Below are 69,181 nucleotides of genomic sequence, written 5' to 3' on the forward strand. Positions count from 1 at the left end.
TGACGGGAGCTGGGGGCTGGGGGGAGGTTGAGCCCACTTGGCATGGGAGCTCCCTCTGACCCACTCCCCACCCCTTGCAGGCCTCCACCCACCTCTGAGGGGTTGCCACCTACCGGGGCGGGCCCTTGGGGTCTGGCGTACAGTGGTTCCTGAGCCCCACAGGAGCTAGGGATGACGGGGGCTGGTGGGGGGAGGGGTCGTGAGGGCACAGCAAGGCAGCTGTGTGGCAGGGGAGGGGCCCCTGGCTGGGGGGCTCAGGGACAGGAGGAGGAGAGGGTGCCTGGTGCAGCCAGGAAGCTCCATTCTTACGGCTTTGCCGCACACCAGGGCCAGGACAATGCCCTGGGGTAGGGTTCTTTGGGTCAGGCCGCAGTGCACAGTCGGAGCTCATCGGAGGGGAGTGGGGGCATGAGGCAAGGGACCAGAGGAGGCGAAGAAGCCTGAGACTCTCCTGAGAGGGGTCGTGGGGTGGGAGGCTGGGTGGGGGCAGCGTCCCTCTGAGCCCGGACTCAGTGGCAGTGCCTCGGGAGTCGGGGAGGTGCCAGGATGGAGGCAGCGGGTGGGGAGGGGCTGAGACACACACTGGGACATCCAGGGGAGGCATGAAGTGTGGGGGAGGGGTGCTGGCGGGACAGGGGCTTCCAAGGGGATGGCTTTGACGAGGGGCCAGGTGTGAGGGTGGCGGGAAGCCAGGTGGGGCGGGCGGACGGCAGCAGACCACACGCCGCCGGGGGCCTGACCGCGCCGTCCTGCCGCAGACCGTGTTGCTGTGGGCCTCGGTGCTCTTCCCGGAGCCGGAGGACTGGGCGGAGCTGCAGGGCGCCGTGTACCGGCTGCTGGTGGTCCTGCTCTGCTGTCTGGCCACCAGGAACCTGCCGCACTTCCTCTACCCCGAGTGGAACCTGCTTAAGGACGCCGGCCTGGACCTCAACACCCTGTACCAGCATGTGGAGCACTTTGCCAGCCAGCCGGAGGCCTCCCTGCGCATCCACGTCACCCACCTGGGCCGCAGCCCCCCGCCGCGCATCGGCCACGGGGTCAAGGCGCTCTTGCAGCTGCCCGCCAGCAACCCGGCCTACTGGGCCACCGCCTACTTTGACGTCCTGCTGGACAAGGTGGGCATGGCAGGCTGAGGGGCGTCTCCGTCGGGCCCAGGGGGCATGCAGGTGGGGACAGAGCCCTGACCTACTCCCCCAGGGTCAGGAGCTGAAGGAAGGCTGGGCAGGTCAGTCGGGGGAAGGTGGGACATCTGGAGGTCAGATAGGCCACGAGTGCCCCCTGCCCGCTAGTGACCCAGGAAGCCAGGGTAGCAGGTCTGAGCCAGCCTCCGTTACCCACCAGAACCGCCCCCAAAGCCACACACGACAAGGGCTCAAACCCCACCTGCCTACCCTGGGACTCCGTTCCTCATGAAGGGGTGTGGCTGTCCCTGGGCCTCACAGGGACAGTTTCCTGCTGCATCCCTGGACTGCTCTGCCAACTGGCCCTCCTTGAGCCACCAAGGTTCTGCCAGCTCTGTTAAGCCCTCCCTTCCCCCGCTCCCACCGAGCCCACTCCTGCTCCTTTCCCCCAGGGCCGGCCCCCACCCTCACCTGAAGAGCCAACACAGTCTCCTTCCGGGGCACATGGGGGCTGGAAGGATGAACGCAAGAGGGGTGATGCATGCTCAGCCCTCCCCAAGCACCTGGTGGGCCTCCTCTGTGTCAGGCCCATCTGGGGAGGACACCTGCGTGTGAAGAAGGGCCCCTGGCGGAGAGGGCTCTGGCTGAGTCCACACTTGGGGAGGATTGTGCAGGCAGAGACCCAGAGGCAGGAAGTGCTGGCGGTCAAGGGGCATGTGTTGTCCCACACTGTGTCCAGGGCCCTGTGATGGCCCCCAGACAGCTCCGTGACCCCTCTGCGCCCCACCCCATCTGCAGTTCCAGGTCTTCAACATCCAGGATAAGAACCGGATCTCGGCCATGCAGAGCATCTTCTGGAAGACCAAGACTCTGGACAGTGAGGAATGCTGAGCTGCCTTCCCCTGACTCTCAGTCTTGACTGCCTGAGGCCTGGCTACAAGGCCCCACGGAGGCCATTTGGAGAAGAGAATGGGCTTCACCTTGAGGCAGGTGGTGGGTGGTAGACATGTCCACAGGGACCACCTCAGACTGTCCAGGGATGGCCTCATGAGAGTCTGAGCGTGCTGGGCAGCAGGCCTCCAGGAGTAGCTGCCTGATCCCCCGAGGGCCTGGGATGAAGGTGCCTGTGTTTCACCAGATGTGCGTTGATCCATTCTGTGTGATGTCATCAGACTCTCAAAACCAGGCGTCTGCATGAGACCTGGAGCTCAACGGCTTGTCCCGACCTGTGTCACATGCTACTCTGTGGCAGTGAAATACTATATATCAGACCTTGAATAAATTAACACACTGGATATACACAGTGGGGATGGCACCTACCACTTTCTGTGTATCTGCGCGGAGAATATTTCCCCAGGAGACGAGGAAGTAAAAGGAGCTGGTGTGCAGACCATTTCCAACTTTCTCCATTCCTGGCAAATGACCACCCTCTTCCCCAAGTGTCCCCACCTTCCAGTTCATAGAGGAAACTGAAGCTGACAGAGGGGACACCTGCAGCTCCCTCTGCCAACCCATTTCGGGTCCCGTCACCGCGGTGGTACCCCCTCTCCTGTGTAGGGTGGCGTCTCCCGGCATCTGACACCACCCTCCATCTGTCCTCACTGCTCCATTTCCCCGTTCCACATTCTCTCATCCGTCCATGACAGCCAGCCTGCAGCCCCTTCCCCACTGAGCTCTCACGTGAGAAGCCCAGTGACCTTCATGTGGCCCAGCCTGGGAGACATTTTCTTCTTTCCACCCTCTTTGCCTCTCAGTGACGTTCATTCCTCAGCTTCTGAGCTGCAGCCCACACCCTGGCTCCTGGAAAGGGGCCTGAAATCCCATGGCAAGTGCACATAGCAGCATCTTCCCCAACCTCCTCAAAGTTTCCTATGGCCATAGGCCAGAATAGCCACACACGGAGGAGTGGAAATGCAAGATCCTTGGAAGGCTATGGGATTCAGGGCCTGAGCTGACCCTAACACAGGGGGACACAAAATGCCATTAGGGTGGAGGCTTGCAGAACACAGAACCTTGGTCCAATCTGATTCACAGTGGGTACAAAGTGTCCAGGCCTACCCTGTGATCATTTCCTCAGTATCTGAGTATGTATCAGGACATCTGTTCTTAGCAGGAGTAAGAGCCTTAATGGTAAGAAAGGCCATGGGGAAGACTTCAAAAGCACTTCTTTTCTCATGGCCAAAATAGTCTAGCAAAACATATTGTATCCCAGGGGCAATAACAGTACTTAGCATCACCCCTCAAGACCCTAATTCACCAGTATGACCTTAGCAAAAATCAGATGAATCAAAAATGAGATACTTAAGTATAATCGAACAAAATATGTAAAATATCTATCTGAGGAAAACTACAAAACTCTGGTGAACAAAATCAAAGAAGAGGTAAATAAGTGGATATTCCACGTTCATGGATATGTCAAGATGTCAGTTCTTCCCAATTTGCCCTATACGTTCAATGCAATCCCAATTCCAGCAAGCTATTTTGTGGATATTGACAAACTGATTCTAAAGTTATAGAGAGAGACAAAAGACTCTCTCAGAATAGCCAACATGATACTGAAGGAGGAGAACAAAGTTGGAGGACTGACAGTACCCGACTTCAAGACTTCCTATAAAGCTACAGTCATCGTGACAGTGTCATATTAGTAAAACAACAGACAAATAGATCAGTGGAATAGACCCATACAAATATAACCAATTGATCTTTGACAAAGGAGCAATGGCAATACAATGGGGCAAAAATAGTCTTTGCAACAAATAGCACTGGAAGAACCAGACATGCACACGCAAAACGATGAATCTAGACACAGACCGTACACCCTTCTCAAAGATTAACTGAAAATGGATCATAGACATAAATGTAAAGCAAAAAACTATAAAACTCCTGGAAGATAACATAGGAGAACACTTAGATGACCTTGGGTGTGGTGATGACGTTTTAGCTACAACACCAGAGGCACGGTCCATGAGAGAAAGAATCAGTCAGCTGAACTTCACTGAAATTAAAGTCTCCTGCTCTCCGAAAGATGGTGTCAAGAGAGTAAGACAAGCCGCAGACTGGGAGAAAATATTTGCAAGAGACACATCTGACAAATGATTGCTATCCAGAATATATATTTAAAGAAAATTTTTAAACACAACAAGAAAGCAAACAACCTGATTTAAAAATGGGCCAAAGATCTTATCACACACCTCGCCAAAGAATATATACAGATGGCAAAGAAGCACATGAAAAGATGCTCCACATCATATGTCATCGGGGACATGCAAACGAAAACGACAACGAGATGACGGTGGTCACAGTCTGGAGCACTGACGACATCCAACGCTGACAAGGGACTCTCGCTCACTGCCGGTGGGAATGCAAAATGGCAGCCACTGGAAGGCAGTCTGATGGTTTCTCACAAAACTAAACTCACTTTTACCATGTGATCCAGCAGTCGCATTCCTTGGTATTTACCCAAAGGAGCTGAAAACTCATGTTTGCACAAAACCTGCAATGAATATTTATAGCCACTATATTAATAAATAATCACGCAAGCTTGGAAGCAGCTAAGATGTCCCTCAGTAGGTGAATGGATTAAATGAGCTGGTCCATCCAGACACTGGGATATTATTCAGCGCTAAAAAGAAATGTGCTGTCGACCCAGGAAAAGACGTGGAGGTGCTCGAATGCTTATTACTAAGTGAAAGAAGCCAATTTGAGAAGGCGACATTCTGTAGAATTCCAACTCTGACATTCTGGAAAAGACAAAATTACAGAGACAGTAGAAAGATCAGTGGTTGCCGGGGATGAGGAGGGAGGGGTGAACAGGTGAAGCACGGAGGAATTTTGGAAATACGGATGGATACATGTCATTACACATTTGTCCAAACCCGTAGAGTGCATGACACCAAGAGTGAGCCCTAATGTGAACGATGGATCTGGGGTGATGATGATGTGTCGATGTGGGTTCATCAGTTCTAACACATGTCCCGTCTGCTGAGGGATGTTGGTCACGGGGGGCTGTGCATGTGTGGGGGCAGGGGGGTCTATGGGAGATCTCTATACCTTCCTCTCAATTTTGCTAGGTATCTAAAACTGCCTCCAAAAATAAAGTCTTCAAAAATAAAATACATTTAAAATGTTTTGAATCAACGGGGTCGTGGTGAATGACAGCAGATCCCAGAAACTGAACCAGGTTGCAGCCTGTCACCAAGGTGCTCTGCTGGGTGTTACAGACAGTGGAAGAGGATGGCACAGGCTGTGGACGGCGCGACATGGCAGCCGATCTGTGGAATGCATGCCTTCCAAGCCCCATGGGAGAGGGAGTTAGAAACAATTTGTGTTCACTTGGAAGAGGCAATGACGTGAGGTCACGGTCTTGCCCCAGGCTGAGGTTGACCCGCTGGCTCTGGTCATGATATAGGCCTCATGGGCCGTCATCACCTGGATGGGTCCTGCCGAGTACCTTGCTGGCTCACGATATTGATGACATCATGCTGATAAGACCTGAGGAGCATTGACTGGCAAGTGCTTTGGATGCCTCGTAAGACACTTTTATTCCAAAGGGTGGGAGACAAATGTCACCGTCTCAGGGTCTGTGCTGTAGCTGAAGGTTTGAGAGGCTCAGTGGTCTGGGCATGCCAAGACATTGCTTCTAAGGAATAGCAGGAATTTTTATACCGTGCCCCACCTACCGTGATGAATAAGGGCCCCGCTGGCTTTGGCAGATGGCACCCACCTCACTTGGAATGTCCGTGCGTCAGGTGGCTCAGAGCCTGTTAGCTCTGAGTGGGGCCAGAGTGCAGGCGGGGTTTTGGCAGGTTCGTGCTACCGTACAAGCATGGCTCATGACGGTAGCCCTGGGAGAGGGGGACACCACATAAACCCCGTGTCCGAAAACCCCGACATGCAAGCCTGCCCCCTCTGCAGCAGAGAACCACTCACCTTTCCGAACATCTGTCATGAAACTGGGCCGCAGTGGGGAAGGAGCCCCTGACCACGGGACCCTCGGTGGCAACAGCACCTGAGCTGCCCATCACCAGCCAAGTATCACAGAGGGACCTCACCTGTGCAGCAAGGCAGGAAAAATAAGTAGAAGGCACGAAGACTGGAGAAGAAGTGAGACTGTCATATTCACAGACAAATTACATATCTACATAGAAAACCCCAAGGAATCCACAAAGAAACTGCTGGACTTTGTGAATTTGGCAAGGTTAGAAGACAGGTGAACAGAGAAAAGTTAACTGTACTTGTATACATTAAGAATAAACAATTGGAAATGAAATTTTTAAAATACCATTTACAACAGGGTCAAAACTGTCAAAGACCCAGGAATATATGTAACGAAAGGTATGTAAGTCCTCTGCACTAAAACATTGCTGAATATGATTTAAAAGACCCAAATTAACATTCACGAATAGGAATTTATATTTTGGTGATTTCCAGTGTCCTTAACTTGATGCATAGATTTATTGCAATTCCTATCAAAATTCTGATGAGCTGTTCTGAAGAGATAGACAAGATGATTCTAAATTTCCATGGAAATTCAAGGGATCTAGGATAAGAAAAACAATCTTTAAAAGGGAGAGCAGAATCGGAAGACTGGCATGACTTGCTTACAAGACTCACCATGAAGCGGTGGTGTGGGTGGCAATCTGGGGCTGGGCGGAGGCGGTGCCCCAGGAGGGAGAGGCCTGAGCGGGCCTGCAAGGACGATCAAGGGCAAGGGGCCACGTCCGTCAGGTGGGCTCAGGAAAGTCTGTTTAACAATCGTTGCTAGAACACGGGCTGTCAGTGTGGATAAAAGTGAACCCTGTCCCTTTCCCACCCCATGCACAAAATTAATATAAAGTGCGTTCTGAACCTCAATACAAAAGCTGACACCATAAAGTTTCCAGAAGAAAACACAGGAAGAGATCTTTGGAACCTCCACATCATCAAAGATGTCCCGAGAGGTTACCGACGGCACAGACCACAAGAGAAGACACATAAATTGGAACTCACAAAGGGAAAAGACCTGCTCTTTGGAAGACATGATTAAAAAAATGAATAGGTAAGCCAGGGAGTAGGGGATAATACTCATCACACACCCAGCAGGACCTGGAACCTATAAAATAACGGCCATAAATTAACAATAAAAAGATGAAAATCAAATAATATGAGCAAAATACTTAAGCTGACAAGTCAGAAAAGAAGATCTATGGATGGCCCGTCCACACCCGAAAAGATGGTCCATATCATGAGTCATCGGAGAAATGCAAGTTAAAACCGGATGCGATAGGATTTCGCCCCCACTAGAAAAGCAGACACGGCCAGATACCGGTGGAGCTTGCGGGTGCATCCGGTGAGGATCTCAAGTGCTCCAGACCGCGCGGAGCTCTGTGGCATCTTCCAGAGCTAGAGCTGGACCTACCGTACGACCCCAGGACGCCCCGGCGCCATGCACACCTGTGAGAGCGGTCATCACAACCTTCTTCATCATAGCCCCAGAGGTCCGTTAAAGCAGGTGATAAACAGACGCCAGACCATGGAACCGCACCAGCAAGGGAGACAAAGCGTGTCCCCGTGTCCCGTGCAACACGCGTGACTGTCAGAGTGCCAAGCGAAAGCAGCAGATACACGAGAGCATGTGCCGTGTGATTCCATCGATACGACACGCAAACACCTGCAGGGCTGGTCCGCGGGGATCGAACTGGACGGGGGGCGTTGCCTGGCTGGGGGCACGGGGGACCTGCCGCTGGGTTCTCATCCCCGTGTCTGCTCAGGGAAGAGCCAACCAGGACAGGGCTGCTGTCAGGACGAAGGCGGCCCATGGGGTCCTGTCTGGCCTTCTCTGGGAGCGACTCCTTCCGCCCACCTTCGACTTGTGGATTTCCGACCCTCGGGCCCTCTCCGCTCCTGCGCGCGTCCCTCCTGGTGGCCGTGAGCACATGCCGGACCGTGTTCCGTCGGCTCAGGGCCCTCCCCCATCGCACACAACTGTGCCTGGCCAGCACCTGCCTGAGTGACGGGGGCCGAGCCAGGCCAGCCCGGGCCCTGCACAAAGACAGGGGGCCCGCTGGGCTGCAGGTGCCCACCTCAACCTGGGGGAGGCCCTGCCTGGCCCCCTCCTGGGGCTCTTAGGACGGGTGAGGACCTGGACTGTGGCTGTGCCTGTGATTCCCAGGCTGGCCTGTTCTGAAGCTCCTAGGAAGGAGGAGGGGGGGAGCCTGGCACAGGCAGAAACCCAAGTGAGGGGCAGTTAAGGGACAGAGGGTCAGAGGGCGCCAAGTGGAGAAGGGCAGGGGCTGGGGCCTGGGGCCACCCTCGGATGTCCATCTGAGGCCCCTGCGCTGGCCTGCACACCTGTGTTGTGACCTTCAGCCATCCCGGCTCCAATCCTGGCTGTGTGCCTGGGGCATGTTGGGGACTTCACATCGGTGACTCGAGTCACGAGTCAGCCCGGGAGGCTGTGGGGGTTGCCCTGGAGGCATGTGTGCGGGTGTTCTTTGCAGGTGTGAGATCTGGGGCCAAGGTGTACGGTGACAAGGCCCCCACACACCTGTGTAACAGTCCCGGGGGGTGCCCCAGGCAAGGATCTGCCCCCAAGCAATCCCCCAACCAAGGAGCCATCAGGGACAGTGGTCCCTCCCTGCCGGACGATTCTGCAGCCCACCCTACACACAATGAAGACAGATGACCAACGATTCTTTATTGAGTATTCCAGGCAGGCCAGGGACCTGCAGGGGCTGCGGCTCACTGGGGAGGTGCCATGGGTCCTGAGCCCACATGGTCCATTTCTGGGAGGTGCCTCTCAAAGAGGAGAAGGACGTCCTGGGGCTGGGGCAGCTGCCGGTCCTGCCCCTCCTGCGTGCCTCACCCCCTGGGGCCCGACTGTCCGGCAGAGTCTGTTTGCTCCTGGTCCCCCTCCAGGCCCCTCCAGGAGGGTGGGCCACAGGCTGCCAATCACAGCTTGCTCCGGGGGCAGTGCTGCAGGGCCTCCTGCAGGGCGTGGATCACTCGGTCCACGTTCTCCCGGGTGGCGTTGCAGCCCAGCAGGCCGATCCGAAGCACCTGCGGGGGGTGGGGGGTCCCGTGCAGATGTCGACCCGGCTCTGAATGAGGTCTGGGCAGAGCAGGCAGGCTCTCCAGCGTGGGCCCCCTCCCCAGGCACACAGGGAGCCCCCCACCCGGACCCAGGCCGAGCACACACAGAGCTCAAGAAGGGCGGCCAGGATGACGGTCAGCTAACGAGCGCTCAGAATCGCCTGCTCGGCGGGCACAACCAGACCCAGGCACGGGGCCTCCAGCCTGGTCTGCCCACTCTCAGGGGAGGAAGGCCATTCTGGGGGGGTTGGGGGGTGCTGCACCCCACGGCGTCACCAAGCTGGGGTGAAGGGGGGGCAGGAGCATTCCCTTTACCCAGATCCCACCCCCCGCACAAACCCCTGGGTTCAGAGCAGGATGTTTCCGTCTGGATGCCCCTGCTGCCCCAGGGACCTGATGACCCCCGACCTCGGCCGGGGCCTGGGCACACAGTACTCTACGTGGGGTGGTGAATGTAGCTTCTGTGGTAGGTGTGGCCAGTCCCTGGCCCTGGCCACGCCGAGCAGCCGCTGTCCCCTTACCTTCCCCACTGAGGGCCCAAGGCCACCCGTGATCTCAATGTCAAAATTGTCCATGACGTAGTTGACGATGTCTCTCCAGTCGTAGCCAGTGGGAGCGGCCACCGTGGTGACGGTGGGCAGCCGGATCGCCTGCAGGACGCGCCCGACTCAGCCACCTTCCCCACGGTGTGTGGCCAGCACCAGCTCATCTGGCCCGGCCAGCCCTGGTCTCAGGCTCCAGAGGGGCGGGCAGAGACAGGGGGTGGGCAGGGAGTGGGGAAGCAGGGGCCCAAGGACATTGAGGTCACCACCTCCCCAGCAGCCCGTGCGCACTGGGTGTGTCTGTGTGTCTGTTCCCTGGGGCGGGTCACACCTCCCTGGGGTTAAGGAGCTTCTGTTTCCTACCGAATCTTGGGCTGACTGGCTGGTTCTGGGGACTCTCCCACCCTCCACCCCCGCCGGGCGGGACTGCCAGGGCTCTGAGGCCGATGGGCGTCTTCGGCTCAGAGGTCACCCATAACTACTTTAAGTGGGGAGGCTTTGGGGGAGAGCAGGGGCGTCAAACTAAGTGTCCTCAGATCCGGAGGTCAGGGACAGGACCCTGTGTCCATTCGGAGGGGGCTGGGCAGAAGCTCTCCCCTCCCCCCACGCTCCCCCTCTCCGCCCCCGCCCCCGCCCCCGCTCTCCTTACTGGGTCCTTCACGAAGAGCTGCAGGCCCAGCCCCTGCAGTCGCTCCTGCAGGTACGCCGTGGCCTCGCGGTGCTGCCTCCAGCTGTTCTCCAGGCCCTGGGAGGGCAGAGGGCACCCGGTGGGCGCGACAGGGGAGGGCAGGGTTGGCGCCTCCGTCGGCCGTGAGAGACGGACAAACGCCCTCATCCGTGGGGGGTGGCAGCTTCAGGCCGCAGAGGGGCTCCTGGGCTCCTCTCCCGGCCTGGACTCTGATCCCCATAGAGACCCCCCGAGTCCCCAGCTCAGGGCCCTGGCTCTGCCCCAGCGACCAGACCTGGAGCCACCTCGGGGCAGTGGGAATGGTCTGGGACTGGGGGGTAGGTGGGGGGCCCAGCCAGTGGATGGAGCCTTGCGGCCCCCGGACAACGTGAGGTGGGAGCACCTTGCTGTGGGTGGGGAAGGGGCTTCTGAGCCACCCACTGTCTCCTGTCTTCCCAGCACATGGACCCCCCCATCCCTAGTCCATGGGCCTCACCCTCTCTCAGCCACACCGCCCCCCTGCCCCGAGCCCACGGCCAGCCTGGTGACCACCCAGCTCCCAGGGCCCCTCAGCTCCTCCCGGCCCAGCGCTGGGGTGGCGGCTCTGCGAGCGGACACAGAAGAGCAAACAGCCGGCACAGCCCTGCGGCCTCAGGGAGACCGGCCACAGCCCAGGGGCCCCCGGGAGCTGCTGCCGCTGGGGTCCGGCCCCTGCCCCGCCCCCTCACCTGTTCCGCCACGAGGGCCAGGCTCTCTCTCAGGCTGTAAAGGCTGATGACCGGGGTGGTGTGATGGTATCTGGAAGACAGGATGGGGCTCGGTCCAGCGTCCCTGGGCGGGGGGGGCCAGGCTCTCTGACAACGGGTCTAGCCCCCTTCCCAGGGGGCCGCGGTCCAGTTCTGGGCATGACAGACTCCGAGCTAGAGAAGCAGCTGGGTCTGGGGAGAGCAAGGCTCAGAGCGAGGACACTGGCCAGATCGCCTAGGGCGGGCTCCCCTCCACCTGGCCTCTCTTAGCCCCAGTGGCCCCAAGAAGCCACTGTTCCTGCTGAGTAGGGCACAGTTCCTGGCACCCCTCAGCCCTGCGTGTGCCATAAGGGATCTTGGGTTGTAGCTAAAGTCGCCTCACAAGGAGCCCCTGGCTCAGCTCCTCTTTTTGAGAGGTGGGTAAACTGAGACCCAGGAATGGGGAGATGTGGCCGGGCCAGGCCCAATGTGCCCGGAGGTGCACAGGGGCTCTGAGAGGAGAGGGCCCGGTGGGAGGGTGGGGGGGGCCATGCTGCTGGACCTGAGCCCCCAGGCCCGGGGGCATCGCTGGCCTGACCCTGGTGAATCCTGGGGCTCCAGCTGGGCTACGGGCTTAGAACCCAGTGTGTACAACTGGTGAGAGGCTGGGGTGGTGAGAGGTCACAAGACGCGGCCCCGGCCCTGCGGTCCTCACATCCTGGGTTGGTCGTCGCAGCCCCAGATGTTGGCCAGCCACTTCATGTCCAGGTAGAAGGAGACCGGCTTCGTCTTCCGACTGTAGATCTTATTTCTGGGAAGGAAGGACCAGCCTGAGTGCCTGCCTGTCTGGCTGGGGCGCCTAGGGGCAGTCCCGTCAGGCTCTCCTGGTTCGCAGAAGTGAGCCAGAGGGGCAGGCCCCCCCGGACCCCTGTAGCTGTGCTAAGCCCCAGGCGGGCTGTGTGCCTCCCCAGCCCCTGCACCTTCCTGGGCCAGGCACAGTGGGGACCTCGGCTCGTCTGCTCTCAGGCCCCCCATAATGCAGCTGGTCTGGAAACTTTAAATACACCTATTGTCCAGATCAGTGTGAACAGACAGGGCCTCTACCTGAGCTCCGAGCTCCATACTCAGATCCAGCCACCTCCGCGGCCCTCCCACAGGCAGCTCAGACTTCCCACACCCACGTACAACCCCCACCACATCCGAGATTGTCTCTGTGCTGCTAAACGGCCGAGTGCCGCTGATGGTAATCCTCTGCTGGGGCCAGTCCCCTATCCCTACCTGGCCCGGCTCAGGGTCTGCACCCTGGGGATGTGGGGGACGCTGGGGCTGCTGGACAAAGCTAGTCCATGACCAACCCCATGAAGAAGCTTGTGCATCAGCTCCTGGACACTGAGCCAGCGGTGGGGGCCTGGGGGATGGCCATGGAACCCCCAGTCCTTGGCTTGAAGCTGGGGAACTTCCAGGATGCCAGGTCCTGCATTCTCACACACAAGCCCAGGCTCCATGAGGAGACTCTTCTGGAGGCCACTAGCCTCATACCCGTGACCCTCGCCGTGCCCCGGCTAGCCCCTGCCTGCGAGCTCAGAGCTTTAGTGCACCTGCCCAGGGCGGGCACCTGTCCAGGGTGGGCGGTGAGCAGTCCAGCGGTGTGTCCAAGCACGGCCCAAGGAGCGCCTCCCTCCCTTGCTCTGATCTTCCCTCCTTAGGGGCCATCCAGCCTCACTGCCCATCCAGCCCCGGGTCAGGGGCCCTGGGGGTCACTCACTTGGCCTTGTCACTGAAGGAGATGAGCGAAGTCCCTGGAGGCGCGTTCAGGACCTTCTGGGAGCCCGAGTACAAGACGTCAATGCCTGTGGAGAGGAGAGGCGCGTGCTCCTGGGGGTCCGAGCTCCACCCAGGGCAGGATCATTGCAGGTGCCCTCTGAAGCAAGGTTGGCCGTCTTGTCGGACTCAGTCCTTAACCTCTGTGACCTGACGCTGTGTCCGGGGAGATGGAGTTAAATTGCAGGCCACCCGCTTGCGGTCGGCTGGGTGTAGAGAAGCCCACACAGGTGGCGTCAGGGGCGAGCGGGCGTGTGGGGGTGGCAGAGGGGACAGGGGGAAACAGGTTTTCTTGCCACATCTCGAGTAAGAGCCCACTGACTTCTGAGAAACCCGGATTTTATGCCAGAGGCAGCAGCGACGCATAGCCGTAAATCCGAGCGTCGCACCCGCCTTGCGGCCCGGGCTATCGTGAGCCAACGTGCACCAAAGGCTTACATGGACAGAAACGCTCTCTATGGTTTATTCCTGGAAGTGCAAACCTGGAAAGAACCCAAAGGCCCGCCACCAGGAGAGGCGTGAGCTGTGGTCTGTTCAGGTAATCAGAGGACACTGACGGACAGACACGTCGAACGACATGACTACAGCTCGCCAGCCTGAGGTTGGCAGGGAGGGTAGAAGTGCGGAGGGTGTCCCGGGTTCAACCCTGGCTTCTTGGGCTGCACTGTCTCCTGGGACCTGGGCTGGAGCCTCTTCTCTCCCACGGCGGGGACGGCTGGCCCGGGAGGCGCAGGGTGGGCATCCCGGGGACAGCCCTGCCACCCTGCACTGCGTCCCCAGGGCCCCTCCCCCTTGCCTGCCCGGAGCTCCCTGATAGAGAGGTTCTGGGGGAAGCATGCCTGACCAAGCTGGGTGGGCGGCTGTGCACACGTGCCACCTGTGTGGATTCGGACTTTCCTCTGTGAGGAAACGCTGGGCCTGCGAGGCTTCCCTGGGCTGGCCTGCAGGGTGACCCTGCATGTGCTCGCTGCATGTGACAGGCTGGTGGGGTGCCGGCCGATGGGCAAGCTGAGGCCCAGCCTGACTGGCAGGGGCCCTGGCACTTCTCCCACCCATATGCCTGAGGGCTCTGGGCGCCTCCCCAGATGCTGGAGGAGCTTCTCCCCCCACTTGCTCCCCACGTCGGGGCCTGACAACCCAGCGGAAACACTGGCGTGTCGATGAGCTCGTGGATCCCGTCCTGCCGCGGGGAGGAGACGAAGTTCCCCTGGGGCCCTAGTCCACGGCGTGGGCTGATGGCGAGCTTGCAGACACTGCCCGGTGGGACCTCTCCTCGAGGGCCCTCTGCGCCCTCCGAGCCCCCCAGCTGCGGGTGATGGGGGCGTGGCTTACCCTGCTGGTCCATGTAGATGGGGACTCCGCCCAGGGACGCCACCGAGTCCACCAGGAGAAGGCAGTGGTGCCTGGGGGTGCAAGGCAGTAGGGGGAGCACGGGAGGCCTCAGACTCTCTGGAGTCTCGGGAGGGGCCTCGAGGACATCCAGAAGGCCAGCGGGAGGCTTGGGCGCCTTCTGCCTCCCCCAGGGTACGTCCTCCTAGATGCCCAGACCCCTAGGACCAGCTCTGTGTGGGAACCGGGGTGAGCAGAGGGGCAGAGCAAGTGTCCATGCGGGCCCGGCCGGCCTGTGCACAGGATACCCCCGCACGGGTATGCATGAGGGCCTGCCCCGCCGGTCTGCGGTCCTGGGGGCGGGCTGGGCTCTGAGTGGGGCCCAGGGACCAGAGCCCACGAGGCTGGGCCTTCCTTCTGCCAGCAGTGTGCTGGCTGCACTTCCAGAGCCCAGGGAGGACAGAGTCCAGGAACAGCCCGAGCTGAAAGCTTTGACTCTCCTCCATCTCCATGTTTTCTTAGGGGAAAAAAAAAAAAAAGCCACGGGGCCGCCTGGCCGGCTCAGCTGGTAGAGCGTGCGACTCTTGATCTCAGGGTTGTGAGTTTAGCCCCACGCTGGGCATAGAGATTACTTAAATAAAATTTTTTAAAGGCATAAAGCATATCCCACGCTCGGCACAGAGGGGCAGGTGGATGCCCTGGGGGTCACAGCCCAGGCCTGGTTTACTAGACAAGACCCCAGGGGACGGGCTGTCCTGGCTGGGACGGTGCCAGGCAGCCCCCCTGTCCCCCAGGATAGATGGCAGCCCTGCCGGGGTGATCCTGCCTGGTTGGAGAGCTTCTCTCCTTCCATCCCGCTGTCAACTCTCCAGAGCAGGACTGCTGGTCACGGGAGGGAGTCCCACCTGACTACTCCCAAGGTCCTGCCCATTCCATGCAGGGTTGGGGAGGCTGGAGGAGGGTAGTGGAGGTAGGAGGCTGTTCTGGGGCTCTTGGATCTCAGGACAAGGTGGGGGCAGGCCCCAGCCGCTCCTGGGACCCGGGTAGCTGGGTCAGCCTCAAGCCCTTCCCAGCCGTGGGGACTGGAGGACAGTGGGCACTTGATTGGGTGCCCGAGCACCTGATCCTGCTCTCAGGGGGGCAGAGGACCCCCAGGAGCCGCACACCGTGTGACAGAGGCGGGGGGAGGGTGGAAAGTCAGGATGGGGGCTGGGTCTCGCCTGCTGCCTCCCAGACTGGAGGGACTCGCCCGCACCGCCAGCCCCCCGCCGGACCCTGAGGTGTGCCTGGCCCCGCCGCCAGCGCCCTGGCCCTGGGCAAGCTCACCTGTGGCAGAGGGCCCCGTAACCGTCGAGGGGCTGCAGCACGCCGCTGGATGACTCCCCCTGGGTCAGGAACAGCAACACTGGCTTGTGCTGGGCCAGGCCCTGCGTGGGACAGCATGACAGCCGTGGGCAGAGCCAGCAGGCTCGGACTCCCCCTGGGTCCAGAAAGACTTTTCCTGGGGAGGGCAGGGCAGGATCTCCCTCCCAAACCCTCCTCTTCCCCGTGGATGGCAGAGATCTGGGCAGCAGAAAAGAGCCTCATGCCCTGTCTGTGCGTGTGCTTTGCCAGCCTCTGGGCTCTGGGAGGTGGGCTTGTCCAGGAAGAGAGGGACTTTCTTCCAGAGACCGAGGAAGAATGGCGCCAGCCTCCCACCTTGTCCTGCTGGGGCTACGGTGAGGTCCGCTGAGTCCCCAGGTCTTGCCTGGTTGGGATGGACGTTTCCTGATGGGGCATCCTGAGTGTCAGGGCACGTCCTGCTCCCCACATCCTGCCTCTAGCCCCTCTTGCCCAGCCCACAGGACTGGGCTCCTGACTCAGTTTCCCTGCCAGGCAGAACCCTCCCTATCAGGCTTTCCACCGGCTCTCAGGTATTAGAATGCTCCTCCTGTGCCCAGTCACCTGGTGCTGGGAAGAGCTGAGGGTCAGCCGCCAGCCCAGGTCTCCTAGCCCTGAGCCCCCTTGGCTGGCCGGCCCCCTCTCCTCCCTAGGGCCAACGCACCCCACCCTACCTCTTCCACGTCCTGCAGTGTGTAGTGGCCTCCAGGGTCCTTGATCATTGGGTGCACTTGGGCTCCTGAGGGCAGGGGCAGGATGAGGGGTGAGTGCCCTCCTCCCCAGTGTTGGAGACGGGGGTCTGTGCTGAGCAGGCAGGCCGTGTGAGGGCAGGTACCCGCCCATCCCAGCCCAAAGAAGCCAGAGGGAAGAGGAAGGTGGGGTGTGCTCAGTGAGGCTGTTCTTTGTGAGCTGAGGTTTCTGGGGTGCTTGGGATGAGAACGTTCAGGCTCAGCTGCACTGCCCCTTCCTTGGGTGAACCTCCCCCAGCCAGGATCCTCAGCCGGGAGGTGAACAAGCATTTGCACAAGGCTGGCTGGACCTGTGTCTTCCCAGCAACAGACTGAGTGGAGGAGGAATAGGGTGAGTGGAGGCCCCAGGAAGGCAGGCCCCTGCTCTCTCTCTCGGACCCCTTTGCCAACCCCGGGCGGCCCCCTGCACAGCTGACCCCCAGAGCCGTATGTAGGCAGGAGGAGGCCGGAGGACCACCCAAGCTCCAGGGGGGAGCCCAAGGTCAGGATGCGGACTGGGGACGGAGCCTCTGGAGCGGGGGTGCCTGGGGCCCAGCGGGGCCTGACTTCTGCCCCCATGCCACCTCCCTTTGAAAACCAGTGTGTGGACTCAGGGGGACCAGGTGAGAGGTGGGGACCTCCTTGGGCCACTGGGGGTTGTCCATTAACCAGGACTGAGTGCGGCCATGTGTGGAGCTGACCATGCAGGAGCTTTGAGATGTTTCCAAACGCCGAGATGAATCATTAAACCCACGGCACACTCCTGCTTTTGATTCTTGTCTCTCTTCAGAAAAGTTTACTCTGAGAGTGAAAACCCTGTCTGTGTCTCTGTATTTTGCATCTCCAGAAAGAGGGCTGTTTCTGAGATAATGGGAGGGGGCTTCAGCCTCTGAAACCCTGTCCTGTCACAGGGTGGAGGTGATGCCTGGGGCCCCAGGAGAGACATGGGGGCTCTCGGGTTGGTGCTGAAATCTGCAGGTTCCCCACAGCCCTGTCTCCCCATGTGCTCCGGAAACCGCTGTCCTCAGCTCTGGGATCCTGGGAGGTGGGCGCCTCTCGAGCACCCTGATGCCCCCTTGGAGAAGGCAGCAGCTGACCCGGCAGGGAGGTGGGGGCGTGAAGGGGGATGGGCACTCCTGGGGTGTGTGGGGTGGGTCTGCCGGCTTCACCTGGGGGGCGGGCAGGAGGCCGTGGGGAAGGGTGACGAGAGGGCCCACACCCCACCCTCTGCCCCATGTCTCACCGATGCGCTCCCCGATGTCCGCGGCCCGCTGCCCCCAGATGCCGTTGGCCCCGACCAGGAAGGAGTCCCCTGGCTCCAGGAGGTTGAAGAGGGCGGCCTCCAGGGCGCAGTGCCCTGAGCCGCTGATGGCCAGCGTGAGGGGGTTCTTGGTCTGGAACACGTACTGGATGCCTTGCTTGATCTCATCCATTATCTGGGGGCAGAGGGCACACAGGTCAGGCCCTGCTCCCCCTGCTCTCTCCCAGCTGAGGAGGAGGTTCACCCACTGCCGCCACCTGGATGGCCTACCTGGAACATCTCCTTGTGCATGTGCCCGATCATCTGCAGCCCTCCGGCCACCAGGATGCGTGGAGCCAGGTTAGAAGGGCCAGGCCCCAGCAGAAGCCGGTTAGGGATGGACAGGGGTTTCAGCAGGGCCTTCGGGGGCGCCACCAGCAGCTGGTGGGAGGCCATGTTCCGCACCCAGCCTGCCGCCTGGGGCCCCAGGGCCGCACTGGCCCTGGCCAGCGCTCGGAACATTTCCCAGGGGGCCTTGTGCTGGTGTCCGGAGGCAAGGCGGGTCGATGGGCTCCCGCTGCACCCTCGGCCTTCCCTTGTTTGCCGTCGTCGTGACCTGACCCCTTATTGACGCTTCTCCCGCATATCAAGGCCTGACAGCCAGGGTGTTGAACCCTTGCTGGGGGGAGGAGCCTCCAGAGTCCAGTCAATGAAAAATAGAGCTTGGCACGTTGCCCTCTGCCCTCCCACCCCTCCAGCTCCTCTCAGCTGTCAGGTGCCCAGCCCCAGCCAAATGCATCCTGCAGACCCAGGGGGCCCCAAAGTTTTTCTTAAAGGACCAGAGAGCAACTATTTCTGGCTTGGCAGGCTTTATAGGCTGTGTCACAGCTCCTCAATCCTGCTGTTGTAGTGCAGAAGGGGCTGCAATGGGGTTGTTGCATGCCAATAAAACTTTATTTATAAAAACAAATGGTGGGCCAAATTTGGCCCGGCGGCCATCGTTTGCTGAGCTAAGGGAAAGGCTCAGTTTAGAAAATATGCCCCGACACACACGAGCACTCACGCACGCACATGCACACACGCTCACGCACGCACACGCACACGCTCACGCACATGCACGCGCACACACACACACTGAGGACATGTTCCCTCCTGATCCTTTTAGAAGTAGTATTCCCTGTGCTTCTCCATTCCCAAGGGCCCTGAGGTTTGGCGTTCACTCATGTAACCAAGGGCACGTTTGCTTGCAGAGCCTTCTCTGCTTGCGCCGTCACAGGTGGGTAGAGTAAATGCAGGTCACGAAGCAGGCAAAGGGGCCAGACCCAGCTGAGCCAGAGACACCTGGACAGCGGAGCTGCTCGTGTCCCAGGAAGGTGGAAAAGCCCGTGTTACCAGCAACCAGGAGAAGGAGGCACCCGACCTGCTGTTTCCTGAGCAGCACGGACCCTGCTTACAGTTCTCACGGGGCCTGGTTGGAGCACGGGTGGGACTTGCTGCTCTGTGTTTAGGGCTCCGACCCGTGGGCCCTGGTAACCAGGGGAGCATCAGGGCTTCCTGCAGGGGCCTTCACAGTGACCAGGGAGGCAGCATCCTCCCCAGGGGCCTGGCACGTGACCTCCCCCCATGACAACTTGATCCCCAGTTCAGCAAAATCCCTTCATTCAGCTCTTGTTGCTCGGTCTGAGTTTGTCTGGCATCCCACGGGTGCAGGGACCCAAAGAGCCTTAGCCAGGCTGGACAGTCATGGTCTGGGCCCCTGGGGATCTCCACAGCCTTGCAGAAGTGGTCCTCTGTCCATCTGAAGGCCGAAGAAACAGGCAGAGGGAACAGGCCTCCATGCTGGTCCGAGAGCAGCCCAGCGCAGCCCCACGCCCCCATCCCAGCCCCAGGGCACATGAGGTCCTAGCTGGCCTTGGGCATGCTCGCTGGGACTGTTAGCCTGGACAGCCCCAGCATAAGAAGGCTCAGTGGGAGCTCCCTCCTTGCCCCTCCTCTCCCCTTCCCCTTTTCCCTCCTTCCCCCTCCCTCCCTTCCTCCCTCCCATCCTGTCCTTCCTCCCGGCCTTCCTCCCTCCCTCCCCTCCCCTCCTTCCCTTCTTCCAGAGCACTCGCTCTGGACCAGGACCCAGGCTGGCTGCTCCAACTGACGCAGTGTCAGCAAAGAGAGAAACAGAAGCCTAACGGGTGGGGGAGGAGGGTGGGCCCGAGGAGTCCCGGGTCTGCATGGCCTCCAGGGAGCTGAGAGCCCAGAGAGGGGGAGAACCCCAGGGTGCTGCCAGGGGAAGGTCAATGGGGACTGGGAGGCAGTGGGGCTGGGCCTGGAGAATGGAGAAGTATGCCCATCCCAGGGCCCGGAGCACAGTGAGGACCCGGGGGAAACTGCAGGGGCCAGGGAACAAAGCGGCGGTCTCCACAGCCAGAGGCCCGTGTGAGGCGCCCTGTGCAGAACCCCCTAAGGGAGCTTGCAGTCTCAGGTCCTGCCCCACCATGGCCTGTGGGACCTGGTGCCAACCTGGGGATCTCGGTGTGGCACTGGGCCTCTGGAGTCCGTGTGGAGTCAGCCCAGCCCAGCCCTGGCGAACCCTTTCTCTACCGCAAGCTGATCACCATGCCTGCTAGAAACCAGGGACCCACCCTCCCCGAGGGCCAGCCCCCTCGCTCAGCAGCCGCCCTGGCTCCCTGTCTAGAGCCCCATGGGCCCTGGGCTCCTTCCTTCAGTGACGACACCCCTTCCTCTGGGCCCACCCTCCCTCCCAGTTGGGGGGCTGCACCCCCCCCCCCAGGCACACACTCCCTTCACTCCAGGCTAATACATGCATCTGTGCCTTGGCCTGTGCTATTCCCTTGGCCTGGAATGCTTGTCCCTGTCTTTGCTCAGCCCGGCCAAGCCTCCTGTGCAGGGAGTGATCTCAGCTGCGTGGAGCCCCTCGGATGCCCTTCCGTCATGCCACATGCCACAGGTCACGCTGTTATGGCCTGCCCCACCCCGGGCAGGACCCACTCTGTGCAGCCCCGTGTGTCAGCGGGGCTCGTGGGAGGACCGGAGAAGCCTGGGCCCAGGGTTGGACGACCAGTCCTGGCAGGTGGATGGGCGTGTGCAGCCCAGGGAAACCGGGGACAGGGGTGTGCCTTGTCCCTAAATAGGAAGATGCCTTGTGTTCGCGTAACAGGGAGGGGGCTGTTGCAATCCCGAGAGGCGTTTCCTCAGGCCAAGAGCCGATTGGGAGCTGAGGAAGCCTGCGAGGACAGCCAACAGCGGGGCAGGTAACCGACCTCTGCCTCTGGAGCTCTAGAGACAAAGGCCACCTGGGCAGGTGGGCCAGGCGGCCTCGGCCTGGACGCCAAGGCCAGTGGCAGCACCCGTGCCGGGAGAACGTCTCGTGCTCGGTGCGGATCAGCCAGGGCTCTGGGTGGGGCGTGAAGTCCTCCCCCTCGCTCCTGGGCAGGCCTCCTGGGCCAGCTCTCCGTGGACCCAAAGGGGTCTTACTTCCCCGTTCAGCTGGGGGCACCTTGGCCGTGGCCCGCCACAGCACGGTACAGTCTATTTTTGTAATTTAACTCCTGGTTTTCCGTAACTGATGTGAAAAGGGCAAATGACTGCTTTTGCCTATGGGCCTGCCGCCCGCTGTGCCCAGAGCGGTGTCAGGAAGGCAGGGCGTGGGCCATCTGTCCCCTTGGTGCTCTAGCAGACGATAACCTCGTCTGGGGGTAACAGCGGCCCGCTCGCCCCTCTCCCGGTGGCCCGCTCCTGCAGCCTATCTGGCGGCACTCGGTTTTAAATCTACAGCTAGAGCCAGGCTGTCGTACTGTCCCAGGCCAGGAAAGGTCATTGGAGGTCCCCCACGCTCCCCTTTCCACAGAGAGCCCGCCGGGTCCCAGGTGGGGAGGGATTGGCCCGGAACCTGCAATCTCAGTCTGAGAGGCAGGACCCGCTGCACCAGGGCCTGCCTGGCGTGGCATGCAGCTTCGGCTCGGGGGTGTCCAGGTCACGAGTGCGTGGCCGGAGCGGGTCTCTGCCGCGTGTGCGTCATGCAGAAGCTGGCCCACTGAGAGGTCCCTGAAAAGCACGGTGTCCCCGGGTAATTGCGGAGTTGCCACGGACAAATGTTCCTGACCCCATCTATTGACGACGCCCCTGTTGCCTGGCTGAGCTGCGCCCTGGGGGCGCGGGGCTCCCTGCTGTGCAGAACTCAAGGGCCCGCGTGTGAAATGCCTGGCCTGCAGGGAAGGGCCGGGACCCTGGGGGGGCAGCCGTCGGACTGCTCGGGCGCTGGCCGGGGCGTTCCGTGGCGGCTGCTTCTCTCCCGTGCAGCCCCGTGTGCCAGGCCCTGAGCCGGCAGTGGGGAGGCTGGCCCTGGCCGCGCCGTGTGACCGAGGGCTGCTCGGTCCCAGTGGCATGTGTGCTGGAGGCGGCTGAGGAGCCCCGCTGACAGTGACCGTGCGTCCCCGGGGCGCCCGCGGCGCCTGCTCCGTGCATCCCGGCCTCGCGGGGCTCTGCCCTTTCCCATCTGGGGCTCCCCGGGGTGCTGCTTTGTTCATAACGTGACAGGTGTGGCAAAGCAAGGAGGATGCGGCTGGCGTGTGCGCCCCCTCCCCGGGCCTCCTGCCTGCCTGAGAAGTGGGGGCTGCGACCCAGGCCCCCCCACCCTGCCCCCCGGGCTCCCGCGGCCCATGCCCCTCCCTACGGGGCAGCTGCGCCACCAGCTTGGCCGGATTTACCAACAAGAGATACATTTGAGTAGTTTCATCATTTCATGCTTGAGAGGTATTTTTCACTGACATTTGGACTTAAATACTGCTTTGAACGGAGGAGAAGCCCACACCAGGTCACCCAGGTGCCCCACTCCCTCACACCCCAAAACCTGCGAAAGCGGCTTTTTGCGTTCCCCGCAGAGAAATCGCGAGAGCGGGTATAGGCTGGCTTTCACACACGGAGCAAGCAGGCCCAGGCGTCACTGTGAGCCTGGATTGGACGGGTCCGTCACAAACTTTAACTCCAAAATTCAACACGAGGATTGTCAAAACCCGAGACGCACGATTTTCTGGGAGTTTGATGGACCTCCAGCTGCCTAGATGCGCATGCCCGCCCTCCCCAGCCCAGGTTCCACAGTGCCGACATGAGCCCCTCTGACCGGTCTCCTGCAAGCTGCAGGTGGTACCCTAAATGTGTGCTGAGGTGAGGGGCGCCACCCTCGGGGGTCCCTGGGGCTCGAGACTCCTCCTGAGAGATGGGGGCCTGGCTCCTCGTCCCCTCCCCCAGAGGATTCATCCAGCTGGTCCTCACGGAGGTGGTGAACTCAGGTTCCCCGGGAGGGGACGCTTGTCTGGGGCCCACAGCGGGACCGGCACCCACACATCACATCGAGGAACTCCTATGGCCTGGGGGCTCCTCGGGGGTCTCACACACAGCCCTCGAGTCCTCCTCTTCCTTCAGGACCCTCTGCTCCATTCTGGCCCTGCTGCCTGGCTCCTGGCCCCGAGGAGGGGCGTCTCTTGCACGGCCCCCCGGCTCTCGCCATTCTCACACCCCTGAGTGTTTGACACGTCAGCTCAGCAAACACACAGAAGTGGAAGCGGTCCTTGGCTATGTCTCTCGGTGTCTCGGCCCGGCTGGCAGAACCTGAGGCACCCCCGCCCCAGGCTGCCTTGTGGAAACACAGCCCAGCGCTTACGGGAAGAGGCTCAGACGTGCCCCTCATGGCTGCGAGGATTGGCCCTTGGCCCCAGACTCCAGTCCTGTTCCTACGGCCCTTCCCCATCTGACCCTCAGTGAGAGCTTCGTAAACGTCCATTCCCCTACACTTGGTCATTTTCTAGAGGGAGGCTGGGTGTGGACGCTGTTGGGAGGAGCTGAATGGACAGATTCTTCTCGGGCCCTGGCGCTGATCCAGGCTCGGACGCCCTCGGACGGGGCTCTGTCTGTGGCGGGGGTGTGGGCACCCGCCCTCCTCTGCATCTCTGCAAACCATTGCCCTGAACCCCTTATCCTGCTACTCTCAAAAACCCAGTGGGCTCTGCTGTTCTGGAAAATTCCCCCAGGAAAATGAATCCCATGCCTTCCTGAGATGTACTTTTACAGCGGAGTTTAAGATGAAGGTATTCATGCACTCACTGTACATAATTTTGAAAAAGAACAAAATAAATTTAAAACAAATTAAATGCCTAGAAACGCTCTATTTACACTAGGCCACTTTTGTAGTGGGAGGGGGCTCACTTTCTCGTGCTCAGCTTGCCAGGTGTTTGCCTAGGTCATGGCGATCACTTGGCGTCGATTGGTATTTGAGCGGATGCCAGAACCTTCCTGGGTCCCTGACAGAAGCACAGACAGACCAGAGCCACACGCCATCACGCACTCCTTCTCTGAGTGCTCCTGGACACTCGGAGTTTGTCTCCCATTCCAATTTTTTTTAAAGATTTTATTTTTTTAAAGTCATGTCTATATCCAAGGGGCTCGAACTCACAACCCCAAGATCAAGAGTCGCACGCTCCACCGACTGAGCCGCCCGGGTGCCCTTCAATTTTTTTTTTTTTAGTGAACGTTGGAAGAAAGGATTTCTGAAGCCGTTTGACCTTACAGGTGCAGGAAGCTGCTGGCCTTCATCAGCACGGCCTGTGAGCAGGTGTGTTTGGTTTAGCTGCAGCTTAAATCAAACATTTTCTGTGGTGATTCTAGAGCAGATTTCTTTTCATCGGCTCTGCCTGACGTCCAGGGAGCTGCTTGTCACCTGCTGTGCAGGCCCCACGGCCCTCCTGGGTGGCCCTCGGCGGGAGTTCCCGGGACAGTTCCCGGCACCCTCATGGATGAGAGGACCTCGCTGCCCCCACGCCTCTGTGCAGCGTGGTTCATGCTGAGCACCCGCTTCCTCCTGGGTGCCCCGAATCGACAGCAGGCAGGGGTGCCCCGGGCCCAGCCCCCGATAAAAACCCTGGGCGCTGCGTCTCTCCCGGGCTCCCCTGAAGACAGCACCTCACACGTCGTCACGCCTGGTGGTGGCCTGTGTAACTCCAGGGGGAGGGGCCCTGGAAGCTCAGCCCCGGTCCCCCGACTTCTCCCTTCCTGTGCGTTGCACCATTTCTCTGTTGTGAATCCCAGCTGGGGGCACGGCCTCTGCTGAGTCTGGGGGGGCCCTAGTGAGTCACCGAGCCGGGTGGTCCTGGGGACCCTGACAAGTATGCACAATTGCCTTCTTAAAACTGAGGAAATTTAATGTTTTCCCCGAGCACCGCAAATCTGTGATCAGACCCACATTCCTGTCCTCCATGAGACCAACTTCGGCCTCATTTGTTTCCCATTCTGGGAGAGTTTCTGATGTTTTGCTTCATTAATTCATGCTCTTGTTTGTCTTCTCCGTGTCAACCGTATGAGAGTAAATGGTTATGAACAAGACGGTGGGAGGATGCTCCAGCACGCGGCTGGAAAGGGACCCACGTAGCTGGAAGCCGTGGCCTCGGGGAAGTACATTCAAGCGGGGGCGCAGGCAGGCTGGGAAGCTTCCTGGCAGAAGCACATCTGAGCCAAGATCTGACGGGGAGAAAGGTTAACCAGGGCCGAGAAGGTGGGCTGCAGTGTGGGCCAGGCCCACCGAGCAGGGCATAATCAGGAGCAGAGGAAGACCCATTTGGGGTTTATTCCAAGAGCCCCGCAGAATCACAGACTTTACCTCCAGCAACCACGGATCCCAGCAAGGACAATCCTTTGAGAACTGGCTGGGAAAGGGAGGGGGCTTTTCCTGGGTGACCTCTTGTGCTGGAGGGCAGAGGGTCCCAAACATGAGCATAAGAATGCGCAGATGTTCCGGCTCAGGAAGGCTGGGGTGGGCCTGAGAATCTACATTTCTGGCAGGCGTGAATCGGCAGGGAGCCCGAGCAGGCCAGGCTTCTCAGTGGACCCACGGGAGGGGAAGGTTCAGAGTGGGTATGTCTGGGGTCGGAGGTCAGTGCTTGGACCCCACCTTGCCCAGGGAGTGGCCGGCCCGGGGACTGGACTGGACAGAGAAGGTGCCACCACCGGGCCCCGGCCCCACGGGGAAACAGTGACACCCGGTGGCCAGACGGAGGGCCCACGGGAGCTGCATGTTCTCCTCCCTCAGAACAAAGCTTTCTTGTTCTTCCGGCCGGAGAAAGCCACACAGGCCGCTTGCTGCGGGTGGGGCAGAGGCGAGGGTGGCAGCTCTGTGGGCCAGGCCGCCGGCTCGGCAGGACGTCCCAGGAGGCAGCTGGAGACTCCCTGTGCCGCACGACAGCGCTCTGGCCGTGAGCCGGGGGCATCGACCCGCTGTGGCCCGAGTCTGTGGGGCCCACCAGAGGGAGGGTGATGCAGGGAAGGACGGGTGATTATCTGCATGTCACCTCCAGCGGGAGTCTCGATGGAAATCTCCAGGCGCAGGGGCAGAGCTCCGCCGGCCTCCACAGCCATCCCCACGCCCTCGTCGCTTTGACCCGGGCGCCCGCCTCCAACCCCCAACCCCCAACTCCCACTTGTCTAATTTTGCTGGAGAGTTGTTTTTTTTTTTAAGAGTTTATTTATTTATTTTTGAGAGAGAGAGAGAAAGCGCGCAAGCATGGGGGCAGAGCGGCTTAACCACCCAGGCGCCCCTTGTGGAGAGTTTTAAAGCAAATCCTACACATTGTGTCACTTCACCCCGACCTTCCCGCGTGCATCTAAACAAGCAGACGTTTTCTCCCGGAGCCCGATGCCATTTTTATCCTTAACAAAACTGAAACACATGCCTCAGTCGCATCTGGTAGCCTGTCCAGAGACAGATTTGCCCAAGTTGTCTAAAAAATGTCTCTTCGAAGGGGGTTTGTTCGAGCTGGGATTTAGACAATGTCCCGATGCTGTCGTGAGAGCAATCGCCACCCTCTCCTATGTATGTACTTACTTATGTACACGTGTACGTGCATGTGTGTACATATGTGCACACGTGTGTCTGTCTGTCTGCATGTACGGAGGTACCCCACCCCCTTGTTTTTCCCACACCACTGATGTCTTAAAGAACCCAGGTCTCGGCCTGTAATGCTCTGCCTTCAGGGCTCAGTGTTGCCCTCTGTGGGTTTCCCCACTCGTGTCCCTCTGTCCCCGTGGGCCCTGAAGCTCCCGTGTACATCTACCAGCTTCATTCCATCCTGGTTCTGTTTTTGTCTTTTATAGATTTCGCCCCAGAGTCGGGACCAGGCGGGGCTGGGTGCTTCCTCACACATGGCACTGGATGCGTGGGTCAGGAGGTGCCCCCCTCAGTGACGCTGAGGTGAGGAGGTTGTGGGGACAACTTGTCAGTCCTTATTTCCCAACCGCAACAAACTCTTCCGCGTCGTACAACAGATGGTTTTGAGGGCAGGAGGGCACACCTGGGACAGGTGAATGGAGGGGCTGCTGATTCCATTTGAATCGGGGCATGAGATCCATAAAGGGTCCTGGGGTCTTCTGGCCTGAAGGAGGGAACTGAGCCCACTGGGGAGAGGCGATTACCCAGAGGCCTGGAGTGAGGGGTAGCTCTAGGACGGAGGCCAGTTTTCTGCTGCCCCTGGCCATCTGGCCAGTCTTTGCTCCCTGAGTCTCTCTCTCCTGCAACCCTGGGCACAGACTTCCTGTCCCAGGAGCCTCTGGGCAGAGGGGAGGGGGGCCAAGGTTGCAGGGCAGGAAGGTCACTTCTCCCAGGGTATGAGGCTTGGGGCCCAAGGCCAGGTGTGGTTTCCTGGTGGGAAAGGTAAAAGTACTACAAGAAGGGTCAGCCCAGGGCAGGAGACATCCCCTTCCTCAGAACAGAGTCCTCCCCCCGGGCTCAGCCTTTCACTCTGTCACCCTGGAAGACCCGAGTGTCAGCTCCCGGCCCTCATTGTCCCCCTGCCTCTGCTCTGCTTTGGTGGGGGTCCTGGGAGCTTCTGCACATCCTTTCTGTCCTGCCCCTGCCCTTCAGACCTGGTATGTGTGGGTGGAGGGGTGCTCTGCAATTAAGGGTATCTTGCTGACCTCTCCCTGTGCACCTGCTCCCAGGGAGCTGTCGCCAGTGGGGCTACTGAGCTCCTGAGACTCCAGACATGGCCCAGGAGGCCGCAGCCAAGGCCTGGGGAGACACCAGGGCGATGTCGGGACCCCTGGCAGGAAGCCTGCTCTCACCACCTGGCCGGGAGCACAGGTAACAGGGAGTGCTGGGGGTCCTGGGACACCCTCTTCTGCCAGATCCGTCTGGGAGGGGCTGGATGCCAAAGCCCAGGTGGGAAGTGGGTTCCTGTGTATTCTAGAAGCCCAGGAGTAGTGAGTGGGCTTTCGGTGCGCCCTGTCCTTGTACTTTACAGAACTTAACTCAGCCAATCTTTGAATCCCCTGGAGGAAAGTCTACTATTATTCTCCATTTACAGATGAGGGAATTGAGGCATGGGGCAGGTCATCTGCCTGGACCTATCTCTACTGGGCCACTGGGCCACAATGTGCTTGCATCAGGAGCTATCAGTGGTGACCAGTGGGGCTCCCTGCCCTCGGCCCCAGGTGGGCACGCAGAGGAAGAAAGCTTCAGGCCATTCTGAGGTGGGTGCTGGCCGTCAGGGCCCCGGCTGGGATCCCCCCAGGAGGTGGGCAGGTCTGCTCTGCTGGGCCAGGGCCCTGGGCCTCCTGGGAAGGGGCCTGGGCCAGGCAGAGGCCACTCCTCGAGGCAGATGGGGGCCTTGTGCTGCTTGTGGTTGATGCACAGCACTTACCCGTCACTTCTAGGTATGTTCTGGGCTCTCCCTCTTTTTCTCCTTGTTCCCAGAAAGTGGCTTAGACCCCAAGGTCACTGGGATCTCATCCCTGGCTGACCTGGCTGAGGGAGCATGCTCTGTCAGGACCCGCACAGGTCACACCCCAGTCCCTGAATCCCCCTTGTTCACCCCTTCCTCCCCTCCACCATTGCCTAGGGTGCCCCTTCACGCAGCCCCTCCACTTCACCCACTTTCCCCCAGCGCTTGCACCTGGGGGCGGGGGGGGGGGGGGCGCGGCCTCATCCTGAGGAGGCCTGAAGCCCCGGGGAAAGCGATGCTCAGTATGGTCAGCTCGCTCTAGCTCCTGGTGAAGTTTAGCAAACAGCACCGTCACCATCCCTGGGACTTGCCCTGGCCTCCTGGGTCCTTCACACATCTTCTCGAATAACCAATGAGAGAGGAATTGATCCCCAAACTCCTTCCTCCAAGGTCAGTCTCTCTTCTGCCAAGATCTAAGAAAAGATTTAATTTCAGCCACTTTTGCTGCCAGTTTCAGTTTTGCGATGTCATCCTCTGCCCTCCGAGTCCGCATGCCATGTTTTCCTGGCTGAAGCAGAACTGAAGACTCTGATGGGGCCCCCCCCTGCCATGGAGAGCTCAGCCTCCCCAGGGAGTCCGAAGAGTTTGCACCTGATGTGCACAAGGGGTCCCAAATGATTGACTGAGTCCTTACGAAAATGGCAAGCACATTATCCTGTGGAAAGAAACACAAGTTTGGGAGGGGGGAACACAGACGGGAAGATCCTGACACCAACATGTGGAGGAGAATGAATGACTCCTGAGAACAATAATCATGCGTCGGGGACGTAGCCTCAGGATGTCACAGGAGTGCCTACAGGGGAGGGGGCTCCTGGAGGCCTGAGTGGAGCCAGCCGTGGACACGCTCATGGCCAATAACAGAATGTCGGTTGGCTGCATTTGGGATGTGCATGCAGGGGCGGCCACTGGGCCTGATACGCTCACGTGATATCAGAGGAGAAGGAAGTTTGTTCACACTTTAGTGGAACAGAAGCCAAACACCCTTGCAAACGCAGCCGCCCCTGGCAGAAATCAATGGGGGAGTCCAGAGGCCTCCACCGCGATCAGGATTCGGGGCGCTCCGGTGAGGCTCAGGCCCGGGGGTTTCTCGGAGCTCCCCACGGGGTTCTCGATGTAGCCATGAAGGAGACCCAGGATTTTACAGGGTCCCGATGTCTCGGATGTCACCAGGACCACCTCCAGTGGATGACACTAATCGAGGCTCAGTGCAGAACTCAGTTCGGCTGGCTTGAGCAGAAAGGGATCTATGGCAGGGCGCTGATCGCTATTCTGGATCATTGGCAGGACGGAAGACGCAGACCTTCTTAGGCTTCTGGGAACGACGCAAAGCCCACGGACCTGGGCCACCTCAGCAGCTGCTGCCCTGCCACCCCAGGAAGGGCCATCAACCACGGGAGCCCGTTACCTTCAAAACCCCTGTGAGTTCATGGTGTTGACAGCAACGGCGTCTGGGACACGGAGGCTCTCGCTCTGCAGCCTCCGCAGGTCGGGGAAGCACATGGGGTGGAACGAGTCGATGCGCAGATCCCTGCGCTCATCAACCTTAATGGCCAGGTACAAAACAGCATAGTGGGCTGAACGCAGACCCCAAGGGTATCAGGGTCTCAGCCCCGGAACTGTGACTGTTACCTTAAAAAGTGAAGTGTTTGTAGGTGTGACTAGTCAAGGCCCCTGAGGGGGCACCTTACCCTGGATGGCCCAGGTGGTCCCTAATGCCATCACAGGGTCCTTATAGGAGGGAGACGGAAGGTGAGCAGACACAAAGAGAAGGCCAGGGACTTCATGGCGACAGATGCCCCACATTGGGCTTTCACGATGGAGGCAGGGGCTGCGAGCAGATCATGTGGCCCCAGAGCTGAGAGGGAAGGTTCTCCCGGAGACTCTGGAGGGACCCTGCCGACACCCAAACCTCCGTGTTTGAAACACCACATTTGTGGGGAGTTGTTACACCAGCCCCAGGAGGCCAGAACCTGTGGTTCAGGAGCGGTCGGCAGAAATGACGGATGCAAACGCACTCAGACATGGGTCACAGTGGGGGGGGGGGCGGCCCTGGAGCCCCCGCCTGACTCGGGGTGCAGCCCCCCAGCAAAGGCCGCCCTCGCTGTTCTGAGTCCTCATGGCACGTTTCACAGTCTCATCCTTCTTCATAGTTTTTCAACATTTAGTTCATTTTCTAAAACATCTCAAAGTTAATATCTTCTTTTATAAACAGACAAACACACTGAAGCGTGGACTGAACATTGAGAGAGATTTCAATATTGCAGATGGGGGTCTGTGATCTTTCACAAATGTCATAGACATTTTCTCCTGGCTGGATTTTCTTTTGCCCTTTAACTCTGTCACCGGTCGATTTTGTCCTAGTCAAGTTCCAGATTTTGGCCTGGCCACATCTGCTGGGCTTGTTCTTGTGGCTTCAGGATCCTTCCTGCTCCAGAAAGGTTTTCCACCTCATGATCTGCTCACTTGCCAAAAGCCCTGCTTCCTAACACTGTCCCGCTGGGGACTGGGATTTCGGGAGGACATAAACATGCAGTCTATCAGCACCCTGTGAGAAAATCTCGGATGACTAACATTTTCTTCGAAAGTTGTCCATTTTTTTAGATTTTCACATTTTATATAAATATTTAAAGTATTTGTTTCTGTAACTCTATCTCCTCATTTTCAAATAACGAATCCTTTTTTCCTCAGTCTGAATTGTGTTTATTTTCTGTTCCATAACTTCAGGGCTTACCTCTTCTCTTTGACTCTCCGTTGCACTCTGTTGTTGTTGTTACTTACTATCTGAACTCCGATGTTGAATATAGAGGTCAATCATTTTCAGTCTTTCTTGAATTCTTATCAAAGCAGGTAAGGCCTGCGTCTGCCTCTTGGAACACAGCGGCCGGACTCCCTGGTGGTGATAAGGACTGGCTCCTTCATCTCCTCCTTTGCTTCCTCCTCTAAACAAATACATTCTTAATTTCCAAGGTGCTTGGTGTTTTCTCCTTGGGCTATGCTTCTCTGTTTCATTTTCCTTTTTATTACCTTGGACTCAGAAAAAGATGATCTGTATGATTTCTTCTTTGAATAATTTACTGATGTTTGGGGGAGGGGCTTGAGGCCTAATTAAAATTATGTCAATGTTCATGGGCCTTTGTGAGGGGCCGGCATGTATCACTGGGGGTCCCCTCAGGAAACTCATTGGCACACTGAAGTGGGGTATTGCAGAGTCCATGAAGGGCATCTACTCAAGGTGGCAGGGGCTGAGAGCCCACGGAGGGAGGGTGAACCCCAGCAGTCAGCTGCACTGAGGATCCTTGCCTGTCCTGGAGGGCACAGGGAGGGGACCATACTGGAACCGGGAGTAGGCGTGGAGGGACCAAAGCCCTCCACAAGCATGGCAACGGACTAGGGGTACTCTGAAAGGGGGGAGACTAGGGAAACCTGCCCCCACCTGCACCCCGCCCTCTCCTCCTGCCTTCTCATCCTGCTGGAGTCTCCCACTGGCTGAAACCAGCCCAGGACGGAGGGAGGCCAGCCTCCAGGGACAGAGTAGACAGAGGCTGACTGGGGAGGAGGGGCCAGGTCAGCAGGGGGTCCCTCCTGCAGACCCCCAGGCACTGCACGGCAGGATGTCCCCCCTGCCTTCACTGCAAACCCTTGTGGAAGTGCCTGTCTTCACTAAGACGACTCGGGCCATCGCCCAGGCAGCAGCTGGCCGCGTGCTGGACTCCTCTGCACACGGGACCCCCAAGCAGCCTCTAGTCCCCAGCCCTTTCCCCAGCTTTAGGTCAGGCTGACCACACAGTCCATCCCAGAGTCACTGGGGAGCGTTCCATCTGCTTTCTTCCCACCCTCACCCCAGCTCAGGGGGCAGTGGGAGTGCCCTGACTTATTAGTACCACCTAACCGCATATTAAGGATACAGAGAGGGACAACCCTTCATGTTCCCTCACCCTACACGCCCCAGACCCAGCTCAGAACTTGTAGGGTCTTTGTGGATGCGCAGAGGAGGGAAAGCCACAGCGGGGTCAGGAGGGGTGAAAGGGAAGCTCCACGTGGGGGCTCTGATTGACCTTGAAGGAGCCAGCGACTTCCTTCTGGTCGGGTCATGGAAGGAGCCCCCGGAAGCAGCTGCTCTGTGGCCATGGTCCCCCACAATGGGCTCTGGCCTCAGCCCAGCTGCTGAGCTGCCAGCCAGACACTGAGTCAGCAACTGGCTGGCGAGCAGAGCCCCGCAGAGCTGTCCACACGCAGTGCAGGTCCCCTCTGGGCCTCCCAGGCCAGGAGCTCAGGGGCCCATTCACTTGGGGCCTTGCCAATCTCCACCCCACTCTGCTCTGTCCCACCCGTGGCTCCAGGTTTCCAAGTCTGAGGCCCAGCAATACCTGTCTCCTGCAGGTCATTTCACTCCTTCATAAAATAATACAGAACTTCGGTCGTACCTCCTGGGTGATTCAGCAGTGACGTGAGATTAGGTATTGCTAATCCATTCTTACAAATAGATTTCTGGGCCTCATTTCAGCCCTGTCGGCTCTCCAGGAGAGGGGCTGGGAGGGTGCTGCCAACGAGGCTTCCATTAATTAAAGCCTGGCCTGGGCACCCGGAACCTGCTTCCCCCACCCACCCAAAGGGGCTGCCTCACCCCCTGTGGCTCTGGCCCCTGAGAAGCCCCTGGAGTCCAGAAACGAGTTTTCAGCCAAGGGTCTCACTGGGACCGACTTCATGCACCCTGATCTTCTGGGGTCTTTTCGAGTCTCTTAGCCTCGGTTTCCTCATGTGCAAAATGGGGTTGAAAATTGTGCTTCCCTGTGCAAGAGAGTATGAGTAAACCCAAGCTCAGTTATTCAAAGGTAAGCACTTTGCAAGTTCTGAATTCTGATGCAGGGGCTGGGAGGGCCCAGGTTCCTGGTGAGAATTAGGAGCAGGTGTCTGGAGGCTGGGCCTGAGGCTCTCTGCCTGGCTGCCCCTCTGTGTTCCCACGTGCCCAGTGTCAGGCTGCCCTCAGGTCACTCTGGTCGACAGTCCCAGGCCCTAGGACCTGAGTCCGTGGCCAGCTGCTGGGCCCCAGCCCTACTGCATATGCTGGGCCAGTGTCTGGAGCTCTGCTGGGCCTCCTTCCACTGCACCCAGACCTGTGACGGCTGTTCGCACACCACCCCATCTCCGCAGCCCCATGCAGGGCAGGAAACCTGTCTACAGCCTTGCCGAGGCTCCTGAATGCTCTGTACACGGGCTGGCCTACCAGCCTGGGAGTCTGTGCCCAGACAGCCTGGTTCTCAGCTTACACGCTGCCTGTTGGCTCCTTTGTTTTACTTTTCCCCAAACCCAAACAAAGACATTGTCCCCACTTTAAACACAAGGACCTGAGACTCTTAGGGGATGGAACAGATAAGAACTCAGGATGGGAATGTTCCATCCAGTGGTGAAGGCAGAAAAGCTGAATGGAGGAGGCATCCTAAAAAGGCTCTGGAGGGTAGGAATTCTCCGTTTTAAGGAAAGACTGCAGAAGCTAAAGAAAGTGTAACCAACAGAGTGGGCGAGGCCTGCAATGGTGCAGCTGGGCAGGCCTCTAGAGGAAGTAAGGGAGGACCCGGTGGGCAAGGGAGCTTCTGCCAGACAGAGGAGCTCTGTGGCCACAGGATCCAAGGTCTAGATCAGCGAAACTGTCCCACAGAGGTCACCCTTGGGGCCTGGACCTGCAAGAGCCAGCTGAGCAAAGCTGGGAAGAAAAGGGTCCGTGCTGGGCCAGGAGGATCCTGCCCCAACACCAACGCATTGCCTTGCAGCAAGTCCTTCCCTGGGTTTCCCGTCATGGCCTCAGCTTCCCTATCTGTAGGATGCGGCTGAGGGCCTTCCAGCGTCGGGTCTGGAACCGGGCCGCGATGCAGCTCGAGCCCACAGGGTCCCCGCGGCTGCGCACCCCCGCCGCAGGAGAGCCCGACAAAGGCCAGCGCCCGGCAGGCGCGCAGCGGTCGTTGGGGATGCGCCGCGCGGCTCCGGGCTCCGCTGCGCGGGCCGGACACGCCCCGCCGTTGCTGTGGCAGCGGCGTCCCCCCGCGGCGCGCGGAGCCCGGAACCTCGCCGCGGGGTTGCCAAGGCAACCGGGGGCGCCGACTCCGAGCGAGACCCGCACTGGGCGGGGCCTCCATGGGCGGGGCTCGTGTCCCCCAGGCGCTGGCGGCAGAATGCCGGTGGTCCCTGCACGGCCCAGGGCGCGGGCCGGGGTGCGAGGCCTTGCAGCATCTTACAGATTGCGCCTGTCTCCTTAGACATCCCCGCATCCCGCTCCCGGGGCTCCCACCCAAGGGGAAGGGCAGCCAAGGTCTCCCTAATTGGGGCAGGCGACAGCTGTCCCAGCACCCCCCCAACTGTCCAATGTCACTTCTTTTCAGGTAACCTGTCTTGTCACTCTGCCTTCTATTTATGATGATGATGATGATGATGATGATGATGATGTATTTCTGGTGTTCTGCAGGTTTGGTTTTATTTTTCCTGTTTGGGATTATGTTGATTTCTCATTGAGCGTTTCTATCTGCAGTTCTGGAAAATTCTAAGCCCATATTTATTCAAATATTGCTTCAATGTCTCTCTATTCCTCCTTCTGGAATTTCAAGAATTTTTCCCAAGCTCAGGTCACAGGCTTCCACCCGGTTTCCCGCTTTCTCCCCGACCCCACGCCCCTCCTCTGCTTTTCTGCTGTGTGCTGGCCTCCCCTAGACTTCCATACCCGCCAAGCAGGAGCCTTGTGGCTCGCTTTTCTTTCCAACTTTGCTCAAAGGTGACCCCAGTTGGACAGTCACTTTCCTGAGCTGGTCCTGCCATCCTGGTGCCCACAGAGCTCCCCAGCTGACCAGAACCTCCTTCCCCACTTTATTCTCCAGGTCCCCTCTGCACCTGCCAAGTTGCTGTCCAGACATTACAATCCCTGCTCATCCTGAGTGGCTCAACTTGGCCGCGGCCGTCACCATAGTTTTGAATTTCCTCTTGGCTTGTGGCACTTAGGTGGTTTATCTTTTCTGTTTGCAAGCTTGGTTTGTGTATTTTGAATTTTGTGATAGATTTTTCCACAATTTATTTTTATTAAGTTAAATCATTTGAAATTACCATTTTTTGTAGGTCAAAATAGCTAAACATTAGCAATTTCATGATTTAACCTAATATTTGGAGTGGTTGGGGCTCTTTCTAGATTGTTTTGCTATGCAGAAGTCTACAGCTCTGATAGGATTTTAAAACCTTTTTATTTCTAATATAGTATTTATTAACATTGTAAATTCAGAATGGTACAAAGAGAAAGTAAAAATGAAAATGGGTCTTAATCTCTACTTTTAGAGCCATTGATACAAAAAAAAAATACACCTAAATAAGATTAGAAAATTCAAACTGTGCATACCGAAAGACTATATATATTTTTTAATAATGAAGGCATCCCCAGCCCCCACCCCCAAAAGTAGCCTGAACCTTGGCAAACACTGTCTCCAGTTTTTTGTGCTTCCTTTCAGGAAAAAAAGAGAGGGGGTAGATATCATGCACACACTTCTGTGCCCCTTTTAAGTAATTTAACATCATGGTGATCTTTGCACATCAGCACATAACTTTGAGACTCACTGATTTTAATAAGAGTCAGAAAAATCTTTCCTGTATATACCCCAATTCATTCATCCAGTACCCGTGGGGGAACACCTGGATTATCTCCAGGTTTTGGGGCAAATTTTTGTGTGTAGAAACCACAAGCAAATATCTAGCCATGGGCTTACTGAATCAAGGATAGGAGCACTTTTGGGGCACCTGGCTGGCTCAGTTGGTAGAGCATGCAACTCTTGATCTGGGGGTGGTGGATTTGAGCCCCACATGAAAAAGGACAGGAGCACTTTAAATGTGGAAACATTGTTGACAGACTGCCTTGCAGAAAAATAGTGCTTCTTTCCCTGGACACTGCCACATTGTGGAGGGGTGCATTTCCCCACAGCCTGGTCTCACTGGATATCACCAGACATTTATATTTTGCACAATCTGATAGGTCAAAAAAAAAATCTCACTATTTCGATCTGCGTTCCTTTAACTGCAATGACCTTTGCTTATTGACCCATTGTCTTTCTGTAAAGTGTCCCTTCATAGTATCTGGCCATTTCTCTGGTGGTTACTTATATTTTTTGCTCATAGTTTGTATAGGCTTTTTATAGTTTTAGAAAATTCCCTTCATCTTTCTATGTTCTGAAATATTTTTTCAGTATGGGGTTGGTCTTTCAATCTCGTTTATGATGTTTGGGCCATATAGATGTCTAGTTTTTCTACAGTCCATCGTGCTTCTTTACTGTTTTCAGGTTATGTGTCCTGATTTCTCCACACCAAGATATTGAATATGTCCAATCACACTTCATTCTACTTTCCTAAAGTTTCTTTTTTTTTCTTTTCTTTCTTTCTTCTTCTTTTTTTTTTTTTTTTTTTTTTTTTAACAAATAAGAGTTTACTTCATCAGAAATCTTTCCTGATGTCTTGTCAGGTGGTAGCCTGCTCTGTGTATCTCCCACGGTGGCCCACACCAGGTACTAAGTCATCTATTTTCCCCAAATTATTTTACATGATACCATAAACTTTTGATCTATTTCTTTCAGAATTTAGAACTTCAGCATTTCATCACATGTTTTAAGGTCTAACAGGGCAGATCCTCCTCCCTCATCTCCTTTTAAACAAATTTCCTGACTAGTCTTACATGTTTGTTTTTCCATGTGAACTTTTGTTGCTATTTTAATTAAGACAGCATCAAATGTGTACTTTTAATTTAGGGAAAACTGAACTTTTTACAATATCGCCTCTTCCTTTACAAGAGTATGCTGCGTTTTTCCATTACTTTACCTCTTTTTGGTGGATTTTTAGTTTTTCTGTATAATTTCTTTACAAATGAGAAACTTGCCCATTTCTTATGGTTTCTGGGTGTTTTATGTTTCTTAGTGCGATTGTGCTCAGACTCCTCCATTATAGGCTCCAACTGGTTACTGTCTGCTTTATGGAAACTGTTGTCTTCTCCGTGATGATGCTTCCTACCTGCCCCTAACTTACTGCTTCCCATGGCTTTTCACTCATCCCTAAAGTTTTCTAGGTAGACAATCACATTATCTGCAAATAATGATAATGTTGTTTCTTCCTTTCGAATATTCTCACCTTTTTTCTCTCATTTGTCATTGCAGGGGCTAACACTTCTGAGTGGAATGGAGGTGACCGTGCACATCCCTCATTGTCCCAGAAGTCCTCTTGTGGTTCCTCCGCTGTGGCACGTGGTCCATACAGGGCTCATCGTGGACCCAGGCCTGCTCTCAGCATTTCACATGTGAGGCCGGTCCTGCTCTTATCCCATCTGAGGAGCCGTGACGGACGTAGGGGGTGAATGAACTTACCTGGAGTCACACAGCTGATGGAGAGTGAAGCCCACAAAAGGGCAAAAGAAAGGGAATCAGAGTGTGGGTGGAAAGAACATAGGGGAGTGCGCTAGTGCAGAGCTAAGACGTGAAGGATCTGGTTGTTAGCCCTGTCTTGTTGTTGGGGGGAGGGGCCCTGAATCCCATCATCATGGAGTGGAGATTTAGACAGTACAAAAAGAGAAAGAGTTGCAGAGGATAGAAGGGGTAGGCGTCCTAAAGTCAGAAAAATATTAAAACTGAGAGGAGAAAATATTTAAAAACAATGAAGGTTAATTTTCCAGAATGAAAGAAAAATAAGCAACCTCAGATTATAGGCTTACAGGACAATCCACACCTTCAGAAAGTTCTAGAAGCATCCTGAGAGAAAGAACATGGAACAAGAAGCCAGTGGACACGGGAGTTCTCAACAGCATACCAGGAGACCACGAAGTAATTTAAAAAAAAATTTTTTTTAAGTACAAACTTTGTACCTAAAATTTTATATCCAGCCAAGTGGAAAGTATAATAAAAGTATTCTCAGGAATCTAAGGTCTCAGAATGTTTTTCCCCCCAAAACGCACATTTAAAAACGTTATATTTCATAAACAACAGAAATGCAGGAGAATCTTCAAGAGGGATGGAAAATAAGGTTGACCAAGTTCCTTGGAATGAGTATTAATTATTTTAAACAAAAGCAAGGACCAAAGAAAAGAGAAAGTATATCCACAATAACTCAGAACTATAGTCCTGGACAATATCAGTGCCTGCGAGTAAAGGATATGTGACCAGGCTGCAGAACTTGAACGTTAGGGAGAATACATAACTGCAGAGGGTACACAGGTTACATAAAAACAGTGTTAAATTCAGGGCAGTTGCCATAAGAATAAAAATAAGAACAAGGATAAAACAGAAGAAGAAAATTCACTATACTCAATAAGAAATAGAAAAAAGTAAATACAGTAAATAAAATTTTGAATAGGACAGCAGAACTAAGTCTCAATATGACAGTAATTACTATAAATGTAAGTGGATTAAATTCTAATTAAAAGGAAGAAACCAAAAAAGAGGTACAAACTGATTAGATTTTAAAATTCTAACAATGGGTAGCTTAAAAGAGAAATACTTGGGGCACCTGGGTGGCTCAGTCGTTAAGCGTCTGCCTTCAGCTCAGGTCACGATCCCAGGGTCCTGGGATCGAGTCCCGCATCGGGCTCCCTGCTCTGTGGGGAGCCTGCTTCTTCCTCTCCCTCTGCCCCTCCCCCTGCTTGTGCTCTCTCTCTCTCTCTCTCTGTCTCTTTCTGTCAAATGAATAAATAAAATCTTAAAAAGAGAGAGAGAGAGAGAGAGAGACACTTAAAAAAGATACAGAAAGTTTAGAATAAAAAGTTGGCAAAAGACATACTAGGCAAATATGAACCAAAGCAAACTAGATTGACATCTTAATATATGACATTCAAATTTAAGACAAAAAAAATAAAAACAAAAACAAAAACAAAGGACACCACATGCATACTGATGAAATGGGCCACAGAATGATCATGCACACCCATCAAAGTCATTTTAATACCTAAGAATATGTCTCAAGGCGTATCACGCAACATCTGCCAGAACTGCAGGGAGAGAGAGATATTTCAACAATCGTAACTGGAGGTTTTAATTTTAAAAATAATAATTTAATAGCTCAAGCATACAAAAACCTAGCAGAAATCTCCAAATCCTAATCAACATAATTAATTATCTTGAACTATTAAATATATACAGAGCTGTATACCCATCAAACAGAATACAACCTTTTTGAGCACATGTAAAATATTCACAGAAAGAGACCAGGTGTTAGGTCCTAAAGGTGTTAGGACCTGAAGAAGCCTCAATAAGTTTCTGAGGCGAAATTCCCTGCAGACTCGGCTGCTACGTTCAGTTTGTGCTTCTAGGTCATCTTTACCCCATGCTCTAAGAGACCACCCTAAATGGACCTTGTCACTTTCACTGGGTGCCCCTGCATTCCAGCTGCCCTTTGGGCTCAGCCAAAGGGAGCACTCCCAGATCTAGAGAGGAGGGAGCGTGAGGTCCAGGGGCTGGTTACTCTGATCCCTCCTGATGAGTACTCAGGCTGGCTGCATCCCTCAACTGAGGCCTCTGCCCCTTCCAGGGGCTGCTCCCTCTCCCCCTCACCCCCCCTCACTCACGCCAGTGTTACCCCAGTGTTACTGAGTCTTGTGGTTTCCCTACTCCTACCTACTCATTTGTAAATAGTCTCTTTATCAAACACTCCTCAAATTACCCAATTGGTGTGTGCTGTCTGCTTCCTGCCAGGATCCTGACAGAACACAGACTCTGTTCTCAGACAATAATACAGTTAAATTAGAAACTGGTAACAAGTTATAATAAAAAAAAATACCGAAGCAAGCAAGAAATGCTATTGGAAAATAAATAACATTATTAAATAAGGCATGGGTTTGTAACTCATGAGTTTAAAAGAGATCATCAGGGACCTTAAGAAATATTTAGATCTGAATGATAATGAAACACTGTATGTCCCAATTTGTGAGACCCAGGAAGGCAGTGCTGGGGAAGGAATTTTGCAGTTTTAAATATATCTATCAGAAAATTAAATAGGTCAAAAATAAATGAGCCTAAGCACTTAGCTCAAGATGGAGCAGCATATCAGATCCAAAGAACCAGGAAGGAAGGAAATAATAGATACAGGCAGGAATAAGTGAAATAAAGAGAAAGATGAGAAGATGAACAAAACTAAAAGTTGGCCCTTTGGAAATATTTAAAAATATTAAAAAAGAAAAAAAAAGCAAATAAAGTATAGAATAAAAAGGAGAAATAATTACAGAAGCAACTGATATAAAAATGAATGTATGCTAGTAATTTTAAAAGCTCAATGAAATTGATTAGTTCCTAGAAACATGTAAAATTTGGCTCAAGAAATGGAGAACTCCACCAGATCAATAAATAGGATGAAAATGGAGATGATAAAGTCCCCCCCCCCCCATAGCTTTATTGTTTCTACCAAAAGTTTGGAAAAACAATAATTTCTCTCTTATGTAGGTGGTTCCAGGAAATAGAAAAAGAGAAATTGTCTGGGGGCCTTTGGGGGGCGGGGGTGAGAGGGTGGTCTCCTTTACAGAGTGGATATGTGTCTGTGCCCTTGTTACTTTGGGGGCATATGTCACACGGATGCTGCAAATCGAGGTGAGGCCCCCCTCCCTCACTGGGTCCTGTGAGGATTAGATGCGAAACTAAATAAAACCCGTAGGGCAGCACCTGGCACCTGCCGGGCTCTAGGGGAGGCTGAGCCACAGGGATGCAGAGAATGCTGAGGACAGGAGCGGGGGTGGAAAGGGACCTGGGCGCCCCGCTTTCACGATGGCATGACGTCACTGCACCCACCGCAGTTCCGGTGGGTGAGCTGGCCCGAGGCTTTGTCAAAGTTTGTACCCCTAGGGCGGCGAATGGAGGGTGCTGGCAACAGAGATGTCAGTCAGTCTCGGTGGCCCAGAAAGCGACTGGGGAGGTTGACGAAGGCCACGTTTGCCCGTGCGGACCGGGAGCAGTGTGTGACTTGGTCCTGGGAAGTTAAGCTGGGGAGAAAGGCTGGGGGGGGGGGGGGGGGGGGGGGGCTGAGGACCGGGAGAAGTGGGGCGGGCGGAGGGTGGGGGTCTACACCAAGGCATGATGGGAGGAGAGGCGGCAGCCTCCGGCCGGCGGGTTGCATCATCCCCGCCAGAAGAGCTGTCTGCGATGCTCTGGTCCCCTCTAGTGCTCTGACCAAGACTCTAGATGCCATTTAAAATGCACCTGTTACACCCAGCCTCAGTGCCCCCTCCCTGCCCCCCACCACCCCTCCCTGGTGCAAGGAGCCCACCCGGGCTTTGTCCCTCTGCGACCAAGCGTTTGTGCCGCCAGCCTCGCGCGGGGAGGGGGGGCAGGTGGAGATTTCACTAGAAAGGGATCAGAGTGGGGGAAGGCCCGGCGCGGGATCCGCGGCGAGTTCGGGTGGGCGGGGGGCCTCGGGGCTGGGCGCCGCCTGGTCACTCTCCCCTGAGCGACGGCGCGCGGGGACTGCGCCCGTGCGGGGGGCGCCGCGTCCGAGCCCCGTGTAGGCTCGCACCTCTCCCCCGAGCAAACCGCGGTCTCGGCGGTGATGTCACAGCTCGGCTCCGGCCCCCTCCGGTCCCAGCCCCCTCCCCGAGGCGGCCGCGACGCCCGTCCCTCTCCCCGCGCGACGAACCAGCTGGCAGCTGGGGCTCCGGCGCCGCGCGCAGCCAACCAGCGCGGCGGGAGGGGCGCGGGGCGGGCCGGGCCGGGGGCGCGCAGCCCGTCACGCGGTGCCGCCGTCACAGCGCCCAGCGCAGCCCGGGAGCAGCAGCAGCTCGGCGCTCGGGGACCCGCGCCCATGCCCGTGCCCATGCCGGGCCGCCGCCAGTGACGCCGGGGAGGTAAGGCGGCCGCCCGCCCGGCCCCTCGCCCCCGCGCCCCGCTTCCCACGCCGGCATCAGCTGCGCCCGGCGCGGGGAGCTCACGCCCGGAGCCGCGTCCTTGTCACTGGCCGAGGCGCCGGCGCCGCGCGCGCGACCCCTTCCCTTCCGCCGACGCTCCCCCGTCCCCGAGGAGAACAATGGGGCAAATTCAGGGGTGTCCCTCTTTCATTCGCGTCCCAGCAGGGCCCTTGGAAAGGCCCGGTAGCTGCGGTCTCTGCTGCGGCGGGACTATGGCTGGGAGGGGCGGGGGTCGCCACGGGGAGGGCGCGCGCCGTCGGTGGTCTCTCAAGACGCCCCCTCCCTCGCTTCCGCCCGCCAGTGCTTTCCTGGAGAGAGGCCGCGGAGCTAGCCCGGCGGGGCTGGGGGGGAACGGGCAGGGAGAAGGGGAGAGCACGCGGATGGGGGCGCGGGGGGGCGCGCGGGGCAGCTGCCCGAGTCCCCGGGGTGGGGGAGGGCGGATGCTGGAGCTCAGAGCATAACAGGCGGGCGGGCGGGGCCGGCGGGGGCTGCGGCGGGAGGCCAGCTTCGTGCGCACCTCCGGGACTGCCCTTCACCATCCCCCAGCCGCGTCCTCCTCCCGAGAGACCCTAGCTCCCTTCTAGAAAGGCTTGGGAGGGGCCGTCAGCGGAGGAGGCCTGCGTCTACGCAGCCAGCGCCCCAGTAACAGGTGTGGCGCGGCGGCGGGCGGGGAGGGGGCTGCGGGGCCACCCGACTCGGATGACAGGGACGAGCATGCAGCGAAGACCCCTGGTCTCCCCTTTTAGGCTGCTGCTCACCCTCTCTCCTCCCACCCCAAACCAGCGACGCCGCCAGTGCGCTGGCGAAGGGGTGGCGGAGGCATCCTGGCGCGGAGGGAGGGTCTGCAGTGGGCTGGGCGCTAGGTGGGCGGGGGGGACAGCGGGCCGCAGGGGCGAGGGGGAGGGGAGGGAGGGAATGCCAAGTCATGGGCCCTGCTGGGCGCGGGCGCGACGTCGCCCCGGCGCGGACCCGATGCGCGCCCTCGTTCCCAGGAATAGCGACTCCCTGAGAGGCTGGTGCCCCCTCCCCAAAAGGCGGCCCCCTCCAAGGGGTGCCCGCATTGCTGGGATTGAAGGCCTGTTAGGGCATCGAACTGGATCTTGTGGCTGCGGGGAGTAGGTGCGGAGAGGTCCCTGACGCGCAGGGCTGGCCAGGTCCTAACCCTGGGGAGGACTCTGCGAGACCCAGAGCGCAGGCTCCTGCAGAGCGGTCCCACCCGACCCACCCTCCCTGCCCTGCTCTCCGTCTGGCTGAAGGGGCTCTGCCAGGGCAGCCGTGCGCATCCGCCTCGCCTCTCGGCCTGAGACGGCAGCTGCAGGTTTGCAGGGAAGCTCTGGGGTCCGGAGTGGGGGGTTGGCGCTGTACCTGCGGCGGCCATTTTGCAGGTGGGGTTGGCCGCCCTCCTTAGCTGGGGCTGTGGGGGGGAGCGTGGTCAGGTGTGGGGCAGGTGTGGCCGTGCAGTGCGGTGCAGCGTCTGCAGTGTAGGGTGAAGGATGCTGCGAGGGCCAGGGCCCGGGTCTGCTTTCGGTTGGGGTGAAGATCCAAGGAGGGTTGATGGTGGCAGGGAGGCCCCTGGCTGAGAAACCCAGAGGGGTGGAGGGGACAGTCAGCTTCTACCTCGGTGCGACGTCTGGGGAGGGTATTGGGTTCGAGATAGGGACAAGATGAGCAACTCTGTCCCACATTAAGCCAGGATCTAAAGACAGGCAGTGTCCTCTGTGGGGTGTGGTCCACAGGACAGAGCCTGGGATCAGGTTTGGAGTCAGGGCTCCCCAACCCCAAGACTCTCCGTGGGGAGGGGCTATGAGGAGGGCCTGCTGAATGTCTGCTGTGTGCCCCCTTCCCCCACACTGGAGTGCCCCCACAGACTGACCCCCGGGGCCTTGCACGGGGCCAGCCACATGGAGACTGAGCAGAGCTAGAATTTATCAAGACCCCTAGGACAGAGGACCCTGCCACCCTGCCTGGTCTCCCTTCAGGCTCCTGGTGTCACCACTGCTGACCCAGGGCTGACGATGGTAGAGCAAGGAAGTCCTCCCAAGGGTTCCGTGGAGGAGAGATGGGATTGGGGGAAGCACGGGGGGGGGGGGCAGAGATAGGTAGGAGGTGCAGATGGGGGGCAAATTAACTTCAGGAGAAAGACCTGGGGGGGCTGGGGGGCTGCATAGGCTCACTCAGTTTGCATAGGCCAGCCGAGGCAGGTGAGCTGGGTGTGGCAGGGGGAGGGAATGTTCTGATGGGATCCTGGTACCACCAGATTGGGGGCCATGGAGGGGCTACCAGCTTTGGGAACCACACCCTGGCCTTTAAGGATCAGGACACAGGCCTCCATGCCTGAGACCCCATACTTCTAAGAGTCGTGAGGGGCCTGAGCAGCCACCCTGGGGTGGAGACTGGAGGGCCAGGGGTCACGCAGCAGCTAGTGACCCCCAGGATGAGCACATGGTTGCCCACCTGCCCAGTCCCAAGTGCTCCCTAGAGCAGTGCCCCATTTAGGGTTCTTAGACCCAAAGGAGTGGACCCCACCCCCCACCCACCTCCACTGTCTCCCTCTCCCCATCCATACCCAGGAGCAACTCAGAGCTCGGTTGGGGCTGGACCACACCCTACTCCAAACCTCTCAGCTTGGCTGGGGTGCCCAGGGGCAGAGCCAGGCAGGTGAGTCTGTTCAGTACTCTGTTCTGTCCCATTAGCTGATGGGCCTCACCCCACAGGCAGGGCTGGGGTAGCAGGCAGAGGGTAAGGGTTGGGGTTGTGGGTATGTGATCCACTGCCCCACCTGACCGAGCAGCTTTGCAGTTTAACTCCTGAACACCATGAGGATTCTGGCTTTGGGCACTACCGCCAGCTCGGGGACTCAGCAAAGGGGTCATTGCACTGGGTACATTGGAAGGGTGGAGGGCACAGCTGAGGCTGAGCCCCCGACCCCTCTGGGTTCCTCTCCAGCCCTTCCTGTGTGCCTCTGTGGTCATGTCCCCAGCCCCCAGCCAGCTTCCTCCCTGGTTTTGTAATCTGAGCCTCTCATGAACCCCTTGCCAGCCCCGGAGGCCTTACTAGGTGCCATCCCTGGGATGGATCAGGATTTACCTGCCGCCTGGGTGGCTAGGCATCCGAAAGGAGGGGCTGTCGCCTCTGTAAAGCCTCCTGGATTTAATCTCCTGATAATCCTGGCCTGGAGTCCAGCTGCCCAAGCCCTGCCCACCCTCCCCCTCCCCCATTTAGAAGCGGCAGGGCAGGGAAGCGCCCCTGCACTGCTCCCCTGCTAGGTTTCAGGGCTCCCCTGGGTGCGGGGAGGGCTAGCTAGCCCCACATCGGTCACCCAGTGCATGCCCACACACACAAGAGTCCCTTACATTCAGTCTCAACACACTCCCCCATGCACACTCACAGACTCTTACCCTCCCCGTCTCACACACACTCGTACGCGTCTTCACACATGCACACTCACATCTGCTCAGACGCACTTACCCAGCCTCACCCTCTCACACTTACACACTCTCTTACACAGACAGCCCCACACACCCACACGCACTCTTAGAGTCCCATGCTCGCACACTTACCCACACACGTGCTCTCACACACACACAACCCACCACATACTCTTACGGTTTTACACACGCACACACACTCGCACACTCACCTATACATGCACTCCCTCTCACACACGCACACATGCACACAGCCCTCACTTGTCTTTGTTCCTGCCTCACCCTCTTCCTTCTCTGAAGCATTCCACCCAACCTCCACTGGAAGTCCCTGGACCCCCCAGATTCCACCACCTTGAAGCCTCCTGCAAGCCCCCAAGGTGTCCCTCCACCCCCACTGTAGGCAGGGTGCGTCGGGGGAAGAAAGCGAACATTTATTGGGTGGAGACTTAGGAGACCTCATGGGTGTTCCCAAGACCCCAACCAGGCAGGTGGTGCCCGCCCACTTCTCAGATCTGCAGACTAAGGCCCCCTAGACCCCATCCAGCTGAGAGGCCATCCAGCTCCCTAGACCCCAGACTTTCTGCCCGCCTCAGCACCCCTCTACCTCTATCCCCCGAACTGCCCTCCACCCTACTCTAACCCCCTCACTCCTCCACCCCACCCCTCTACCCCATCCTCAACCTGCCCCCTACCCCTCTCCTCTACCCCCACACACCCCCACCCTACTCCTCTACCCCCACCTCTCACCTCCACCCCACCCCTCTACCCCATCCTTAGCCTGCCTCCCACACAACCCCACTCTGTTCCTCTACCCTCACCTAATCCCACCCACCCCCACCGCTCTCCCCCACCCTTCAACCCCATCCTCAACCTGCCCCCCACACACCCCCACCCTACTCCTCTACCCTCACCCACCCCCACCCTACTCCTCTACCCCACCCCACTCCTCCACCGCATTCTTCTACCCCAACTCAGTCCTCCACCCTACTCCTCTACCCCATTCTCAACCTGCCCCCAACCTGCCCCCTACCCCACTCCTCTACCCTACTCCTGTGCCCTCACTTCCAGTCTGCCCCCCACCCCTCTCCTCTACCTCATCTCACCCTCCAGTCCACCCTCTACCCCTACCCCTGACCTGCCCCCCACCGTACCTCCCAGCCTGCTCCCTACCTCACTCCTCTACCCCACACATCCCCACCCCACACTCCCACCTACCCCCGCTCCTTCATCCCCACCCACCCCTACTCTTCCACCCCACAGCCCAATCCTGTACCCCCACCGCCCCACCCACTGCCTCTACCTACCCCTTCAAGTCCCCATCCCACTCCTCCATCCCCACTGCCCCCACCCACCCCAGGCATTGCAGGGCCTCACACACAGTAGGTGCCCAGTAAATGCTATTTTCTTGTTGAGCCAGTTGCTTTAGCCCAAGTGGTCCATTTGCTGTGGGCCCAGAGAGAGGAGCTGCCTCCCTGGCCACGTGTGGGTTGTCTGTGTGCCTTCACGTCTCCCATTTAGGGCCCAGCGGTTCCTGAGGCAGGTACCCCCTTGCTCTGGGTCTCCTGTGAGGCTCCTGAAGTGCAGTGCTAGGGTTGGGGTGGGAATGGTTCCGACTGCTCCTGCAGATCCCTCTCCCTTGAGTCCGGCCTTTGGCCTCTTAGAGGGAGGCTGATGGTGCCCAGGAGGGCCTTAGAGGGGTGTCAGGAGCCCTGTCCCTGCTCTCAGGTCTCAGCCCTGCCCAGAAAGCTCAGGTGGGCCTCAGTTTCCTTCCCCATCTGTCATCAGCTCAGCCAGGATGGTGAGGGGCGGGGCAGGGCCATCTGGTGGGGGTCCAGGGACTTCCAGTGGGCCAGTGGGGACCAGGCCTCTGAGGGGCCTTCGTGGGGTTGGGGCAGCGGGGTGACTCAGCTGCTCTGTGTCATCTGGTCCTTGCTCTCCACCTGCTTCTGAGGCCAGGGCCACCACATGGCCTCAGGTCCCCGGTACCTGGAAGGTGACAGGACGAGCAGGACATGGTCACCAGACCAGGACCAGAGGAGAAGACTTGGGGCCTACTCTCTTCTGCATGAGCTCCATCCTTAGGCAGGGCAGTCCTCAGTAGAATTTGATTTCTGCAGCTCTCTGTCATGCGCTCTCTTCTGCCCTTTCCTGGCACCTGCACCCAGGAGCCACGGCCATCCTGTGCCCCTCCGGCCCGCCCACCGCTCCCCACATGCCCTGGCCTGGGGGCTCTGTTTCTCGACCCAGAGCTGCTCCTTTCTTGGCTTCCTGTCTTGTGTGAGGTCCTGAAAATGGGGCTGAGCCCTTGGCTGTGGGACTGGGTCTCTGCTCTGTCCTCACATTGGGTCCGTGGTGTGTCTGGTGGCACTTCTCCTCCGTAAACGCCCCCCTTGGAGCGCGGACGCATCAGCGTCCCCCCTGCGCGTCCGCTTGCTCATGAGCAACGTTCCACCCCTTAAGCGTTTCTGTTTTTTCCTTGACTTTATGCGCTGGTTGTCTTGTCTTCGTCCCGTTTTTTCTTTTTTTTTCTCTCCTATATCGTGTCTCCTTGTTTGTGTCCTATTTTCTGGGCAACTTCTGGGCTTCCTTTCTGAGTTCTTTTTGGGGTTGTGTATCTCCGCACTTACCTGTCCATCTCTAAGAGCTCTCTCTTCCTCGTCCCTATCTCCCTGTTTCACGGCGTCCTCTTCTTGTTTTGGAAGTGTATTATCTTCTTGAAACATTCTGAGTATTCATAGAGGTTTTTTTTGTTCGTTTGCTTCTTTTTTTTTTTTTTTTTAAAGATTTTATTTATTCATTTGACAAAGAGAGACACAGCGAGAGAGGGAACACAAGCAGGGGGAGTGGGAGAGGGAGAAGCAGGCTTCCTGCCGAGCAGGGAGCCCAATACGGGGCCCGATCCCAGGACCCCAGGATCATGACCCAAGCCAAAGGCAGACGCTCAACGACTGAGCCACCCAGGCGCCCCTCGTTTGCTTGTTTCTGCTTCTGTTCTGTGGTTTATTTCTTGCTCCCTGCTGGTTTACTACGGTCTTCACCTTCGAAGCTTTCCGCTCTGCTGGTGCATGTGGCAGGCCCTGTGGGCCCGTTCGTGCTGGGGAGGCCCGTGGGGTGGTGGAGCATGCTGCCGCTGGTTTCCCCGGGTCTGAGTGGGATTCTGGCTGGAGCTCAGCGTGCGGGTGAGGAGGCATGCACTGGCAGGCTTTGCCTTAAGTCTGAAGGGCTGGGAGCTGGATCCACGTAGTCCTGTCCCCCTCCTACAGGATGTGGGGTGCCAGCGTCCACACTGAAGCTCTCTCACCACACATCTTCTTCCGTGTCTGGGGAGCCGCGGGTCTGGGGGGGTGGGCGGCTGGGAGAGGGGTGAGGGTCCCACGGATCCATATGGTTGCTCTGCAGACAGACTTACACCCAGGACGTCTTCTCCGGCCTCGCATCCTGCCCCTGCCCTCCACTGGCCGCATTGAGCCCTCGAGTCCAGAAGCCCCGGAGGTCCCTGCTGTTGTGCCAGCCCACTCTGGGCCCTCCAGAAAGGTTGTTAGGGGCCGGAGGTCATGGGTGACGCCTCTCCCCTGCCCCTCACCACAGGGGTGACTCGCCAGCATGCTCATGGGTCCTCAGGAGTGAGCCTGGCCGCGCATGGCAGGTCTCTAGCCCGAGGCCCCCTCGCCCTTCTGAGGGGCCCAGGGGCGGGCCTGGCACGGGCTCTAATGTACATCTGTTGTAATACTAAGAAAAACGTGCTCTGTTTTTCCCCAACTCCGGCGGGAAGATCGGTGTCTCCGGAGGAGGTGCCGTGCTGCTGCTGTTCTAGGCTGTGCTGCTGGTCTGGGAGGCAGACAGGTGCCAGGGTGCAGGTTTGTGCAGGCAGCTGGTCTCAGGGCTCAGGCCGCCTTTGCCTATCTATTTGTCTGTAGAGGTTTGGCTTTTCCTTGGCTTCCTGCCCACACTCCACCATGTTTATGCAGAAATGTGAAGTAGTCCGAGAGCCCTGAGAAATAGACCTGAGTTCCTTGAGGGGCTGGTCCCATCCTCCGTGTCTGCAGTGACCTGCCCGCGGTGGGTCCTCAGCGTGTCTTCACCAAGTGAAGAGGTTCAACTCCCCTCCTTCCCTGGGGGCCCTGGCTCGTGGCTCCAGGTGTCCCTCTCCCATGGTCCTTACCATCAGTCACGTTCTCATCCACGTGCATGACGACTGTCGCCTGGCCCCTCTCATCCTCTCTCTTCCTGCTGCACGTCTCACGGTTGCAGCCTGGACCTTGTCACCCTCAGACACTGAAGGTGCCCCCTCGTAGGGCTGGCAGGGCAGACGCTCATGGCTCAGGAGCCCTTTAGAACAGCTCCTTGGACTCTTCTTGGGCTCTGGCGTGCTCCCTGCCCCTCTCCTTCTGCTAGCCTGGCTTTGAGCCTGCAGTCGGCTGGCCATCACCCCGCACATGCCCGACCCAGCAGCGGCAGGCGGCGCTCTGCAGTTCCTGCAGCCACGTGATTCTCCACCCCCAAAGGGACCGTTTCACACTTGCTTGTGTCCTCTCAAACTTCACACCCAGCGCTGTTGAGGGGAGCTGGCCCTTCCTGCCACTCCAGCGATGTGTCTGACACAGTGACCCCAGCAGCACACCCTTCAGACCCCTCACCTGCAGCCCTGCCCCCTGCCCCAGGCAGCGAGGCCTTGCTCCATGCCCTGCCAGGTCAGCCTGATTGCTTGGTCCCCTTCATGGCAAGACTTATTGAGAGACGTTATTATGTGATAGGACACACGAAAAAGAATCCAGAATATTTCCACAAACGGCCATGTGTGCACCCTCAACTTCAGAGATAAAGCATTTCCAACATGCTCCCTGGTCCCTGGCACTTAGAGCGACTGCTCCCTTAACCCTCACAGAAGGAGGAGGAGGGGGCTCAGTCATGACCCCACCTCGCAGACTTGGTGGAGGTCCACATCAAGGCGTTGGCGGCACCCGGTGCCTCAGACTCCTGACCTGACCTGGAGGCTCTCACCACCCAGACTTTGGCACTCAGCAGACTCAGAATTTCATCATTGACCCCTGGGCTCCAGGTAGCGTCCCTTGTGAGTGTGAAGCCCTGTGTGGGCTGCATCTTGCTGGGCAAGTGACATTTGCTGTTTGTAAGATTCCCAAGGACTATGGCTCTGCTTCATTCACGGTCACATCTGGACAGCCGCGGTGTGGCTAGACTGCTGTTTGTCCAGTCTGCAGTCGGTGGACAGTCAGGCGCTCCCATCTCCTTCCCCTTCCCCCGTCTTTCTCCTTTCTGCTGCAGAAGCTTCTGTGTTTGGGGACACTTCTCCCATGATCGTGTACATGTATAGCGGCACAGCGACCATCTGAGTCTGCAACGTTACTGGGTATCTCCATGTTGTTTCCAAAGTGGTTGTGCTGATGCGCTTTTCCCGAGTGGACTGTGCTGTTCCCGTTGCTCTATCCTTATAACATTTCATGTTGCCATGTGTTTTAATGTTGTGATCTGATGGATATGTTTTTTTGTTAAGATTTTATTTATTTATTTGAGAGCAAGTGCACACATGCACAAGCAGGGGGAGGGGCAGAGGGAGAGGGACAAGCAGACTTCCCGCTGAGCACAGTGCCCAACATGGGGCACAATCCCAGGACCCTGAGATCGTGACCTGAGCTGAAGGCAGACGCTTAACTGACTGAGCCACCCAGGGGCCCCTGACGGATATGGTTTTGAGCCACACTTTCTTGATTACCATTGTGGTTGAGTGTCTTGTCCTGTAAATTGCCTGTTCACACCTTTTTGCCATTTTTTTGGTGTTCTTTTTTGTTCTTGTTGTTTGATTTTTGTGTGTTCTGCACATAAACCCTTGTCAGTTAGATGTGCTGCAGACATCTCCAGGCAGGTGAACTTCTCTTCACCCATTAATGGTATCTTGATGTCTGGACTTTTCCTTTTGGTGCCTTCTGTGGGTTGAATCCTTGAAGGAGAATATGGAGATACCACTTTTCTTCATTATCTTCCAAACTGTTGTTCACATTTAGGTCTTGAGTCTGCATGGAATTTGATTTGGTATAGAAAAGGAATCTAATTTTGTATTTTTCCATATGGCTAGCCCGTTGTCTTTGTCTGTCTGGGCTGCTATAACAGAATACCACAGACTTAACTTGTAAACAACAGACATTGATTTCTCACAGTTCTGAGGCTGGAGGTCCAAGATCAGGGTGCCGGCAGGGCCAAGTTCTGGCAAGAGCCTGCCTCTAGGTTGCAGATGGCCAGCTCCTCACTGGGGAGAGGAAGCAAGCTCTCTTGGGACCTTTATAAGGGCACTAATCCCATTCCTGAGGCCCACCCTCATGGGCTCATCTATGCCTAACCACGTTCCAATGCCCCCCACTTCCTAATCCCATCCCACTGGGGGTGGGGTTTGGGCTAGAAATGTGGGGACACAAACATTCAGGCCATAACCAGTTTTCTCAGTGACACAGCTTCAGTACCCCTTCTCCTTCCCACAGACCTGCAAAGCACTCTTTATCTGCTCTCAAAAGGGCAGTGTCTGTGTAAGTCTGTTTTGGGGTCCCTTCTGTTACACTGGTGGTGACTTACCTTGTCCCGGCCACCCCATTTTAGTTACTGTACCTTTATATTAAGTCTTGATTCCAGGAGGGTATGTTGTTTTCTACCTTCTTGTGTTTCTTCAAATGGGTCATTGGTATTCATAGCATCTCACTCTTCCAAAAACATTTTTAGCAGCAATTTGTCTAGTTTCATAAAAAATCTGGTTGAGATTCATTCGAAATTACATTGAAAAAAATTACATTGAATTTTTGATTCATTTGAGTGAAAATAAACATTTTAAAGATACTGAAATTTTCCCATGTGTAGGTTATAGTTCAATTATTTAGGTTTTCTATATTTTTGTGAAGGCTAAAAATTTCCTCATAAAAGTTATATACATCTTTTGTGACATTTATTATGATAAAGGTACTATATACTTTGGATTATTTTTTAAATGTACCTTAAAGATTTTTTTTAACTATTTGTCCCTAGTGTATTCCAACATGGTTGGTTTCTAGCAACTTTGTGGCACCTTCTGACTAATTCAAATAATTTGTCTGTGGATCCTCTTGATTTCTGTGTAGATAAGCAAATAGTCTGCAAACGATGACATTTTGGGTTTCATTTCCAATCTATATTTTGTCATTGTTGTTTCTTTTTCCTGCTTTATCACTCTGGCTAGCACCACTGCTGCAATGTGAAATAGAAGTGATGACAGGCATCCTAAACTTGTTTCTGAATTTAAAGGAAATGTTCCTTATATTTTACTGTTAAGTGTGATGCTTGGGTAGGCTTTTAGTAGGTGCCTATTATGAGATTAAAGATTTATTTTATTTCTCATATTGCCAAGAGTTTTATCATAAACAGATTTTGAAAATTATTGAATGCTTTTTCAGCACCTATTGAGAACCTCATTTGGCTTTTTTTTCCTTTAATTAGGTATGGGGTGAATTATATTAATAGATGTCCTTATGTTAAACCATATATATATTATCATATTGATATTCTTGGAATAAGCCTACTGCATTATCCTTTTTATTTGCTGCTGGGCCTTCTTGCTAATGTTCTGGACTTTTATATCTATGTTCATTAGTGAGATCAGGCTCTGATCTTCATTTCTCAAATTTTTTTGTCTGATTTGATGCCAAGGTCATAATCTCTCTCCCTCTGTCTCCCTCTTTCCTGTTCTCTTAAAGAGTTTGTATAAGATTGGAATTATCTAGGTTTTTTTAATGTATGTTAGGGCTCACTTGTAAAAAGTGTCTGAGTCTCCTGCTTTTTTTGGTAAGTAGATTCTTAAACTATTCAATCAACTTCTTTCATTGTTATAAGAAAATTCAGGTTCCCACTGACTAATTTTTCTCCTGCTTATAGGTCATCTTTTCTTGCTTCTTGGCATGTGTGTAATTTTTTTAAAAAGATTATTTATTTATTTGAGAGAGCGCACACACATGAGGTGGGAGAGGGGCAGAGGGAGAGGGAGAAGCAGACTCCCCCAGTGAGCAGGGAGCCCGACATGGGGCTCCATCCCAGGACCCTGAGATTATGACCTGAGCTAAAGGCAGATGCTTAACCAACCGGGTCACCAGGTGCCCCCATTTTTTTTTTTTGGTTCCAGACATTTCTACATTGTGGAGTGTCTGAATTATGCTTTCTTCCCAGAAAGCATGTTGGGCTTTGTTTTGGCAGGTAGTAAATTACTTGAGATAATTTAATCCTTGAAGACCTGATTTTAAGCTTTCCTAGAGTTACTCTGGAGTAGATATCACAGGGATAGTTAAGCCCACTACTCAAGTATGATTTCTTTGGGGTATCTACTGAATATCTGGAGTGGAGGGATCAAGAGGACTATCATGGCTGGTAGATGCACAGATAACTTTCTTATTTTATGTGGGCTTTGGGAATCCCTGTGTCTTCTTTGCCTGGACTACCTGAGGATGGACTAGTCCTACAGAGACTCAAGGCACCCCTATGCAAATATGTTGACCTTTGCTATGTAGCAGCTCTCTCCTTTCTAGAACTCTGACCCACAATTTCCAGCTGCCTCAAACTACCCAAACTCTAGCCTCCATCTGCTCAGCTCATCAAAGCTGCTGAGCTATCGGGGTTCTACCTTCCAAAACCTGAGGTCTGGAAATTGCCTCTGGGCAGATTTAGAGTGATTGTAGGGTTTCCCTTGTATGCTTCCCTTCTCTCAGTGATCACAGTTCTGCACTGCCTGCTGTCCAGTGTCTAAAAACAGGTATTTTCATACGTTTTGTCCAGTTTGCTAGTTGTTATTTACAGTGGGAGTTTAAGTGTGGCCCTTGTAACTCTCATCATGGCTGAATGTGGAAATGCCCTAAGGTTTGCTAGTAGTATTTTCATTATCATTCACTACTAAGCTGATTTATATCTCCATCATGATTTCTTCTTTTGTGTATTAATTATTTAGAGGTTTATTTTTATTTTTTCTAAACAGGTTTTTTTAATGGTCTTTTATTGATTTTTAATTGTCTTCAAATTACAAGGTGCATTTGGTACAGAGTCTTTGACATTTATTAGTTGTTTTGTGACCTACTACACGGTAAAATGTTGTAAATGTTCCATATGTGTTAGAAAAGAATGTGTTTCTCTAATTTGCAAGAAAAAGAGAGCACATATGTTCATTAGTTCATGATTATCATGTTCAGACTGTCTACATCCTTGTTAATTATGTCTGTTTGGTCTGTCAATTAGTGAGCAATGTTAAAATTAGTTAAAATTCCTGCCATGATGAATTAGTGAATTCTTTCATGTTGCATGACTCTTAACCTTGGTTTTATGTTTTCATTGTGTTGTCTCTCTGGGACCATTCTGAGTAATTTTTTCTGATATGTTTTCCAGTTCATTAATTCTCTGCTCAGCTTCATTTAATTTGCTGATTAACACGTCTGCTAAGTTTTAAAGTTTGAATGGTTACATTTTTATTTCTAAAAGTTCTGCACGGTTCCCCCCTCCCCATATTTTACAGCATTATTTCCCATTCCTGTTCATTTCTCTAACCATTTTAGGCATACATATTTTATGATCTGTATCAGACAATTTCAGTATCTGAAATCCTTGATAATCCAGGATTAGGATCTAATGCTGGTTCTCGTTTCTTTTTTTTTTCCCCAACTCTTGCTCATGGTGAATTGCTTCTCCGGTGTTTGGGTAATATTTAATTGTGAGCACACATTTGACTGATCTTCATCTCTGGGGACCTGAGAAGAGAAAGCTATTTCTAAGGAGGATTTGCATTTGTGTTTGTGATGCGCTGTAGTTGCAAACAGCCGGGACCGACTCTGAGCTGACTTCTCCACTCGGGTTTCAGTGATCATGCAGGTATTGCAAATTTGAAACACAAACCTGCATGAAGACAGATCTGTGGCCTCAAATTCTCAGAAACACTGGCTTTTTCACCACATGGAGCTGAGAGTCATTCAGAGTAAGTCTCCTGTGTCCCTTTGATGACAGATGGCTTTTCCCCAGCCTTCCATGTCACTGGGGTTGTAGCTTTAGAGGATCCAACTCTTTGTGGTGATTTGGTTCCAGTTCCAACTTTGTGTGTGTTTGAGGCCATGCCTCCCATCCTCCATTCAGCAGGCGAAATCCAGTTCTCCACATTTCTGGTGTCAGCATATGCCTGCAGCTCTCTCCCTGGTGGTCTTGCCTCTTCGATTCAGCTCTTCCTGTTGCCTTTTCTCCCCTTCCTCAGACATTCTCTTATTTTATTCTGATGTTTGTTATTTATCCTAAATTCCTAGGTGATTTCTAATGGGAGGGAGTCTCGTCCACCATGTTGCCAGAAGTGGAGGTCTCTCCTTCACCTATTTTTCCTGTTGGTTTGAGAAATAACTAATTTTAATGAGCAAACTGTTTCTGTCTTCACACATGCTGGTGTTTGTCAACCAAAATGAGGTCTTTTTATTTATTTACTTATTCACCTGAACCATTTGGTAATTTTTTAAAAAATCTTTAAATATGAACACCATTTAGAAAAGTCAGATCTATCTATGAAACTTATTTAGGAAACCAGCAGGTTTTCCTCTCCACCCCCAATCTCTTCCAGCTCTCTTAGCTGTTTTGTGCTTGTGGATGCTATTCAGCTCTATCTTGCTAAATAATGTGCTTATTCTACTATTTCTTTTGGCTTGTTTTAGAAGTTGCATAAGTAGGATTATAAAGAGTGTACTCCTTTTGTCTTTGGGTCATCTTTTCTCAGCGTTCTGTTTGTGAGGCTCATCCATTTATCTTCTCTCCCTCCTGAAATGCCACTAAAATAACGGTAAAGGTAAATAAAAGAAAGACCTAAGCCCTTCTGGAAGGGTGGAAGGACAGAGAAGTCACAGCAACCCATTGGGAAAATGAAAAGCAGAACCCTCATGGTAACTGACAGCAGACTCAGGAAGCTGAATGCCAAGGAGGCTGGGCCGGGGGGGAGGGAATTGGGAAGCAACCTGTGGTGTCCCCACAAGGCTGAGGACCTGGGTCTCCCCCTGCCTCTGGCAGTGAGGGCGGTATTCTAGAGGGCCTGTCCAGAGTCTGCTGACACAGCAGTTAGTCTCCGCCACTCCTCCATCTCCTTCTCCCTCTTTCTACCCCTTCAGTTCGTTGATCGCCTCCATTTCCATGACTTAGTCAGTGTTCACAAGTGACCCATTCATTTTTCCTGCCTGACCGCTCTTCAAATGCACACATCCAACCACCTCCCTGTGTTTTCCATGTATCTCCAATCCCCCGGTGCTGCTGGCACCAGGGTTAAGGGGTCACAGGAGACAGCCCCGCTCTGGTAGAGCCTCAGCTGCTGGCTCACACGCACTGGGCCAGTCTCCAGGCAAACCTGGGAGTCCTGAAGTTCAGCCCGGTGAACCTGCAGCTCCCTGAGGGACGCTGGGGTCTGACTCTACCTGAGAACGATGTGAAGGCCCCCTGGCCCCCCAGACTTTGAGTCCTGCTTTAGCTGCATCCCACAGTTTTGATATGTTATATCTGCATTAGTGTTCAGTTCAAAATATTTTCTAATATCCGATGAGATTTTTTTCTTTGTCCCATGGGTTATTTAGAATCATATCACTTAATGTCTAAGCAATTAGGGGATTTTGTGGGGGTTTTTTTGTTGTTGTTGTTTTGTTTTTTGGTATTGATGTCTAGCTCGATTCTACTGTGGTCAGAGAACATTCACTTTATGATTTTAATTTTAAATTGAAATTTGTTAGAGTTTGATTTATTAGCATATGACTAATTTTAGTACATGTTTTATGTGCAATTTATTTATTTATTTATTTATTTATTTATTGGGCTCCATGCCCAGTGTGGGGCCCAACATGGGGCTTGAAATCACGACCCGGAGATCAAGACCTGAGCTGAGATCAAGAGTCAGTGGCTTAACCGACTGAGCCACGGCGGTGCCCCTTTATGTGCACTTTAAAAGAATGTGTATGATATATATTTTTCCTTCTCAGTAGGTGATAGAAGAAGCAAACCAAAAATTTTTATCCTTTTATTTACAACCTTTCTGTCTTTTTATTTAAATGTGTCTCTTGGGGGCGCCTGGGTGGCTCAGTCAGTTAAGTGTCGGACTCTTGATTTCAGCTCAGGTCATGATCTCAGGATCGGGAGATGGAGCCCCACGTCGGGCTGCACGCTTAGTGGGGAGTCTGCTTGAGATTCTCTTTCCCTCTGCCGCCCCCCACCCCGGCGCACATGTGTGCTCTCCCTCTCTCTCTCAGACAGATAAATACAATCTTTTTAAAAAAGGTGTCTCTTGGCAACAGAATAGAATTTTTTAAAAATCTGTTTCGACAGTTATAATGTTTTACTGGGAGTGTTTAGTCCATACTAATTGGGCTTTTATCTGCAGTTTTGAGTCTTCATCTTCCATTTGACCTAGATTTTTTTGTTGTTGTTCTGTTTTTCCTCCTTTGTTGCCTTCTATTGGATTAATAAAAAGATTTACATTTTTTTCTGTTCTTGCTACTGAATGGTTAGTTACACATTCTTTTTCTGCTCTTTTGATGATTACCTTAGGGGTTGAAACATGTATCCTTGAAAGTCTAATATAAATTGTTGCTCTTCCACTTACCTGACCTTATCTTGTGGCTTCCATCGTTACTGTTGAGAGGTCAATTGTCAGTCTTATTTTTGTTCCTTTAAAGGTTATCTGTCTCTTTTTTTCTGGCTGCTTTTAGGACTCTTCATCTTTGGCACCCAGTCTTATTATGATGTGCCTTCGTGTAGTGTTCTTTGTGTTTGCAGAGCTTCTTGACTCTATGGGTTGATACACTTCAACAATTTTAGACAATTAATGGTCATTATCTTCTTAAGTATTGCTTCTCTCCTATTCCATTTCTTCTTTTTTTAGATTCCAGTTACCTGCATGTTAGACCATGTCACTGTGTCCTGTATTACTCTGACTCTACTTCCTATATTTTCCATTCATTTTTTTCCCTGTTCTGTAATCTCTCCAGTTCATGAATACTGCTTTCAGCTGTGTCTAATCTCTTGAGTTCTTAATATCAGTTGTTGTGTTTTCAGTTCTACAATTTCCATTAGAAATTCTTTTTTATAGTTTTAGATCTTCTTGCAAAAGTCTCCATTTTTCCATTTATTTTCTCTGTCCCTTTCTCTTTATTTTGAATATATAAGTTATGGTTATTATAAAGTCCTTATTTGGTAACTCCTAGATCTGGATCATGTGTAGATATGTTTCTTTTTTTCTTTTCGTGTTTTTTTTTCTTCCCCCCAATTTTTTTTGAATCCTATAGTCCTGTCTTTTTTCATGCCCTGTGACTTTTGAATTAATGTCAGATCTTGTCTATTGAAACATAGTAGAGGCTCTGGATGGCTCACTCTTTTCTTTCCAAGCAGATAGAGAAGACGGTCATCCCTAATTCAGGCAAAGACTTGGCTCGGTCAGGGAAACATTGCAGTTTTGATAAGGTTTATCCTCCCTGTGGTTCTGCCCTGCTTTGAGACTCTGTGCCTCCCAGGGCTTTCGAATCAGGCAGTGGTATGATTACTGGAGCCCTTCCTCCCAGTGGATCTTGATGCTAATCCTGTCTCTGTAGCACCTGAGAATGCAGAAGCCTCCTCTTTGATTTGCAGAGGATTTCTGCTTGTGTTTTTTTTTTTATTATTATTATGTTATGTTAATCACCATACATTACATCATTAGTTTTTGATGTAGTGATCCATGATTCATTGTTTGCATATAACACCCGGTGCTCCATGCAGTACGTGCTCTCTGCTTGTGTTTTTAAACTCCTGCGCCTCATACCTTCCGAGCTGGGCACCTATCTTAAGGGGAGAACTGGCTGAGTGAAGCTCCCTACCTCTTTCTCCCGGGATTTTGGCCTCTCAAGTTTGCTTCTCTTGACCAAAAGCTCAGTGGGTTTCTCCATCCCTCAGCAACAGCTCTCTGCCTGGGAAGACTCCAGATTCCCAGCCTCTTGCCCCGTGCCCAGAATGCAAATGTGTTGAGGGAGAGAGTGCTGTGGCGTGTTGGAATGTTGTCTCCTGTCCCGGCAGCCCCCCATCTCTGGAATCTTGGCTGCTAGGCTGCGTGGCTCCAGTAGCTCTTTGATTCTCATTGTGAGATTTTACCCAGCTTCTCAAGCTGGGCATGGTGGGAGGGAGCACTGCCGGGCTGCCAGCCCTTCTGCCTGGAAGCAGAAGCCGACCTCTGCTCTCCGTGCTCCACGCCAACGCCTGCTCTCGACCCCAGAGCCGTCGCACAGTCTCCATGTGCTCTCGCGATCCTTCACAGGTGAACTTCTAGCTCTATTTTTAAATAGGGGAGAACTGGTTGTTCCAATACCAATCTCACCCAGTTACCTGAAATGCTGCCTTATCATCTATTAGATGTGTGTATGTATGTCTGTCCGTCAGTGGTCAGGCTTCGTCTTTTCTGTTGGTCTCTCTATTCATGTGTCATTGCTGGACTTTGGAAGTTGTTACGGCTTTATAGTAAGTCTGATACCTGGTAGGGTACCTTCTTTGTTCTTATTTTTCACAGATCTCTTCGGAATTCCTGCAAAATTCCACCGAAAATCCTGTTGGGATATTTTGCTTATTGGACTTGCATTGAATTAACATAGCTACATTTGGGGAGAACTGAAAATTGTGCGATATTGAATTGAACATCTGCTTTCATAAATATTTTCTTTATTCCTAATTATTTCCTATTTCAGTACTGAGCATTGCTTACTCAACAGATATAGCCTCTTTTTTTTTTTTTTAAGGCACAAGGCATGTTGCTAAATGCTAGAAATCTCATTTCAATTTACATTCTCACCAGGAATTCATGACCTTGCTTTTGCTCTTCCCACCCCAGCTGGATTGGCCTAATACTTTTCTCCATTTGGAGAGTGCAGAGATTTTGCAGCATGAGGAAACTCAGATTCTCAGGGAGGCACCTCCTTCCAGTCCCCTCCTGGGGGGTCGTTTTTGGATACGAGAGGGTGAGACTGTGGGGAAAACCCTTATGGTGCGTGGATGAGTGTGCATGCTGTGGTTGTAAGGGCTCTGGGGTGTGGCTGGGCGCGATTCCAGCCCCCAGTTCTGCTCCCCATGCACCCGGGCTTTTGTTCACGTCCTGCACTTGTCGGCCCTCAGTGGTCGGCTGCTCTCGTGCTTCTCTCCCTGCGACCTTTGGAAGAGCTGTGCTTGCCCGAGGGGATGGTTCTGCTCCATGTCCAGCCTGTTCTGGGGAGTCCTGAGGGGCAGACCCCTGACTCTGGGCAGGGCCTGGGAGTTTATAGCCTGAAGTCTGCATTGATCCCAGCCCCTGTGGGGCTCCCCTCCATCCGCAAAGAGAGACAAGCCCCAGGATCCTCCTCAGGACCTTTATGCTCTGTCCCCAGAGGTTCTCCTAGATGGGAAGGGGTCTTTGGGGCAGATTCTCCTGAGGGTGGCAATTACAGATGGGGAGTGTGAAGCAGAAGACACCCTTTTCAGAGGGAGGATTTCCTGGAACCCCAGTGTGGGAAAGTCTCAAGACCTCTCCCCTAAGCCTTTGCTCCACTTGGATGCCTCCAGTGATGGAGGGTTCACAGCTGAATGGGCATCTCGGTTCATTTTAGACAGAGGTTGGTCTTCATGTCAGGCTGAGTTCTGTTTTCTGGAGCTCTTGGCCATTCCTGTAACCAACAGCTCTCTGCCCTGAGCTTGTCCTCCTCCGTGTTCTCAGGAGCCCTGTCCCTCAAGCCCCTGAGCCCCCCTTGGGTGGCCAGCTGCAGTGTCAGGCTGGCAGCCCATCAGTGGCCTGTGGGAAGGACCTTTCAGAGTGGCCAGAGCAGCACCGAAATTCTGCAGGGAGTTTTTGCTAGCTTTCCTGAGGATCCCGGGCCCTGAGACGTGGAATCACTTTGGGGTCATCCACTTCAATCCTGTTATTTCACAGATGGGTGAACCGAGGCCCAGGGGTTAAGTCACATAGCAGGATCGGGACTGAGTCCTCTGGTCCCTGGCTTGCACCTCCTCCATGTGACTTAGATGCGGCGTCAGGAATGCCCCGGGTGCCTGCAGCATGAGTTAGGAGCTGTGGGAAGTGGTACTGAAATGCAGAGTTCTGTCCCCTTGCTTAAGACTGCCTGCCCCATCGTATGGATTTGCTAAGTGAACCATTTCCTTCCCTGCTAATTTGGAGACCATACTATTGCTGGTTCTGGCTGCCAGGGAGAGCCCCAGGATGTAGGGTACGGGAGGACATCCTGGAACTGTGTTCTGTTTTATAACACCCTTGACATGTTGATGATTTAAAGGCCCAGGCTATGTCAGGGTCATGCTTGCAGACAGAGAATCTCCATCCCATGACGGCTCTCCCCACTGCTGGTGAGAGCCTACACACCGCTCATTCCCATACGGGAATGGAGGACAGTGCCCCCACCAGGTCCCTGGCCAGGTGGGCTGGGCTGGGGCTTAGGAGTGCCAGTCAGAGGGTAGCGGGGTTCTGTGACTTCCGCTGACCTCACCCTTGCATGGCCCCCAGCGCGGGGCTGCCCGGCCCTCTTCATCCTGGGCCTCTGCGTCGGGGCACGGCCTTGCTCTGGCTCCCTGCCGGGGGCTAGGAGACCGCAGGGCCCCGGGAGCTCTGAAGACGCCGTGCCTCAGAGACACATTTGGCAGCATTTTTCTGTGGAAACAGACGCTTGAAGGTGGTTCTGTTCCTGGGAGCCCCTAGAAGCTTCCCTGGGAAGGCAAGGCCAGACTCTGGCCCGCAGGGACCTGTGTGCCTCCGCAGACCCCAGCTGCCGGCCTCAGAGCAGCCACAGAGCATCGGCCCAGAGTCAGAAGGAGAAGGGCTGCGTCTGGGGCCATGTCTGGGGTGGTGTTGTGCCGACCTGCCAGCCCCCTGCGGGGCGGGCGGCTCGGCCTCCGCCTTGGGAGACTCACCCGTGTGTCATGGGGTCTTCAGCAGCTCTAGCTTTAGCGAAAACAAGATTTTTCTGTACCTTTGTGGTTCCTGGTGGGGCCGGAGGCTCTGCGTGCCCCAGCACCATAGGACTGTCCCCCACTGCCTGTTACTGCAGTCCTGCCCACAGGGACGCTCAGCCCTGCCTGGGAGCCCGGGGTGGCCCTGTGCCGTGCCTCCCTCCTCCCAGGCCTCCCCAGGGTCCCCCAGGCTGCTTCCCTTCCACACACCCCGCCCCGATCGTGGCACACAGGGAGTTGACTGCAGTCTGGTGTACTGGGTGAAGCCCTCTGGTCTCTCGCTGCAATCCAAGGCCTGCTTGGAGAGAGGGCTGCCCGCCCCCACCTGCCCCTGTTCCAGGGTCCCCTCCGAGTGCACTGGTCTGGGCGCGTAGGGCAGGTGGGGGGATGCGCAAGGATGAGGTGTCATGTGCACCCCCCCAACAAGTGCAACCCTATTGTTCCCCCTGCGACCCCACGTCCTCAGCCCAGATGCTCCCACAGGGAAGCCAACCCACCTCCCTCCACCCTCCCGTCTCACCCGAATCTTGCTGCGCATGCTGCTCTGTTCACACACTTCTGGCCTGTGAGCTTCCAGGGCCCAGGGACAGCCCTGTTGAGCAGGCATGGGTCCCCCGGGGCCTACGTCCTGGGGAGCTGTGTTCTTGGTGTGAGTGTGAAGCTGACCTTCCAAGGGATGTGAAGGTCAGCTTCATGCTCACCAGGGTTGTCCCAGAGCAGGCCTGGTGGCTTTGGCATCCCATTCATTTTTCATGGCGCCCGGTGGCTGGGCCGGGGGGTCACTGCTGCAGAACCTCTGCCCCGGGCAGCGCTGGGCTCCAGCAGCAGTTTCTGTCCTGCTTTCTGTCCTTTTAGTTCCTAAAATTTTCACCAGGTAGTGCATGTACATGTAGCGCCCAAGGCGATGGGCCAGGAGGCTCCTGGAGGGACGGCTCCTGCTCAGCCCTCCCTGCATTTGCTTCTGGTGTTGGCCCCCTGCTCATGCCCGTCTGCTCACACGGAGATCTGTCCAGTGTCTGTTTGTATCTAATGTAAAGGTTCAGCTGTTCCGTAGCATCGTTCCAGCAGAGACCCCCACCGTCCCCAACGCTCCAGCAGAGACCCCCACCATCCCCCACGCTCCAGCAGAGACCCCCACCGTCCCCCACGCTCCAGCAGAGACCGCCCACCCCTGCCGTCCCTGACACTCCAGCAGAGATCGCCCCCCCCCCCACACCATCCCCACTGCTCCTCAGCAGTTTGGATGTGTTTCTTTATCATTGTCTGGTGTCCGTGTGAGATGCCCATGCCATTCCCATTCTCCACCGTCTGTGGCCTGTCCTTCTATCTGGAAGCTTACAGAATCTTCCCGTTAGCCCTCAAGTGCTGACATGTCACAGTTTGCTTGGTGTGTGACTTTCTCCGGCCGGCAGGGTGGGTGGTGGGTGCTTTGAGTTTGGAGACTCGCAACTGGCAGTCCTGGGAGGTTTTCTCGAGTTCTCTCTCAGTGGCTCCTTTTCACTGATCCTCAAGTCTTATCTCTCCCCTTTCCTGGAAAATTACTTAATTCCAGCCTTTTAGTTTACTTTTAAAGTTTGTGTTTTCATATTTTTAATTTCGAAGAACTCTCTTATTCATTAAATGGTCCTTTTAAAAATAGCATTCTCCACCCATTCGTGGGCGTAGCAACTTTTCTTTCTGAGAACATTAATTACAAGGAATTTAGAAAATACTTTCCTTCTCTTCCCCGCACTGTTTCGTGCTGCCATGTTCCTTTCCTGGTGGTTTTAGCATCTGTTATTTCTTGCTGGAGGGTGTGGTCCTGGCAGGTCTCCCCAGGTTCTTGGCTGGGGAGGTCCACGCACAGGGGTCCCAGGGCTAGGCTTCTCGGGTGTACCTCAACCCCCTCCCTTCAGCAGGTGCTCCATGCCCACTCTCTTCCGGGCCGTGAGCCCCCAGGCTGGGCAGGGCTCACTCTCTCCTGCCTGGTGGTGGGGGAGGTCTGGGCCCTGGATGTCTGCAGGGGGAGGGTGGGACCTGGGGGTCTTCACGAATCTGCCAGGGCCGCTGTACCACAGTTCTGCAGACTGGTGGCCTAGAGAACAGAGACATATTATCTCCCGGTCTGGAAGCTGGAAGTCCGAGATGAGGTGTGAACAGGGCTGGTTCCTTCTGCTGCCATGTTCTGGGCTTTGTCTGCTGTCCACCTTAGCCGTTCTTTGGCTTGTAGAAGCATCGCCCCAATCTCTGCCTTTGTCTTCGTGTGATGCTCTCCTTGTGTGTCTCTGTCTAATTGTTCTCTTTTGTAAGGACTCCATATTGAGTTCAGGGCTCACCTGACTCCCGCGTGACCTCATCTTCATCAGTCACATCTGCAAGGACCCCGTCTCCAAATAAGGTCACATTCTGAGGTCCTTGGGTTTAGGACTTCAACACAGAGATTTTGAGGGGACATAATTCAACCCATAGCAGGTTTAATGCTGGCTTTCCACCAGCACCCGTTTTTGGTCCCCCCCCCCCGGAAGCCAGCCTTCAGAGGCCCTGAGAGTCTTTCTGGGTCCCACTGAGTGGATTGGCTTGTTTCCTGTTGGGCTCCAGATTTCCCGGGCTTGCTAATAAGCCAGGCTGCACTCGTCCTGTCGGCTATCTTGTCCAAGAGTTGTGGTGTTTCTCGTTTGTAGCCGCCCTCTCCAGTCCCCCATCCCTGTGGATTAGCACCGCGTGCAGGTGTCCCTTAGTGGGATTTTGGAAGGGAGAAGTTTCGGTCACCAACCAGAAGTAGCTGTTCTGCCTCTCTGGATATTGTTTCTAATTCATGTCTCCCTTTCTCTCAAGGTGTCTCCGAGCTCACTCGGGCTCCCAACACTGCTAAGGGTGACCCACAAAGGCCGGAGAGATGGCTGGGGCCTCCGTGAAGGTGGCGGTACGCGTCCGCCCCTTTAATTCCCGGGAGATGAGCCGAGACTCCAAGTGCATCATTCAGATGTCTGGAAGTACCACAAGTGAGTATCGGTGACAGGGTGTCCGTGGGTGGCTCGTCGCTCGGGGCCGCGCGTCCTGGCCTGCCCAGCCAGACACGGCGGCCGGCCTGGCCCCCCCAGCTCCCTCCTCGTCCACATGGTGTGTTGGTTCCCTGGGCTGGCAGGGACAAATGACCACAAATGGGGGTGGCTCCAACAACAGTTCTGAAGGCCGATGTCTGAAATCAGGGTATTGACAGGGTCGTGCTGCCTCTGACCTTCTAGAGGAGGCTCCTTCCCGCCTCCCGTGGCTTCTGCTGGTCTGGCCATCTTGGCCGGTAGCCGGCGTCAGCACGTGGCTCCACATGGGAACACTGACCAGCTGGCGGGTGGGCGGGGGTGGGCTAGATGGGGGATGGGCACTCAGGAGGGCACTTGTGAGCACTGGGCCTGTGTGTGAGAATCACTGACACCAGTCCTCCACGGTGTGTGGACCAACTAGCATTTAAATACAGACTTGAAACACCAAAAGAGAAAAGAACGCTGATCCCTGGATTTAGGACCCACCCTGCTCCAGTATGACCTCACTGTGACAGCTAATTTCATCTTCAAAGACCCGTTTCCAAAGAAGGTCACTCTCTGAGGCTCAGGATGGGCATGGATTAGGGGGGCACACTTTCCGACCCAGTACATGAGGTTACGGATTTCTCATCTTGTTTCAGCTGCCCTGCATTTTACACTCATATGTTATCTTATTCAGCCTGTTCTTTTGCCTTGTTTGTGACTGTAGGTCATCTCCAACTGTCCTGAGGAGGGGGAGGCCTGCAGTCCACAGGCTAATAGGCGGTAGGAAGAGAGGGAATGACACTGTGGTGCTCAGGGGGGCAGATGGGCCCTGACAGCCTTCGTTAGCTCACAGGCTGCTGGAGGGAGAGAGCACCCACTCTGAGCCTCGCCTTTGCTCTTTTGGCTTGAAATTTTGGATCAAATTGGCCCCGCATGCAGACGAGTGGCCAGATTCTCACAACCCGAGCAGCACCCTGGGAGACCCTCCTGCCCCCCGTCCACCTTTGCTTCCAACACGGAGGTTAGCGGGGCTTGTTTCGGGTCCCACGAAAACCGAGCCAGGGTCTGGGTTATGTCTCCAGCTGATTAACAGCCTGCCCCCACGCTTGTGACTTAGAACAAGAACTCTGGGCTCAGCAGGTGGTTGGCTCCTGGGGTCCCTCGGGCAGTGACCACGGCTGTCACGGCAGGCTTGGGGGTAAAGCCGTACCGTGTGCTCAGCGCTGGATGCTCGCTCACACTTCATCCCGATGCTGTAGGATGGATGGCAGGTCTCAGCTCCCACGTAACCTACCCCGCCTGCTATCCAGGTTCAGAGGGAGGGGCTGCCCAAGGGGAGGGGCACTCAGCGCCGAGAGCAGCTGCCTCCCTAGACCTGTTGAGGGGGTGAGGATTCAGGTGTCTCTAGAATGTTCTGAGCACCTGTAGGCTCGGTGGGAAGGGGTGAGGGCTGGGAGGTGGTCTTTTCAGAAGCCCGTGGAGCTCTGTGGTCCTTCATCCCGGGTGGGCAGGTCATGGATGCCCTGCTCAGAGCTCGTTTGGGGGCCGTGGGCACAGTGTGACCATGCATATCTGAGGTCTCGTCATGGCTCTTAGGAATGGTGTTGCCTCCACTGGGTCCCTGGAAGCAGACCCTGACGTGAGGATTCGGGTGCCAAGGGTTTATTGAGGAGGTGATCCCAGACTACGTGGGGAGAGAACGTGGACGTGTGGAGGAAGCTGTGGAGGGTGCTGATGCATGGGTAACCGCCACAGACAGCGGCGCTCGGGTCGCTGGGACCCTCTAACATAGAGAATGCATCTCTGCATTGTCCTCCCCGAGGCTGGCTGCTTGTCCAGCATCTCCCCCAGTGTGAGCCGAGGGTTGGTCCAGGGGCCTGGTTTCCTTGTGACCAGAGAGGTGCTCAGGTGGCGTGACTCATGCCTTGAGGTGGGAAGCCAGGTGCTGCCCAGAAACTGACCCTGGGTGGGAACCATGACATCTTGGGTGAGAACTGCGACTCCTGGATGCAAACCATGGCCTCTGGTGGGAACTGTTACCCCAGGTGGGCATTGTGACTGAGGGTTGGAAATGTGACCCCTGGTGAGAACCATGACCTCTGATGGGAACCATGACTCCTGGTGGGAACTGTAACCTCTGATGAGAACTGTGACCCCAGGGTGGGAACTGTGACACCTGGTGGGAACTGTGATCTCTGGTGGGATTTGTGATCTCTGGTGGGAAGTGTGACCCCTGGTGGGAACCCTGACCTCCGGTGTGAACCCTGACCTCTGGTGGCAACTGCGACCCCTAGTGGGAACTGTGACTTTTGGTGAGAAGTGACCCCAGGGTGGGAACTGTGACCTTTGCTGGGAGCTGTGACCCTGGGTGGACAGAGGACATGTGCCCAACGAGCTGACAGGGTCTGCCATGTCACTGTTGGGTGACCCCGGACATCAACAATGAGTGTGGGGACCCCTATTCCCTCCTGGGGCCTGGCCCATCACCTTGGACAGTCGCTGAGGGTCTTGGCAGGAGGGGCTCACAGGTGACCACACCGTCCGGGAGCCTGCAGAATACAGAACAACACATCAGAGTCAGACCCGTCTCCTCTGGAGCTTGGGAGTGGTCTCGGACAGGGTGGGATGGGCATCACGGAAGCAGACAGCTGGAGGAGATGATGAGCTGTGGGGGTGAAAACCCTGACCCGCCTCTGGCCTGAGAGACAGAGACGCAGAGACACAGAGAGATGGAGAGAGGGAAGGAGTGTCAGAAGAATGGGTAATTGAGACAGTCACTCGGGGAGCTGTATTCATCTTGGAGAAAACAAAGCAGTGATGGTACTGGTAGAAAGTGCTAGAAGCCATGTCAGAAGTGTGGGTGAAGGCTAAGGGCGCCCAGAGGAGAGGAGGATGACCTACAGCCCTCAGCGCAGGAAAGCTTGTCCGTGGAGTGGGGTCAGCGGGCAGGATGGGCTTTCCTCCAAGCGACCCTGGGGCAGAGTGGGGCGGGGGGGGTCCCCCGAGCCAGCCCGAGGTGCACAAGCATGGAGCTGTTTGGGTGACAGCTCACAGCCACCTTGTCAGTGTACGTGGGGCCTGTGAGAAGGGGCGGAGACGGTGCTCCACACGAAGGCTGCGCAAGGCCTCAGGGGCCAGGCTGCGAGTTCAGCAGGGAGCACTTGCCCAGCGAAGCAGCAGTGGAGGCCCGGTGATTCGACCGCGTGGCGGCTCTGGCCGCATACTTGCTCGTCGGCGCCTGGCGCCAGGCCGTGAGAGTCAGGGCAGGAGGCCGTCTGGCCCTCCCCGCTCCACCCTGCCGGGATGGTGACTTGCTTCTTGGATCTCAAAACTGGGTGCCCACGGGAGATGCCGGGTCCCGGAACATGCCGTTGAAGCTCCATCCTGACACACAAATTAGAAACATTCACAGCTAAACGTAATTTGTCTTCCCGTGTTCATCACCTGTATGAATGATTCCCTTCACTTGAACATTTCAGATTTGGCAAGTTTGAGAG

The 69,181-nt window shown here is 55.5% G+C and overlaps 3 protein-coding genes across 20 annotated transcripts in view; 2 read left to right on the plus strand and 1 right to left on the minus strand.

Moving 5' to 3' along the window:
• Positions 1-2,432, plus strand: part of MAB21L4 (mab-21 like 4) — a 6,826-nt gene extending 4,394 nt beyond the window's left edge. Inside the window, exons 4-5 of the mRNA XM_032406512.1 lie at positions 759-1,115; positions 1,920-2,432. Of these exons, the coding sequence (XP_032262403.1) occupies positions 759-1,115; positions 1,920-2,012 (450 nt within the window). The 3' untranslated portion in view covers positions 2,013-2,432. The remainder of the gene's footprint in view (positions 1-758; positions 1,116-1,919) is intronic.
• Positions 2,433-8,776: 6,344 nt separating this feature from the next.
• Positions 8,777-18,266, minus strand: AGXT (alanine--glyoxylate and serine--pyruvate aminotransferase). Its single transcript, XM_032406641.1, has 11 exons — positions 17,915-18,266; positions 17,627-17,819; positions 16,330-16,394; positions 15,602-15,702; positions 14,279-14,349; positions 12,891-12,975; positions 11,841-11,936; positions 11,129-11,198; positions 10,383-10,478; positions 9,713-9,841; positions 8,777-9,158 (listed from the first exon to the last, which is right to left on the minus strand). The coding sequence occupies exons 1-11, from the start codon at positions 18,143-18,145 to the stop codon at positions 9,051-9,053; spliced, it is 1,245 nt and encodes a 414-aa protein (XP_032262532.1). The 5' UTR covers positions 18,146-18,266; the 3' UTR covers positions 8,777-9,050.
• Positions 18,267-42,101: 23,835 nt separating this feature from the next.
• KIF1A (kinesin family member 1A) overlaps positions 42,102-69,181 on the plus strand; it is a 96,213-nt gene continuing 69,133 nt past the window's right edge. For 8 of the 18 annotated variants that reach the window (XM_032388095.1, XM_032388181.1, XM_032388336.1 and 5 more), the window contains exons 1-2: positions 42,103-42,223; positions 65,494-65,660. In XM_032388095.1, coding sequence (XP_032243986.1) covers positions 65,555-65,660 — 106 coding nt within the window. In that variant the 5' untranslated portion in view covers positions 42,103-42,223; positions 65,494-65,554. Of the gene's footprint in view, positions 42,224-65,493; positions 65,661-69,181 lie in introns of all 18 variants that reach the window. The other 10 variants (XM_032388759.1, XM_032388845.1, XM_032388919.1 and 7 more) reach the window with 3 other exon arrangements.

Source organism: Phoca vitulina, unplaced genomic scaffold (genome assembly GCF_004348235.1).
Source record: "Phoca vitulina isolate PV1807 unplaced genomic scaffold, GSC_HSeal_1.0 scaffold1, whole genome shotgun sequence".
Taxonomy (NCBI): domain Eukaryota; kingdom Metazoa; phylum Chordata; class Mammalia; order Carnivora; family Phocidae; genus Phoca; species Phoca vitulina.

What these genes read in the sequence shown, in the direction of transcription:
- AGXT (XM_032406641.1), bottom strand. Translation starts at nt 18,145, where the DNA reads ATGTTCCGAGCGCTGGCCAGGGCCAGTGCGGCCCTGGGGCCCCAGGCG. An exon ending in AGCTCTTCGTGAAGGACCCA is followed by an intron (nt 9,842 to 10,382) that starts GTAAGGAGAGCG and finishes CGCGTCCTGCAG; the next exon opens with GCGATCCGGCTGCCCACCGT. An exon ending in TTGGGCCCTCAGTGGGGAAG is followed by an intron (nt 9,159 to 9,712) that starts GTAAGGGGACAG and finishes CACCCCCCGCAG; the next exon opens with GTGCTTCGGATCGGCCTGCT.